Source organism: Pyrus communis, chromosome 7 (genome assembly GCF_041283825.1).
Source record: "Pyrus communis isolate YQ-2024b chromosome 7, ASM4128382v1, whole genome shotgun sequence".
Lineage (NCBI taxonomy): Eukaryota > Viridiplantae > Streptophyta > Magnoliopsida > Rosales > Rosaceae > Pyrus > Pyrus communis.
In genome coordinates, this window is record NC_142571.1 from 9,858,675 (window position 1) to 9,930,763 (window position 72,089).

The 72,089-nt window shown below is 36.1% G+C and overlaps 1 protein-coding gene and 1 pseudogene across 2 annotated transcripts; both read left to right on the forward strand.

Moving 5' to 3' along the window:
• The first annotated feature begins 23,297 nt into the window (after positions 1-23,297).
• Positions 23,298-29,228, forward strand: UNE10 (basic helix-loop-helix (bHLH) DNA-binding superfamily protein). 2 transcript variants are annotated; one of them, XM_068474834.2, is made up of 6 exons: positions 23,298-23,728; positions 23,951-24,587; positions 24,761-24,865; positions 25,630-25,695; positions 28,361-28,720; positions 28,866-29,228. In XM_068474834.2, the coding sequence occupies exons 1-6, from the start codon at positions 23,616-23,618 to the stop codon at positions 28,947-28,949; spliced, it is 1,365 nt and encodes a 454-aa protein (XP_068330935.2). In that variant the 5' UTR covers positions 23,298-23,615; the 3' UTR covers positions 28,950-29,228. The 2 variants fall into 2 exon arrangements, with proteins under 2 accessions (XP_068330935.2, XP_088554186.1); XM_088698060.1 differs by having other exon boundaries at positions 23,363-23,728; positions 23,951-24,548.
• An 11,370-nt stretch (positions 29,229-40,598) lies between these two features.
• Positions 40,599-48,726, forward strand: LOC148695690 (uncharacterized; annotated as a pseudogene).
• Positions 48,727-72,089: the final 23,363 nt, after the last annotated feature.

The window sequence follows — 72,089 nt, forward strand, 5'->3', positions numbered from 1 at the left end:
TGAAATTAGGCCAGGATTTAGGATAGAATAGGAATGCAAGGTGCGGCATTAACTAAGGTGAAAGAGGAATGTGATCTCATGACACAAAATAGGGAATAAGCATTCCCCTTGCAAGGAAAGGAAATGCAGGTTTATGCAAGGCACGGCAAAGGCAATAAGGATGCAAGGAAGGTTTAGTTTGTGTCCTAAAATGCATAAAAGTCCTCAATGTTGCTGGAACTTAGGGGCTTTTAGGATTAGGAAAAGTCAAACCAAAATAGGAAACCTTGGCTTAACTTTCCTACTTCAAGTAGAAAACCTTCTTTGATTAGGAATCCTAACATCTTTAGGTCTTCATTTTCGCCCATTTCTTTTGCTCCAAGCATATGCTATCCATTCAAAGTCCAATTTTGCTCTACAATGCACCTTCTTGCTACCTTAGCCATATGAACCTATAAACACACAAAAATAGCTTAAAATACTAAAATAACTATGAACTATCAACATAAATGTAAGAAAACAAGCTAACTAAGTCGCCTAAATATGTTCCTATCAGTGGCTTTGGCTTTTGATCAAAGATGTTTATTTGTTTTGTAGGTACACATTCGTTAAGACTGAAGACAACAGATATTTGTTACCGGAAATTGGTGCTTTCATTTAAAGCCCGATTTAATTTGAAGAGGGCTCTCGTAATCACTTTCAGAATTTTCTGTTACGTAGAATCATATGCTTCTAGTCATCGAACATTTTTACAAGTTCTTTGATTAGTCACTGGAGAAAGGAAACGAGGGTGGGAAATTCTGAAACCACAATAAACAGAATGCCCTACGTTCAAGGATATGAAAAACAACAGGTACGACATCAGCGGCAGCAGCCATTGCAATGGCCCAAACAGCTGCAAAAGCACCTAAAACCCAAGCTCAAGGAATAGCCCTAGGTAGAGCCCAAAGAACAACCCCACGTGAAGCCCAAGATGTGGTTCAGGCCCTTATTGCTCCATCTCAGATGTAGGAGGCGTTGACACTAGTTCACTGGCCAAGAGGGCCTAACCCACAACAGGCCAATAACATGTACTAACTTAGTAGCCCTATCCTTCCTAGACCTAGGTTTGAGCCCAAGAAGTAGCAGTGTTGGCCCAACCAACAAGAGAAGCGCATGCCTACTCTAGCCTAAGGCCATGCGGGCTGAATCAACTTGGATCCGCACACCAGCGCCCGGCCCACTTTGGTGGTTTAACCCTAGACATGTTATAGAATGGTTTAGCAAAACTAGCTTAGGTAACCAAGGGTATTTGTGAAGTCCAGATTTATTTGTTTGGCTTTCCTTGTCAAAATTTGTAAATGAATCCACACATGCTCTTAGATAGTCTTTGAATTTACAACTCTATTATGAGTTTATCTTGCTAGATTTTGCCTCCAAGGGCATTGGTTGAGGACAATCATCATCACAAAAGGTTTGTTCTTGCATGTGCATTTTATATCTCTATTTGTGTTGCATTTTGTCTAGTTTGATTGTCTAGTCAGTTTTGTGAGCTAACTTCTAGCTGTCTGGGCACACAACTTAAGACAGCCCATATGGGCTGACTGACACCTTTTGGCTGGTAGTTTATTTCTGGCCCTTGATCTGCTCAGATTGTTTGTTGGGTTAACAGGTGGTTTTTGTCCTTGTTATACGTGCAAAAAATCATATTTGTTTATATAACATTTGCTAAGGTTTTCATCCTCTTCGGTTGAGGTAGATTAACTTTAGATAGAGACATAATTTTTCATCTCCATCCTAAACCTTGTATGAGCATTAAACATTTTTCTGGGTAATGTTCTTATTTGAATATTTATGAATCTATCTTTGAAAATACTTGTTCAAATATTCTTATATGCTCATTTGTTTAGGCTAGGAGTTTTACATTTTCAGAAAAGATGGATTTTAGCTTTGAGCTACCTTTTGTGTTCTTCATTGAAACCCTAGCCACAAAACCATGTTCATGCATCAAACACCTAATCTCTGCATATTAGGGTAAAATTGTCTTCATGGTTTTGTTTTAGTTTTGTCTTTAAATTGACCCTATTTTGGATTATCATCAGTTTCTTCCTAAAAGTATTTGTCTAGAGAAATAGTTTGGTCATTGAATACAGATTTTTCATAACCATCGTTGTCATATCATTTGCATTAGTTGTGTTGGTTCTGGTGCCACGAGGTGACGAGCTCAGGAGGAGCTGCCACTTTGTGAAGATCAAAGGAATTCATCTCATGTAAAGCAAGGTTGAACAAAGGTAAAGCTGCTCCATAGATAGGGATCTAGGAATTGAGCTTGTATGGTCTTTGTATGAACCTTGTTTACAATAGTGGATTGGACTCAGTGGAGAGTCCTCGATTTTTTAACAAAGATATGGTGTTTTCCAGCCAAAAACTTCTTGTGCTCATTGTCTCTTGAACTTGTACACATATCTTACTTACTTGCATATATTTCATGCATCCTATGAGTTATTCTTTGATATATGTTAGCTACCAAGTTTACACTGCATATTATGAGCAATGAACTGAATTACTGTTGATTAGGATAACTTGTAGTGAACTAAGTTTGATTCGTAGATTTGCATTTGATTAACTAACGAATCTATACTTTGTTAACTGGTGAGCTTGACTAGTCAACTTTGTTTCATAATTTCTTTGTCATTGTTGTTTGCATAATGAGCTTATATGTAAAATGTGATCAAGTTTAGGAACTAATTAGTTAGATGTACTGGTCAATTAGGATTTGTTATTGCAATTACTCTTTATATCACTGACTAACTTGTAACTAGTTGACTAACTCATTTGACTAGTCTACTGTGCAAAGTTAAAATTTTATTTGCAGGTTATTTTACGTGGTACCGATTTCAGTATTTTCGCCCATTTTTATGTAGATTTAAACAAACCAGCCTCAAACTAGCATCATAGCAGTGTACACTTTTGTCTCAGCCCCCAGGATAATGCGTCGAGAAACATTCATTCTCGAGTTAGCCTCCAAACAAGTGTGCATTCACAATGGACTCCATACTCTGATGAGCATTCCGAACCTGATTCCAAATGAAGCATTCACTCACAATGGCCTAGAATGAGTTCCTTCTACCTTGTACCTGAGCAGGAAACATATGAAATGAGAAGAAACAAAAGTATAATCCGGATGAAATTCAATTAGCAGCTCATACCAAGTGCAACCACAAACAACTCACTTACCAACCAGAAACGAACGACGTGTATCGCAGAATAAAAGGGAAAGTAATGCAGACCCTTAGGTCATCGTCAGAAGCAACCAGAAGTTTCACTACCCCAATAGAAGAAAGTAGATAGTCTCTTATCTGAGTGATTGTGTAACATGAGTGAGTCATCATTCACATATGAGATCGAGCGGACGGACCCACCATGCAAGTTTAAATTGTCGCCTTTCACCCTCTTCAAGGGAGACGAGGATTCAGAAATGCACCTAAAACATTACTGCAATGCTACAATCCTCTACAGGAACATTGACCCCCTCATGAGCAAGATTTTCATCACAACCCTACAAGACAAGGCGCAAAATTGGTTCCATACCCTGTTGCTGACACACACTGACCCCAATAACACAAGTTACGATGCCGTGATGTACTGGCCATCACTAAATTGACTATATGGCCCCAATGAGAGATGACTCACAAGCCAACTTGATAACAAAGCCAATGTAAGATAATTATAATGTGAGAGAATTTCAATCAAAATGTTCATTTAATATTAAATAGTAGATTCCACAAAGTTTCCTAATGAAACTCCCCACTAGGGGACATAAGTACAGGGATAAGATACCATTATTGTCACATCACATGAAAGTAACTAGAAGTTTCACACAATAGTAAGCACATAAAAGTGTAATGCTATGAATAATTGAAAATATGATCATGTAGTTATTACAAACTAGAATAAACGGTAATAAAAGAATCATCACCTAAAGTCCAGATGATGGATGCCTCACTGCCAAGCCTACTCATCACTTCCAGGGTTATCCTTATTTTCGCTACATCCTGAAGGGTCGAAAAACAAAGTGTTAGTGGATCAAGTTTATCAAGTTTATCTAGTTAGAATCATTGGAATATAATAATCCCCATTTTGAAAACACATATATAGTGAAAACTACCTACATACATATAATACTAGAATAGTAGTAGTCAAACTTAAATCACAACACTCATCATATCAAATAAAGAATCAAAGTAACTCAAATATATATCAAACAAGTAGAGTGGCATCTACCTGATTGATGACTAGCGTTTCTAGCCTCTACTAGAAAGATATGTACCTGCAAATAACATGCGACCGTAACTACATATACGATATGTATAATGACCATCTGGTGAAAATAAATCACCAATGGACTCAAGATATGAACGTAATTTAACTAAATATACGTCTATTTAAAAAGTATCAGTAATGATCACATGCATCAATATATATAATAATAACAGTTTGAAAACATTTAGTTTCGAAAGGATCCACTCATAGGAAAGCAAAACACCCTTCCTTAATAGGCTTAGTGCCTAACTTCTTTCTAATCTCTAGGTCACCTGTGAAGTAATTATAAAGCTAACATAAGCTTTAAAGTGAAATCTATGAATAATTGTCTAAAACTACTATTTAGACATCGATACAAAGAACACCACGTCATTTAGAACATCGAAAAACCTAGGGTTAGGCTTCGAGTCCTGCACGCCAAAAAAGAAAGAGTATAGTCTGACTCTATCGTGTAGTCACCGTCGTAAGCGTTGGCCCTGCTGTACTTGACATCGCGGTTCGGCAAGTAAGGGCCGCACTTGCCGTCGCCCATGACCGTTGTTTGTCGCCGATTGTCGGTGCTGAAACCACGCCAGAATCTGCATAATTTTTCCTTAAGATTGCAAAGCATGGATTCAATCCGAAATTTCATGAATTTAACTTCTAAACTTATAGAAAATACAACTGAGAAGCATAAGGACTTACCTAAAATGGATTTAGACACAATGGAGGTTGAATCTACCTCAGATTCAACAGATTTCCTTAGAGCACACTCACTGGATTCTGGAAAACAAGAACACGAGTAAGAATTTGAGGTTTGGAATTCAAATAACCTATATTACTTCCCCAAATTCGTATAACTCAAAATCATGAGTAGAGCAGCTCCTATATGCTTTAAACTCAGCGGTTTCATCGGAGTTCGTTGCCGAAGTTGGACATACTTGAACATTAGATTACAGAGTTTAGAACCCTCAAGTTTTGTCACACATAGTAATTCCTTAGGTTATAGGCATTCCACTACTTCTCAATCTCTTTGTTGTACATGGTGGTAAAGTTGTAACTACCTTTTTCACCCTTTTGTCGTAGCTGGAGATGAGCTGTTGGTAGTAGATTGTGATACGTGTGATAACCTTCTTACATTTTCATCTACCAGGTTTAGACTTATGGTAATCTCATTTTTGCTTTACTCAGGGCTTGATAGTAGAGTGCTGATATTGGGCACAATGACGTTGGAATAAATGATCACCTTTGAACTAAATACTAGAGAGAAATGAGTTTCGTTAGTTATTAGTCATTTAGTTGGGTGGTTCGCCCATAGAATACAGGGGAGTTCGTTTGGCCATTTTCCCTTATTGTTTGAAAGAGACTTCTTAAGGCAGTTTAAGGTTATCTTGATAGACGCCTCGGCTTATTTTTCCTTATTTTCATCACTTGTTGAGAAACGTCTAGACCAGATAGAGCTTTAAAAGTGTAGAATACAGGCAATTGGGCCCCCAGCTCTTTTTGTATAAGGGCGGAGCTTACTGCTACTTTGGATACCGCCAAATAGATTTATAAGTCATCTATTGCTTCTGGCTTGGATAGTAAAAGAGGTGATATGTTCTTTAAGTTTTACAATGTTTTTTCGCACTTGTCATCCTACTTGTTTCTCTGCACCTCCCTAGTGGCCTTGAAAATGGATTTGTATCGGTCGGTAGATCGTAAATGGAAATGGTTGAGTGACGTTGTTTGTCTAGTCAGACTTTGGATCTCTTTCAAAGTAGTCGAGGATTTCATATATAGGATCTCTCAGATCTACTTTGGATGCGCTTTAATTCTTCACAGGGTCATAAGGTACCCTAAGAATCAGCATGGGGAGACACCGAATGTGCATTTGGGGGGTTGAGCTTCATTTTGTACTCCCTGAGGATGTTGAATGTCTTTGCTAAGTTCTTGAAGTGGTCTGACTGCTACTTACTTTTCATCATGATGTCATCAACGTAAACTTCCATAATTACTCCAATATGCTTCTTGAACATCATGTTTACCAGTCGTTGGTAAGTAGCTTCTGTGTTCTTGAGGCTAAAAGGCATGACCTTGTAGCAGCAAGTGCTTTATTCGATCATGAACATGATCTTCTCCTTGTTAGGCTTATACATTACAATCTAATTGTGGTTCGAGTATACGTCCAAGAAACTGAGCAACTGATTCCTAGATGTTGAGTTCACTAGTAGGCTGATTCGAAGAATTGGATAAGGATCTTTAGGGCATACTCTTTCTTTACCCTTCTCTTTCTCCATCACTAGCATGACGTTGGCCATCTATGCTGAGTGCCCCACTTTTTTAATGAATCTAATCTCTAGTAATTTGTCTATCTCTGCTTCAATGGTCGCCACCCATTTAAGAGCCGAATGTCGCATTTTCTAGATCATTGGTTTAGCAGAGGGTTGATGTGCAGTTTGTAGGAAGCTATCTTAGGGTCGATGCCATGCATGTCAAAAGGTGACTATTCAAAATGGTCACGGTTTCCCTAAGGAAGTTCGTGAGTTCCTCTTTTTCCTTTGGGCTCAAAAGTGAGCCAATTCTAGCCGTCTTCTCCAAATATTGGGGATTAAGAATAATGTACTCGTCGTTTTCATCGAGTTTCCATCTTGTCGCATTTGCCAATGTGTCGACCTAGACACCACATTCTTGATCTGTATGTTGTAATAGCTATTTACTAGAGGTTGAGTCATCTTTTCTACACTTCAGCTATTATTGCTGGGGTGAAAGATTTTTTTTTTCTTTTTTCCATTTGTTTGAGAACTTGTACACTGCATTATCAAGACATTACTTTGTCAAACTTAATTTCTCCGACTCTTCCTCCCGGGATGTGGAATTGAATGTTTTGATACTTGATCTAGGTCACAGCTCTAATCTTTACTAGCCAAGGCTCACCCAAAATCCCATCATGGAAAGACGAGTCGCTAACAATCATGAAGATCTGCGATGAAACAATTGGAGTACTACTTACATCGAGGGTAATAGTGTTGATGACAATTATTGTAAGGCCGTTGAATTTGGTCAAGACCTTTGCTTTATGTTTGATCGTGCTCTTTAGGCATCTTCTGAATTACTGATAATTGTAGAAGGTTAACTACAATGTCGTTGTACACCATAATTCTATCTACAATGACGTGGGCCAGTAGCAAAAATACCACCATGGCGTCGTTGTAGGAAAAGTCTCCTACTTCGACAACCTGTTTAGTGGATTTGACAATCGGTTCAGGTATATCATTTACGACTTGAGCCTGGATGGCTGATCTTACATGTTGGATCTTCCTTTTATTGGAATTGTTAGTGGACTCGACAAAGATGTCGTTGATTCATATCACTTTGGCTGAGGGCTCGGCATTGGCATCTGCATCTAATCTCAACAACGATGTTGGCTTGTCAACGTACTTGTCACATCTGCCTTCTTTCCCAATTTCTCAAGGTACTACTTCTAATAACAGCAATTTGTGGTTGTGTGTCCTAAACTCTTGTGTAATGCACAATGCTTTGTCTAGTCCAGCTTAGAAGTGTCTTCATTCATGAGCGATGGCCGTTTGAACCATGGTTCATCATTGAGTTCGCGGAGGTTCTAATTAATCGGAACTGAGAACTTGGTGTATATTTTGGACGTTAAGCCTTCTTTAGTTGGGGAACAGCCCTGCCACTTGCTTCCTAGCCTGGTTTTGTCGTTGAGCTACTTCTTGCTCGTTTTTTTCTGAGCTACCTCCAAGTCTTTCCATTACTGCTCAGGTGTTTTTTGGGCACGCTTGGCCTCATCCCAAAAGTGAGTGCTTTTTTGCCAAACCATAAGAATCTACCAGGGTTAAGTCCTCTCCCATGATTAGCTATCCTAAAAGGAGGTGATCTGTTGGGAGTCTCTTCCTAAATGCTAAGGTCACCATGGTATTGTCATGTCCGACAATTATAGTTTTTTCCTCCTTGAACCTCTTCACGTACATACGAAGCAACCTTTTAGATCTTTCTTCATGTTGAAAAAGCCATCAAACTTCTTCTTGATCAAGTGGTAGGACAAATATTTCTTGGTGAAAACAAAAAAAGTTCGTTGAAGTTTCGGATTGAGCGCGATGGTAGGGTATGAAACCAATATTATACCTCGTCCTGCAATGTTATGCTGAAAATTTTGCACGTGATAGCATTGTTGCTCTTATAAAGAATTATGGCGCTGCGGTAATGCTTCAGGTGTCTCTCGAGATATTCGTCTTACTTAAAAATGGTGAAATGTGGCAGGTTGAACTTCTGCGGTGATTTTGTCTAGTCGATCTCATTTTTGAATGGTGACCTGCTCGTGTAGGCCATATTTCTCTGAAGAGCTTCATTGATAACTTCAATCTGATGGAGTCAGTGCAGTTGTTCTACTAGAAGTCTCTATATGTCCTTTTGATTTACCTCTACTAGGGCAACAAAGCCTCATGCTGCCCCCGATGTTGACCAACTGGTTTGTGCTGTTATTTCACTTGTCAACAGAGGCCTAATGCCCTTATGCCCGTTTCTATCTCTCCCTTTTCGTCAGGCCTCCATGCCACTCCATGCCAAGCCTACCATTGCTAAGCCCAGCACCGTGTCGACCTTTGCCTTTAGACGAATTGAGACAACTCACCCTTGCCCTTGGCTTTAGCCGAGCCAGTCCTTCTAGCACCGTGGCTCCTAACCATGCCATCCACATCGGCGTCACACCAAGCTGCTCCAACAAACCCGTGGCTCCGACCTGGTTGTGAAGAAAAAATGTTTTTTTTTATTTTTTTTTTACTTTTGATGCAACAAAGAGAAGAAGACGACGACGGTCAAGGGGTACAATTTCCTTTGGTTTTCTCTTTTTTTTTTTTTTTTTTTTTTTTCTTTCTTAGGAGAATAATTGTTCTCTGGGTTATTTAATCCTCTGCTTAAGGTAAACTTAAAAAGGTTATATAGGCAATTGATTTACCTTTCACGGAACACTTTAACTTCAAGTCAAAACCCAAAATTTAAAGCAACTCAGGAAACAACTCTTTTGCTTGACTACTCAACTTGGGATTTATACAACTTCAATTATTTCCTAAAAATTAGGAAGCTGATACATGGACTTTTATCTACAAATGACGAGATTGCTCTTATTAAATTGGCGTGGCCTACATTCAATCCACGCACAGTTCAACATCCCTGGAAGGCCTGAGCAGTTAACTACAACTACAATCTCATCAAGCTCTCCTACCCATGGGAAGGAGAAAAGTCAAAGGTATTATAAATCCTATCCTTATTCTATCCTAATTGAAGGTCAACTCTACCAAGCAAGGAATTATATTCAAATCCAATTAAGGATTACACAAGATAATTGTAAGATATTTATTAAATAATATATTAGAATAATTGTTTATTTGTTTTGTATGTACAAATTCGTCAAGATTGAAAATGATGAATTTTCGCTACCACAAGAATGCCTTGCACTGTACTGGTCAACTAGAAAAATTTCTTAATTAAATTGGTGTGGCAATCAAACAAATCATCGTAATAGAATATGAGCTGGAACCAAACCAAGAAATATAGATACACACATATCAAACTGAAAAATTGGATCCTTTCTGAATATCGAACGAGTCTCCGAGTTCCAAATGTATAGCTTTTGACCTTGCTTCTGATTGGTTATGCCGTGAGAGCCAGATATTAGAGTGAATTTAATAATAAGTTTGGTGCTAACTTTGCCCCTTTCGGGGTGTTGAATGGTTACTAATTTTTTAATTTCATTTAGCACTTTCGTACGTTAATAAATAGAAAGGTGCTTTTTCATGTACAAGCACTTAGCATGTACCATTACATGGTAATATATGAAATCGTGCCGATAAAGAGATATATCTATTTCATTTGCCTATTTGTGAATTTAGATGACATGAGCCTATTGGCCTTACATGATTATATAACTAAAACACAAATTAAAAAAAAATGGCTAACCTGAAGCACTTCCAGCAGCATCTATTGAATGAGTTTGAAGGAGGAAGAAACACCACAACAATGTCCAAGTTTTGTACAAGCTCTTAGCCTGATAGAGACTAGGACTCCGTCCATAAAGGAGACCCAAATTCCACTTTATAGCCTACAAATTAAGCATCATAATTACATGATTATCAAGGACTCAATCACCCTTATTTGGATTCCAAGACACGAAATTATAAGGCTGATATAGAGCAAATCAAATCACAATCTTAGGGTTTATATTGGATTAAGTCTAACATTCTCCCACATTGTCTATAAATGTAATATTCATGCTTGTGTTTCTGAAATAGGGATCAGTACTACTTATGCTTAGTGATTGTGCTCATGCCCTATCCTGAATGCAAGTTTCTGTCAAATAAGTCTTTTCAACATTAAACTAACAAGGTTGTAAAATTAACATAACCTAAAACCTTCATAATCACTCATGCTAAAATCTTCATTCACATGAAACACCGTCAAATTATGATTAAAAGATGAACTTTTATAATATGTATGTGTCTTAACTCATATGATCTCAGGTCCTCTATATTGTAGCATAAATGCTGCACTTAATGCTTTTTTTAAGCTCCCTAGTTTGCCAATCAAACACATTCATCTAATGAATGAAACAAAATCTGCAATTATGAAAACGAATAGTAATAACACAACACTTGCATAGATATTCATCAGATAATTAACTAACACATAAAAAATGACGCAATGAACAGAACCGGAAATTGAAAATGAATGCATGAATTCAAAATTATGATCATATGCAAATGTAAGGCATTACAAGTATGAAACTCAAGTTCACATTGATCTACAACATCGTTAATTGAAAGCAATATTTAAACCATACTTTTGATTGGTGATACCTGATTGGCTCCAAATCTATGGTTGTAGAAATAATAGCATTCAAACAAGCACGCGAAAAAAGCAAGCGTATGATCAGATCCCTCTGCGAGATAGGCCAAACATCTTTTTCCTAAACGAGGATAGAGCTGGTGAGTGACGATTGCCTGATCCCTTAAAGAGGGTTTGGAATCTGGGAGTACTCTCTGATAGAATTGACGCTTCATGTGGGCACTCTATTATTGCCTCCTAATCTTGAGGGGGTGATCAGGGTTGTGTAAACTGCCTTACTCAGTCAATGAATGCATATCTCCACCAAATTGTCTTTCTTTTACCTTTTATTAACATGTTTGTTGGAACCAACTACTTGCAAAATAGTAAACAATCGTGAACAAGCCTGGGACCGAGGGGTGGAAGGGTGGGGGTGGGGGTGGGTGTGTGCCAGCAAAAGGCTCTCTGACGGTCAAGTTAGTGAACAATTTTAGACTCAAGCAATGGGCAAGAGAAGTAAAGTGTTCAAATTGTGTTATCAGAGATGAACCCTAGACGAGTGTATTTATACTTTGGGGAGAGAGACCTTTTTAGGATAGAACCCTCGTTCTAAGCTAGCAGAATCCTAAAGGATATCTAGAAGTAGATATTGCACTTTCTTAAAGGATTTGATTGTGTCCATATCTGGATCAGATCATGTATCTTGTAGATCAAGCATGGTCATCCAGCAGAGTCGCTTGGATTCTGCCTATTGCCTTGGAACAAAGTGATAGTAGTACCGCTGCTCTGTTTGATCTAGCTCCACCCTGGAGCCAGTGAGTCCATGACCGGACTTCCGAGGTATTTGTATTAGGATCAATGAAAAGCAAAACGAAACATTAAGCCTTTGTTACACAAAATCATACAATCTAACAACAAATTAGTAAGTATCAATAATTACATATTAATGGTAGGTCCTTATTAGCCTCAAAATTCTTTATAAAGATTAACAAGTAATCAATTAAGGCTCCTCAATATGATTACGCGTAACAGCGAAGATTAACAAATGCACATAGACACCGAGTACATATTCGTGCAACTTAAACATGTTGTTGTCCTTTAAGTCAGGATTCAAATCCAGTTTCTTTAATCACCAATACTTATTAACATGTACCAAATGGCTTGCAACTAACCAACATATTCGTGCGAAAATAGTATAACATTTTAACAAATGCATGCAAATTAACTCAATAATCAACACCCTTTTGCTCAAGATCAACATGATTAGGATAATACAATAACAAATTTCACCAAGTTTTAGGATTCAAAATCATATTACAAAGAAGTTAACGAGTGTGAAATCCAAATTTTCTTTAACTAATTCTCTCACTTGGACAAACACTCGTTAATATATTTGTTCAAAGAATGTACCAAAATAATGTCGCTTCATATTTTAGACATAATAGAATAATACCAAACCAATATAAAGTTGTCAAACAAAATTTTAGCAAAAAGTTACTCTTACTCTATAATTTAGCATAATTAATTTGTAAGTTTTATTAATGCACAAAATTTTGCCGATCAAATTAGAAATACTAATCTTCTTAGACTAAAATTATATAGATATTTTATTTCAAAATAATAGTCCAAAGTGATGGCTAAAATGACCAGCAGAATCTGCCAGCATAAAACTACCTACAAAAACATAAGTTATTAGTAAAATAACCATAATTAATATGCATGATAAATAATCACAAAATTATACAGCAACTTAGTAGACATATGTTTCACATATAAAATTTTCAGGTTATTTGGTAGTCATTAGATGAGTCATTCATCAAACTACAATCAAGACACGCAATCTACTGGAAAAATTATGTACTTTTATCAAAAATTTATACATTAATTATAATATATTCTTGTAAACTAACAAAATCTAACACCTAAGCTCACAAAATCTATTGTTTGACCCAAAAATATATATATATATATATATATTCTTGTAATTTTGGTGTCTCAAAGGAAACTAAAGAAGTCTAATTTATTATCTAACTTTATCATGATTTTGTTTTAAACACAACAACGTCCAAACAAACATCATGACATTATAGTTCAAAATGGAAGAGACATAAGGATCAACAAATCTCATGAACAAACAATGTAAATATATTATGATGCAACTGATTGTCATGCCACGACCCACAAATATAATCGGGTTCATAGTGGAAGTGTTTGTAAGTGAAGACATGGAACATAATCCTCAATAAACCTTTATGAAACTAGGTTAATTGACACCTATGCGCAAGCAATTTAATTAGTTTCTTGTACTGGTACATTCATGAAAAACTCACCTGTGGGCAAGATGAGGCTTTCACAAACTCTTGTGAAATAAAATTTATATTATGGTATCTTAATTGGACCAAAGGGAACAACCTACACTTGTAGGCAAGAAGATTATCACTTTTGTTATAATTAAGTGCAAGTTTGATCAAAGAACTTTGAAATCACGATTCCCCACTTCAACTAATCTGCTACGGCTTGTTTAGTTGATGCAAATATGCAAAGACAATTATCAACTTCAACCTGAAATATGACAAAGAAGTACATGGATTGTTTAGCTGTTATTGACAACTTGTGATCTAATTCAAGGTTAAAATATTGCCAACTAAGCATCCATATAGTAATCTCCTTCTTAACTCACATGATATTTAGGTAATTAGCTTGTCTCTTGCATTCCCGTACAAGGGAGTCTGGCAAGTCTTCTATTTACATATGCAAGTTGTGTCTCTTCTATTATCCCACTTTTAACTTACTCCACCCACTTCTAAACAAAGTATCGCTCAAGATGCTCGACATTTCACAGGTAGGCTAGTCGTCATCCCTCGCAGTCGGCTAACTAATACGTTCCAGTGTCACTACCTTGACCACTCTGTATGGTCTTTCCAATCGTGGGGTGAAAGTGTCGGCCATGTTCCCCTTAGAAGATGGCGTCACAGCTCGTTGCACGAGGTCCCCTTCTAAAAGCTCCTCAGTTGGACCCTCTGATCGTAATGCCAAACGACCTTTTGCTGGTACGACTTTTGTCGGAGTTCGGCCTACAGGCGTTTCTCATTGATGAAATCCAAACTTAGGGAAAGTTATTCATGGTTATCCTCATGATTGAAGAACTTGATTCGTTGAGTGGGCTCCTTCACCTCGACCAGGACAACCACCTTAGACTCGAACACCAAGGAAAACGGTGTTTCGCAGGTGGCCACCTTGTGCATAGTTTGATACAACCATGGACATATGGCATCAGTGTTGCACAATTGCCTTTCGCCGGGGTTGCTGCCAGTCGGCGTCCAAGATGTTCTTGATAATCTTATTAATGGCTTCCATTTGTTTGTTAGCCTTAGGGTGGTATGGCGAACCAAAGTGTAATTCATTCTATAATTCGAGTAGAACTTCTTGAAGTTCGGGTTATCCAACTACTGTCCATTGTCTGTCAAGAAGACTTTTGGCGATCCAAATCTACAAATGACATTATGCCATGCAAACGCTCCGACCTGGGGCTCGGAGAATGTTACGAATAGCTTTGCCTCAGCCCAATTGGTAAAATAGTCGACCGCTACAATTGCAAATTTGATCTTTCTTACCTTTTCTGGCATAGATCCAATGAATCACTGTTCTAAAAATCCCCGCCTAGCGTTGCCTAGGCACTGCCTAGGTGCTAGGCTGCTGGCCATCGCCCCAATTAGTCCCTAGGCATTTGAAAACTAAGAAAGAGCGCCTAGACCCGCTTAGGCATCCGCCTAACCCGCCTAGGTGCCTGCCTAGCATGCCTAAACCCGCCTAGGTCTCAATTCTCACTTCGACCAAAAATCGATAACTTTCATTTTGCATTTTAATTTTTCAATAAAATGTAAGAGACTTGTTGAATACTTGGATGAACACTTATTATATGCTTATTCCCCATGCTTTCAATCTGTTCTAATATTTTATAATTTATATATCATTTTATTTTACAATTTAGGTATCCCAATATAATTATGTGTGTTTTTTCAGTATTAATAGGTACTTACTATACGATTTACAATAAATTTATTTAAGTCCGCCTAGGCCCCTGCCTAAACCCGCCTAGCCGCCTAGGCGTTAAGCCCCAGCCTGCCACCTGACTAGCGCTTAGCTTCTTTTAGAACCTTGTCCAATGATGTCAAGCCCCTATTAAGTGAATGGTCATGGGCTCATCATAGATGTTAGGCACTTGGGTGGGCGATTCTTTGACTCTGCATAATACTAGCATGGCTGGCAACCTTGTACCTAAATATTGGTGTTGGTCTCATGATGGGCCAAAAGTAGCCTAGGTGGATTGTTTTAGCCCCGAGCATCTGAGTAGCCGAATGATCCCCATAGACCCCCTTATGATTTCCCTAAAAACTTGTCCCACTTTCTCAGGTGTTATGCATCGTAGGTAGGGTAGGGAAAAACCTCGCTTGTAAAGCTTTTGATCAATGAGTTTGTACCTTGTTCCTTGGAATCGTAGGCTATAAGACCCGCGCTCATCCTCATGTAAGATTCATTGTTGTATGTACTCGTAGATGGACGTCATCCAACTTGTCAGCTCGTCGATCTCCATGGTCGAGCACTTGAGGCATATAATGCTTAGTTCTTCTGGTGCTCAATCAGAACAAACCGCCTAATATCTCTTTCTGATGCTGACCCCAGTCTTGCTAGGTTGTTTACCTTAACGTTCTTCGCCCTTAAGATCTGAAAGACAACACATTTTCAAAACTTTTTCACCAGTTCCCATAGCACTTCCACTTATGCCATCATGTTCTCATCCCGTGACTGGAATTTCTCGTTTACCTAGTTTACCACCAGTTGTGAATCGATGTGGACCTGGATGTGTTCTGCTCACAAGTCCAAAGTAAGATGTAATTCTTCCAGCAACGCTTCACACTATGACTCATTCCTAGATGCTAAAAACTTGAATCGCAAAGCATATTCAAACTCCATTTAGTCGGGTGTAACTAGTAATAGGCCAACTCTACTTTCGTTTCTATTGGACGACACATCAACGAATAAGCACCATTGTCTTGGCACTATGCTCTAAATGATGGTGTCGCTTGGGGAAACAGTAATTGTTCCTAGCATGTCTCTTCTAGAAACATGAGTGAATTTCGCGGTAAAGTCTGCCATCGCTTATCCCTTGTGCACATGCCTCGCCTAGAAACAGATGTCAAACTGTCCTAGCTCGATTGCCAACCTAATCAACCTCCCTGATATCTCAAGTTTGTTTAGCACTTGACATAGTGGGTATCAGTGAGTATCATGATCGAGTAAGCCTTGAAATAAGGTTGGAGTTTCTGAGCATACATGATTAAGGCGAATGCCAATCTTTCAACTATCGAGTAGAGCGGCTTAGTCCCAAGCAATGCTTAGCTAACATAATATATTGGCTGCTATATGCGATTGTCTTCCTTGATCAGTACAGAGCTAATGGTAGATGGTGAAATTGCCAAGTATGTAAACCTCATCGTTCTCAGGTTTAGATAGGATGAAGTTTGGCTGATGTGTTCCATCAAATGATCGAATGCCTGCTAGCATTCTGTCATCCATTTGATCGCTCGTGCAGCCCTTCGGAGTGCCTTGAAGAAACACATACACCTGTCCATTAACCTTGACATGAAATGGTTCAAGGTCGCTACTCAGCCCATGAGACTCTGGATTTCTTTTTTCATATACGATGGATCCATATCAATCAATGCTTGTATCTTTTCTGGATTAACCTCTATTCCTCTTTGGCTTACCATGAAACCCAAGAACTTCCCTGAATTGACCGCGAAAGCACATTTGGTAAGATTAGCTTCATTTTGTAGGTGTTAAGGAAATTGAATACCTTGGTCATTTCTGCTACATGTTGGTTTTCTTTCCTGCTATTTACGATCATGTCATCTATGTAAACTTCCACCGTCTTCTTAATATGTTCGACGAACGTCTGGTTGACTAATCGTTGATAAGTAGCCCCCGCATTCTTAAGTCTGAACGGTATCACAATCTAATGGTATAGACATCGGTTGGTGATGAAAGCCTTATAGTCTTGGTCAGCCAGATGTATGCAAATCTTATTGTACCTTGAAAAAGTATCGGGGAAGGTTGAGAGTTCGTGTTCCACCATAGTATTTACGAGCTAGTTAATCATGGTAGTGGCAAGCTATCCTTCAAGCATGCCTCGAGATCTTTATAGTTGATGCACATACGTTACTTGGTCTGTTTTCCGACCACAGTCGCCTTTTTCAACATGACCATATTCCCTACCTACTGTGGGTAATCAACACTCCTGATAGACTTGATGTCAAGTAGCTTATCTACTTCAACCTTCATGGCCTTGTATTGTTTGACATCATAGGACCGTTGTTTCTTCCAAACAGGTCATTGGCATGGGTTGAGGCTGAGCTTATGAGAGACAACGCTTAGATCTATCTCTGGCATATCAGCATAGGACCAAGAGAAAACACTAGCTTGGGCCTTTAGGAAATTGATTAGCTCTACCTAGACCTAAGCGGATAATTTAGTGCCAAGCTGGACATTTGGCAGGATTAACTTCATTTTGTAGACGTTAAGGAAATTGAATACCTTGGTCATTTCTGCTACATGTTGGCTTTCTTTCCTACTGTTTATGATCATGTCATTTATGTAAACTTCCACCGTCTTCTCAATGTGTTCGGCGAACATCCGGTTAACTAATCGTTAGTATCCCCTGTATTTTTAAGTCCAAACAACATCACGGTCTAACGGTATAGACATCAGTTGGTGATGAAATCCTTATTGTCTTGGTCGGCTGGATACATGCAAATCTGATTGTACCTTGAGAAAATATCAAGGAAGGTTGAGAGTTCATGTCTCGCCATAGAATCAACAAGCTTTTCAATTGTAGTAGTGGCAAGTTATCCTTCGGGCATACCCCGAGATATGTATATTTGATGCACATGCGTTACTTGGTTGGTTTTCTGATCGTAATCGCCTTTTTCACCTTGACCACATTCGCTACCCATTGTGGGTAATCGACACTCCTGATAGACTTGATGTCAAGTAGCATATCTACTTTAACCTTCATGGCTTCGTATTGTTAGACGTCGTAGGACCACTATTTCTTCCAAATGGGTTGTTGGCATGGGTTGATGTTGAGCTTTTGAAAGATAACACTTGGATCTATCTCTGGCATATCGGTGTAAGACCAAGAGAAAACACTAGCATAGGCCCTTAAGTAATCGATTAGCTCTACTCGGACCTATGCTGATAATTTAGTGCCAAGTTGGACAATCTTGGTCAGGCAGTCATCTGTCAATATGATATCTTCCAATTCTTTCATGGGCTCGAGGTGTTCTTGACTCTTGTCAACCCTTGGATTGGGTGTTTCTAACTCTCTATCAATGGTTGACATCTTTCCTGGAAACTTAATGGTGTCTTGGGGCTCTGCTAATCGTATCGTCCGCCTAATAGGTCCCTCGACATTGGTGGGCTGGGCTACTCCTTCTCTTACTATAGTGCTCACTGGAGTATCGATATTTTGGTCGTAACATGTTGACACACCCCAACCAAAATCAAGGCGTGCTGGTTGTCACGTGAAGGTGACGTAGCCATGTGCGTAGTGCGGAAATGATAATGATATAAAGAAATGTGAATAACTAAGAACCAAGCTAACTAATTTACACTAAGGAAAAAAAATGCAATCCCGATATTTAAGTGTGGTTACACAACAATTAGAGCATAGGTAGCCAAAGTGCAGTCCAACAAGACAAGTACTAATTATACAATACCAGAGGTGGTCCTACATTAGTGATAATCTGTTAGAACCGCCGTCAGTTCCTCGTAAGCCACCAACAAGCACTCCTACCTAAAACCTGGAGGGGCGCAAAACAGAAAGTGTGAGTGGGCAAAAACAAAGCTTTTCAAACCCATTTCACTTGTTAAAGGTAATAATTTTCACTGTCAAACCTGTATAATTTCCCAGAAAATAGAATACATACGTATATCAAAACCATGCTCGAAATAGCAAAATCCACATGTATGCCATGTCAAATATCTCAGGATAAAAATATGTAAGCCAAGTGATATAAATCAATGCAAATGATATGTCAGCCGAAGTCACTTAATATGACCTGTATGACTGAATTTATAACTCATCCATCTAGCTAGAGCCACCTAATATGACCTGTACGACTCAACCAATAGCTTAACAAGTATGCCTGCACACGAGACGGAACCACCTAAAGTGGTCTGTATGACAGGACTGGGTGTAAATAAATACGCTCAAGTGCTACGATCATGTGAAAACTGTGTGAATGATCGCGGGTCACCTACGAGTCAAAACCACCTATAGTGGTTTGTACGACAGGACTGTGCACCTAACTTGGATCCAAGTTGAGCGTATGGTGCAGGAGGTGAACATCACATGAAGGACTGTGCCCTAACCAGGGGTGGCAGCACTAACACTGGGGTGCAGGTTTATGAGGTATAATACATCTCAACATAATCATGCAACTCACATCCACAATCTATAAACTCACCTGACACTTACCTGAGCTTCTGCAGTCAAACATAAATATGTGCAACTACTAAATGCATATTCTAAGTATAAAATATTTGGCATGGCATTTTAAAACATAAGTCCATTTAAATAAGTTTCTGGGAAAAATACCAAGCATATATATATATATACTGAAAACCAAAAGTCCACTCACTGATATGTGGTAGGGTTGTAAGTTCGTAAACCCCGAGCCTCGCTTGACTATGCTCATCCTTCGGAAACGTCTCACCTATATGTGAAACAACTATTTTAATGTTATTTTAAGCACATAACCAAAACTAGGCAATAATTTCTTATACGTTGCTCAATTGGGGCATTTGAATATACCATCGTGGCCTACTCAACCCCACGAACATCCCCATATTTTGGAAAAATTTTCTAAGTTCCCACGCGCAGACACGTGCCTGGCACACTGACAAATTCCCCAACGGCGTTAAGGAATATTCTGTTAAATAACAGCATATACCATTAATTTTACCTGACGCCATCAGCATATTCCATCAAAATTGACGGAATATTCTCCTTCTTCTCCGATGGTTTGTCGGATTCCGACACCAACTACTGCTGTACTCGCCGGTTTCTGGAAAAACTTAAAACTTGAATATCTTCGCCATTTCTCAACCAAATTTCATGAAATTTGTACCAAAATGAAGCTCTAAACGAGTAGAACTAGTTCTTACCACTTTTACATCCTAAACCCAATGGAAAATGGCCGGAAAAATCCTTGAAAGAACCGGTTATTCTTGCAATCCCACAACCAAGCTCATTTCGACGTCCAAACTTAACCAAAACTAGCCTCACATGCTAGAGAAGATGAATGCTTACCTTCCTAAGTCTTAAATCCAGCTAATATCTTCTCGATCACATAGAAGAAAATTCCACTCCTTGCCAGAGCTCGGGCATCTCGAGTTCTACTAGTTTTTTCCTCAAATCGAAGCCATGGCTCGACTCCAAGGTTTGCAAGGAGTTCAAAAACAACCTCTACTAGCTCAATCTGTGAAAGATGAAGCTAGTACAGAGATTGGACGTACGGATTGTACAGACGAGGAAGACTCGAGAGAGTGAGAGAGAGAAGTTTATACGTGTGTGTGCACGTGTGTGTGTGTCCAGATTGGGTATCCATATAAAATCCTTAAGGCCTAATTGGGCTACCAATTGTAGGCTAAGATTCATCCAAAACAATCCCAAGTTTCAATTGGATCCAAAGAAGTAGGAAATGAAAATAATTAGTCCATTTTCTTAGCCCAATAATACATTCACCACCCAATGCTCAAGGGTAAAATAGTCATTCCACGCTGTCGAGGATAAAATATATTATATTTCGGGACGGGTTGTCACACGTGTGCTTAGATTAGCAAGGTAGAAAACACAACCAAAATGTATGTGTTTCCCATAAATGACTCCAAAATGTTAAGGCTCAAACTTGTAAGGTTAACAAACTCAATTAAATTACTTTAGATGGTCTTAAGAAATGGGCTAAAAATAAATGGACTCAAAGATGTAAGTGGTGCACCCTTTAAAATTGGGCTCCATCCACTGTGTTGATCAAAATATATTGATTTCAAAACTAAATAGTGCTCGGTTGACACATTCACTATATCCTCTCCGACTCATCTGACACCCTTAATGGAGGTCTCTACCTCTTTATAGAGGCCTCTTCTTCTTGAGTTTCAAAACCAATATTTAATGTGCTAACCACTAGTACTAGTTTACCGATAACTTTCTACCTATTTGGCCAATCCTTTATCAGCAAGGTGACATTCTAGCAATCGGATGACGCATCTTTTAAGGTTTAGGCGGGCCGAGTGTCATGTTCGAACCTCATTCATCATACCACACCTTGCCGAGCACCACCCTGACTGCCTTTATGTCTCATCCTAGGCCTTTGTTGTCGTTTGCACGTCATGGTATGATTTGAGTATCAGTTGAGTCGTTTTGCCCTTAGAAACTTGTGCCATAAAGTTGTCAGCTCATCTATATGTTCCACTCAGTCGGATAGTCTCTCTTTTGTCTCGGTCAGCCTAAGTACTCGGGTCGGCCCCTTTCGAATCCCTTGGGCTTTGGGACTCTAAATCTTTCCTAGGGCTTATGTCGTTTGGTGGGCCTAAATGGCCCAGCGTTAATAATATGCTTGCGTATCAATTTTTAAGACCTTGACTCTTTGGTTTCAAATCCACTTTCAGAGTTCGTTTGATGAATGCATTTCAAGTTTGACAAAAAATAAAAAATAAAATTGACTTTACCCGTTCAAAAAAGAACATTTAAGGATCCAACTAAATCCACCCTCAATAATCATTGAAATGAATCAATTCGATTGTATTTTGAAAAAAGAGTGGAGACCCCACCCATGTCTCTTCGCCGTACAACAACGACATCGTAACGCACACAAAACAAATTGGAAGGTCAAATCACGGCGGGGGTTGAGGGTTTAAAGCCATAAAGAAAGGATATTGTTACTTAAACATTCTTATTAATTTTACAGCTTTAATTTTTTTTTTTTTTTTTTTGTAACTCATTCAGTTTGACAATCAAAATTGAAAAAGTGTGTGAAAAATAAAAATAAATAACGTTAGACTATCTTAAAAATTATTTAAAAGCCTGTGTGGCAATGAGCTGTGATGGACGAAGGAGGTGGTTACCATCCATTGCAATAGCACGTACACGTACACGTCCGCACGTCACCCGCCCTAGTCCAAAGTTCCAGTTCCCAACGCGCATGGAGTTCATCTGTTTGCATTGCAACTTTTCGAACTTCTGTTTTGTTTCTTCTCTATTTTTTCTTGGCTTTGCTGAGGACTCTACGTTCATCGATCTCACACCACAATTCACCTTGATATTAATAAGGCCTTTCCATTTTCATCTCTATCCCTCTCTTTTTCTCTACCACATAATATGGTCCATGTTTTCGTTTAATTTGCTTTTTGTCATCATCTCTTGGTAATGGAAACTCCTATTTGATGAACAACCGTCTCGTATAAGAAACAATATCACATGTATACTCAAAGCATATATGTATTTCTATACACATGTATGTATACTTCTATCAAATTTGTATATCACATGTATACTTATGAAATAAAATGTGATGTATACATGTGTTATATAAACGTTCCAAGCTGGATAATGAATTTGTTAAAAAGTCTCACATAGGAAAAAAAAAAAACAATTTTGCAATTATATGGTTCCCAAATTGTTGAACATACATATATATAACGCATTAGCCACTTAGTACTATAAGTTAGTGAAATTTCTTTTATAAAAATTTTAAGTTCAAATCTCGTATATGACAAGTTTGATATCTATTTATTCTTTCTTGATGTACAAATTAATTAAGCAAACAAACGTCCCCATCTACCCCATCATTTAATCTACAAATACATTAATAATATATCTAATAATAAATCAATGATTTAGTTGTTACTGTCACGAACGCAAAGCTGATTTTTGTTTTGAATAAACTACCCTTCTTGTTATTATTTTTTTCTACTTGGTTCACCTTTTTGGTATCTCAAATGGATAATCTCAGGTAACTCAATTTTTTAGATCAAATTTGTAAATTATGTGATATATCATAAGTATAAAATAAACACGTTAATTAATACTTAATAATTCAAATCATATAATTTATAATACATGATTTAAATAGAGAGTCTCTTTAACATTAGTACCCATCTCAAATAGTCAGATACTACTACTCAGAATTAAAAGCTGTCAGAGACATCTCCTTACTTTCTCAGGATATTATTAGCCAGCAGCTCTGGGCATAATAAAATGACCCGGCACCCTATCCTTCTCTTCTCATCATTCTCCCTTTTCCCATTCTCAAACAGTCAGGCCCTGCTTGTTCCATACACAAATTTGCACAATATAATTGAAGCAGCAGTAGAAGAAGAAACAACCATGTTAGACTATTAGTATATAATTACCCACTTCCCTCTCAGATCTACTACACCATTACAAGTACTCAAATCAAGGGCTCTCTCAAAAAATGAGCCAGCGAGTTCCTAGCTGGGATCTTGATGAAACTGCTACTACTCCACCTGCTCCTAGGCTCTCTTCTCGCTCCCACTCCCTTCACACAGCACCTACAGATATCCCTCTGTATGCTAAACTCTCTCTTTCTCACTGCTTTGATTAGTTTTTAAGGGAAATGATTTCCGTACTATTTTGCTATGAATGCACACTCCTGTTTATTTTAGACTTTGAATCGAGTAAGTCGGAGGAGAATTAAGTGGCAGAAATAAACGGAGAAGAAAAATGATGTACATAAAAGATTACCCATTATTAGTGAATCACTTAAATTATTTATACATTTATGTGCAGGTTGGACTACGAAGTAGCAGAGTTGACATGGGAAAACGGCGAGGTAGCCATGCACGGCTTAGGACCACCGCGCCTGTTGGCGAAGCCTTTATCTATGACTACTAAGTACACCACCTGGGACAAGCCCCGGGCAAGTGGCACCCTTGAATCAATAGTCAACCAAGCCACATCCACAGCTTTACCCTGTCCTCTCAAGCCTCCCTTTGATTCTTCCTCTGGTGGCGGCAGCGGCGCTAAGGAACTATTGACCTGGTTTGATCGACACCGTGCTGTAGCAACGCCCTCCACCACTGTGACTATGGACGCATTGGTTCCTTGCAGGAACCAAAGTGATGACCCAAGTAGTCAAATGATCGAGTCCATATCCATGCCAGGGGTGATTTCTGGTGCGGGCATGGTAGGATGCTCCACTCGAGTAGATTCGTGCAGTGGCACCACTGGTGCCGCCACACACGACGATGACACCCTTCTTTCTGGAAAAGGAACGAGCTTGGCACGTGTCCCTGAAACACCTGAGTGGAGCAGCAGATCGCAAAGTGTGAGTGGTAGTGCCACGTTTGGGATCGATAGCCAACATGTTACACTTGACAGCACAAAGGCAAGCGACTATGACTCCGTTTGTCACAGTAGACCACAGGCAAACTCCCTGTTTTACTCCCCAAATATGTGCATACGTGTTAGATAATTATATCTGAATTATTATTTGAATAATATAATGGATTTGTTGGTTACTAGGGTTTCCCTATTTTATTTTTATTTTTTAATTAATTTGTTATTTATTTCTTTAATTTTTTTTCTTTTTTTTTGAAGGGGGAGGTAGGAGATGAAGATGACAGAAAGAAACGAAGTACTGGAAAATCTTCGATTTCTACAAAAAGGAGTAGGGCTGCCGCTATTCATAACCAGTCTGAACGAGTATGCTAGCTCTCTCTTTTTATCCGAATTGAGCCTTTAGAAATACAATCCAGTCATATATGTACGTACAGAAGAATTTTCTTTTATTTGGACAACTTCTAATATATACTTTTTTTTTTTTACTTTGAAAAAATTTCAATATTAGTACCTAAACAAAAAGCTGTCAATGATACTTCAAAATTATGATTTCTCTCTCAGTTTACTTTGTCGCAATAAATGAACAAATTAATATATATATATATATATATCAAATTTTTTAATGAAAGGAAATGAATAATATAAATACAAAAATATTACTCTTATCCTACATGTATTTGTGAATTCTACTTCTATTTAAAAACAATACAAATATACGACAAAGGTAACATTACACATATAAATATGTAAGACGAATTTTTCAGTTTGTTTATCAAGAACTGAGAATGTAACATATATATCAATGATTGGATTGAGTATAGTCTATACCTAGTGGATCCCAGTCTAAAGGTAGGTGATGAGCATATACAGTCCGATAGAAAGCTACTTGACCTCTTCGGATTCAAATTATATATCATAATTGTTTCTTATTATCACAATAGCCGTTTCTTAACTACAAATTTTTTTTTTTTGGAATTTTAACGAAAAGCTTCGGGTACTGTTTATTTTAATAAAAAAAAAATCATATTTTTACACTAAAAAGTCAATACTATTCATTTTAACTTTTATTTTGTAAACTTAAAATTTTCAAGTTTTTTTTTCATTAAATTTTTTTTTTTTTTTCGCAGAAAAGGAGAGATAAGATCAATCAAAGGATGAAGACGCTGCAGAAGCTGGTCCCAAATTCCAGTAAGGTATGATGTTCCACTTTTGGGTTTATGTGCACTATCTTTCTTGTTTTTGTTTCATCGAATAATAGTAAAAGTGACAAAACCTCAATGAATGTCAAATTAGATGTCAATATGAGTTGTGTATTTTTGGTGACCTGATAATTAAAAATTTATAATCACTCATATTTAAATTTGATATTAATAATTATATTTAAAATATTAAAAACACAATATTTATTCTCCACATTTTAAGAAATCTAAAAATAAGTGATCATACATATTTTAGTCATCAGATAATCAATAAAACGTTTCTTGTGCTAATATCATCTAGTTATCATGTAGAGCCTTTGTAGTTTTAGTGGTACCGTAATTATTCTAACACTCACGACAATAGGTACGATTCAAGTCCTCAACATCTTCTAAGCCAAAGGAAAAAGATACTAATTATCACTTGAGATTTCACAATTTGTTCTCATCAATTGGGAGGAAATGCATGCATGCCCCAAGGGCCGCTATTGACAGAAAAATAGTCACTTCAGGGTACTTTTGGTTTCACATTTTGATTTATAAGCATGAGACAGGTCTGCCGATTACCATAAATGTTGTCCAAAATCTCATTGCATTTGCATGTGGTTGTGTGTGTTTTTGGTGAATTCAATGATCCTAGTCCACACATCCATTTTGTAACAATGTACAATTGAACGGGAGGTTGTTCGCTATGGGACAACTTCCCGATTCCACTTAAATATTTCCAAGTGGTAGGCCCTAATCCTTGTGTATTGTGATCCCTCTCAAATAGATGACTTTTATGGCACCGGTTTACTATCGCGTGACATTCTTAAAAAGTGTCAAAAATAAATCATGCTACATTTACCACTTATTTGTACCATTTTTCTATTAGAGGTAGAACTCGCTAACGCATGTTGATCTCATCTCTATTAGAGAGATGATAGAAATATGTGCTAAGAGTAGCATTTTTTTACCAATAAAAGACATGTATTAATTCTTTCCCCATGTCCTTGTGTTATTAGCACGATACTTCACTGTGACGGTGAATTCGTGTCATACAAATTGTTATCCCCGAATAAGAATAACTTTCTTCGTATATTATAAATCTCTAACCTGATGTGCAGCTGTAGGTGAATGATTTTTTCACCACTTACATACTTAATTATTTCTGTTGATTCTTCTTTGATTTGTTCAATCTAATGCCTCTTAAAAAGAAAAATGGTAGCTTAGGGTTGAAAGAAAAATGTGCATAATGGATAAAAGAACAAAGAAGTTGTAGAAATGCGGTCAAACTCTGAAGAGTAAACCTTAGAGGTATATTTTGGGTTTATATCCCCTCAATCTGTATATATTTAATCACGTGAAGAGTAATGAAGAATAATAGAGAATGAAGTGGTATAAATCCATAACATGTAAGTTTCTAACATGAAACATATATGTAGCAGTGGAATAGAGATTGAATGTGAGATTAACATTTTGTAGGTTTTGAGAAAAGGAATTGCTATTTGTACTTCAAAATTCTTATTTTGCACTCTTTACAAGTTTTTTTTTTTGCTTCTAAATATAGAAAGTTTGAGTGCAAAATGAGAATTATGGAGTGCCAATAACAGTTCTTGAGAAAATATAATTGGATGTACAATTTCAGGTAGTAAAATTACCTTCAAAGGGTACATTTAACATTTTACTAAAAATTTAATTTTACTCCTTAAAATTCAATTTAATTTAACACCATAGTAATTTTTCCAAACATAATTCAATGACTATGTCCAACTAAGCAACTTCCTTAATTTTGAGTTTGCACAATTTGTATTTTTGGGTGTCTAAAATAATCTTAATGACATTTGACATTTATTTAGTTAGTTACTTGTTATCTTAGCCCTTCCGGGCCCAGAAGGGATAGATAATCATTGATTGCCCCCAATTGACCACATTTAAAGGAAAAAAGAAGTAGTTACTTGTTATCAAGAGTTATTTTTCAAATTAATCAACGCAATTAAATGTCACCTGATGAAATAAATCTTGCGAATTGAAAAAATAAAAAATAAAAAATTTACTGCCATGTTTGAATGCATACTAATAATAAAATTACATTATAAAATAAATTACTGTTTATTACATATAATAAATATACATAGGCCCTTTAAGTAGATGGATTCCCATTTTTTTTTTTGTAAATGGGGATTAGTTGTGGGACTCACTTCACATCGAACTTCAACGATCCAAATTGTCTATTTTGTAAGTCTCGATTCATAAATTATCCTTGCAAAAATTCAATTCAACAATGAAATTTCATTATTTCTTATAGAACAAAATGTTCGTCAATTTCTTTAAACTCAATTAGATGTCTCAAATATTTCTGATTTGGCTAATATTTTGCAAGAGATGATCTATGAGGTGCAACTTGAAAACTAGATGGTTTAGATCATTGAAGTTCAATGTTGTGTGGGCCACCACTAGCCCTCATTTAGAAAAATTGGAAATCCCCTCCCATAAAGGCCTCATATACATACATACATACATACATACATACATATATATATATATATATGTAAAATAAGAATACAACATGCCTAATCTATGTGATAATACATGCAAAAAATGTTATTTGATTCGAAACCGGGCCTAATATATGCAATAATACATACAATTATAACTCTAAATAACCAACATTTTATTTCAGACTGATAAAGCTTCAATGCTAGACGAAGTGATTGAATATTTGAAGCAATTGCAAGCACAAGTCCAAATGATAAGCAGAATGAACATGCCTGCCATGATGTTACCAATGGCCATGCAACAACTTCAAATGTCTATGATGGCCGCCGCCCCAAGAAACATGGGGATGGGCATGGGAATAGGGATGGGAATGGGAATGGACATGAACAACATTGGCCGCCCCGGCATTCCTCCGGTTCTTCACCCATCCGCATTCATGCCCATGGCGGCTTCTTGGGATGGCACCGGCGGTGACAGGCTACCAGCTGCTTCAACGGGAGTAATGCCTGATCACTTGTCGGCGTTCCTCGCATGCCAATCACAGGTATGCTTTGAATCTAGAATTTAATTTACTGATTAAATTTTATATTATATTTACAATAAACTATTTCGACAGACAAAGCAGTATTAATTAAAACGGAGATTATAGCATTGCCCCCTTAATGTTTGTATTTCGAACTTTTTCGCAGCCTATGACCATGGATGCTTACAGCATGATGGCAGCCATGTATCAGCAGTTCCATCAACCTCCAGCATCTAGCTCTAAGGGCTAATAAGCAAGATATCACATGCTCCATACTTATGAATGGGCAAGAACTGGTTTGAACGTGGATTTCGAATACTATGGTGCAATAATGTCTTTGATTATATCAGCTGGCTACATGTATATGATTGGTATCTTTCAATGAGAATCAATATAGAGTAAGACCTCTTTATATTACACAGTTGAGACCAAGTCTTATAACTTTAGGAAGATTATATTACTTAATAGATGTGTAGGTAAAAAAGATTACTTTATTGACTTATTCTTAATGAATGTGGTATTTTCTAAATAGGATTCCTTAGGCGCCAACTATTTTATTTCCTGCATATTTTTGTACTCATTAACAATTATAACTATGTGGATGTGTGTTTCATTAAGATGGACTAAGAAAAATTATAACTTATTATAATATGGAGTTTATTCTAATACATAATTGGTCCCAAGTTTGGACTGAAATTTTTTATGACTTCATGAGATTATTCCATTATAGATATTACTTTAGAGAGGTTTTATTGTAGTATTAGTTTTTTATTCCGCGGAATGATTTGAGATCCTTGATTTCGGGTGAATTGTAGTGCACTACAGGGGCATTCTGTGTACACTTAAGTTTAAGTTTCAACTAATTGTTGCGAAAATTATAGTAATCAAAATTAAACAAATGCTCACAAGCAAGTGTATGAATCAAAAGATGGTACATGAAGCAACACAGATTACCTTCCCACAAAGATTTGATTTAATCCTAAGAAACCTTACCTAATTAAGTTAAATTATAACTAATTTAAACTTGAAAATAAAAATTGAAAAGTTTTGTTGAAAACAATTTGTGGTTGTTGAAATTGACTTTGAATAATTTAAATGCAAAATACAAGGATCACACAAGCAAACAACAAATCAAGAGGGGAAAGTACAATAGCATCACATTGACCGTAACAAATCCTACTAAATTCTTTTAGTCCGTTATCAACTAGTAATTCCCTGTATATATATTCCCAATTTTTGTATAATATTAGTTTCATTTGTTTACTATAAATACCCTTATTTGCTAACTATCAATGACACTTAAAATTAGTTAGAAAAATAACAATCCATTAAGTTCTATAAAAATTATGAAGAAAAATCATCGTATCAATAGCACGAACCAGTTTACACAACATTTACGCATAAGAATTCATGATATATCAACTACAAGTTCAGTCAAGTTAAATGGGTAAGTCTTTAATAGTCTGGACTACTACGCACCCTAATTTTATATCGATTAAATTGACAAGTAATTAAGTAAAAATACTTTTTTTTCTTCATTTGAATCATAACCGTACATTTTTTGCACTACTAATTAGTTTAGAATAGTGAAGAAAAATTACAAGCTAAATATGACCATTTCTTTCCATTTAATAAAAATTAATTAAAATCAATTCATCCTCTTCACAGTCATCAACAGATGACCAACATAACATGCAATGTTTGCTCAAAGATGGACATTTAAATGATTGGATGCTTATTTGTCAACTTTGATCAAAATGTCACCTTGGCAAAAGGGTTCACTCATCTTATCATTAGACTGTACATTGAATGACTTTGGCCCGTTTATTGTGCAATTGAAATATTGGAAAATGTTAGGGTGTTTACATTTTTATATCAAATTGATGTATTATCTGATGTGATAAGTGATACATACATGTTGTGTCAAATAATGAGTTTATCTTATTATACATCATTTGTCACATTATGTAGTAAACACCAGAAAGATACAAAAAATATAATCTCTCTAAAACTAGCTTAGAGTTTCATTTCATGTACTTAAGACACCTAGCTCCATTCATGGATTCAACTAGTAAAACAACAAACTATTGCGGTAGAACCAAATTCGTGTACCGTCACTTGAATGGATGAGCTCATTCATCTCTTTGATATATAGACCAATCCTCTATTGACACATGTTCATTCTTTCAAATTTCTTTATAAAAGAATGAACATGTTGATCCATATGGAAGGGAAAGCTCATCCTCTTTAAGTGAGAGATGCAAATATTATCCGTAAACTATTAACACTATTCACACATAATGGATTATACTTCCCTCACTTGAATGGATGAGCTCATTCATCTCTTTGATATATAGACCAATCCTCTCTTGACACATGTCCATTCTTTCAAATTGCTTTTTAAAAGAATGAACATGTTGATCCATATGGAAGGGAGAGCTCATCCCCTTTTAAGTGAGAGATGCAAATATTATCCGTAAACTATTAACACTATTCACACATATTTGGTTCACACCAAAAGTATAAATTAATTTTTTTTAATATAGTTATTTTGATATGTGATTGATTGATTTTTAATTGAACAACAGAACACTCAATATTTATCATTTTCTACTTGATTAGTTGATCATATGTATCGAATGGTAAACTTCAACAAAATGTATGAACAAACGAATGATTCCATCTTTGAAATGGAAATTTCATGCCCACGTTGCATTCAGCATTCTCATTCTTTGTATTTCTCTCTTCACATAACCTAAGATATTGTAGGAAAAGGAGAAGTGATTATTTTTCCGAAAGCCATCAAATCTAGAGGAGATAGGCTAAAAAGCTCATACTTTCTATGCATAAAGGTGCATACACATGGTATAAAACATGGATATGATAGATAATTGAGCTTCAAAATTTACTCTCTCTTGTTATAATCGGATAGAAAGAGATTAGAACGTCTAAATATATGCATGGGTCCTTGACAGATAATTTTGCAAGTAGCTGTAGCATATATCTTATCAATGGGTTTGATGTGAATGAGACGGCCGGCCGGCCACTTTGTGAGCTTTTCTGAAATGATGGGAGATAGGAACCTGAGATGGGAGTAAATTAATTGGAGAGCAAAGAAAACGCTTGGACAATGAGATCACCACACACCTTATATTGAAAAAATCTTTATGTTTTTCTGAGCACCGCCTAACTAAAAGCTCTTAGTTTCATAGCTCATCGTTTTAGTCGTCACGTGGAATCAGAATGCATAGATGTTCTTTTTGAAGAAAATTAAAGTAGCATTATAAAACTTTATTTTATTTTATTTACAACGGGTATAAGCTCAACAACAACAAAAAATTACATAAGAATATTACAAGATCACAAGTCCTCATATATATCTGCAAATAGTAACCGACGATAAGGAGGAGTTTGCTAAAATTGACTAGACCCAAAAGAGGCAAATCATTAGCAACTAAATTCTTTTCACGGTAAATATGTTGAATTTTACAAGATCAACCTTAGTGCATAAGAGTACGAAAATCCAATACTAACCTATCCAAAAAGTGATTATTTACTTTTGCATTTAAAATCAATTGTACTCCAAGTTCAAAACTATATTATGTAATGGTATTTCAGATAATACACCAATGTTTTATATTTTATTTTTTGACAACTCGAATACAACGTAGCACTCGTACACTTCAAATGACGTGGTTCATCATAAATCAAACAATTACTTCCATTTTTAAAATTGAATATAGGTTTTTTGTCGTTGTTTCAAAAAAAATTGAATATAGTTGAATTGTAAATTTAAAGTTTGAGGTTTATAATTAATTAATATTAAAAGAATTTTTTTGAAATGTCGTATGAATTTATATTCTATTTGTAATTTATCATACAAACTAAAAATTTAGGTGATTTGTCATATCAAGTTTCAAAAATCATTAATTTGTCTTCTCACCCTAACTGGCCCTGTTAAGTTTTCCAAAATATGCCATGTGCAAGGTACATGACTTACTCCAAGGTTATTTCGGATATTTCAACTCCCTACTCTGATCCTCTTCAAGATTATTTTGGACATTTCAACTCCCTTTTTTTAATGAACATGGCTGTATTCTTGAAGTTTGTAATTAGTTCAACTCCATGTTAATGAGCCTAATGTACTTTTTTAGTCATTCATCGTAAGTTTATTAAACGAACGTGACCATTTTTTATATACCAAAAGATAAGTAGAGTATAAAAAGGAAGTCGAACGTTGAAAACCAATTTATCACCCACCACTGGTGTACATATATCTTTGTATAAAAATAATAAATAAATAGATAAATAAACTTATGAAAATTGTGGTTAAAGTCCAAAATAACCTTCTTTTGGATAGAAAACTAACAGAGTTAATTTGAAATGACAAATTAATAATTATAAAAATTTCTATGATAAATTGCTTAAAGTTTTAGTTCATATGACAAATTAAAAAAATGGTATTACATTTCAAATTTTCCCCAAGACATACATACATACATACATACATACATACATACATACATACATACATACATACATACATATATATATATATATATATATTCACAATAAAAGCAAAGAAAATGAAAGATGTAAAGAATGAAAAGCTAAACAAGATTGGTAGAGATAAATAATTTGTACAATAATTAGTTAAGAATATTCTTTATCATGTTCAAGTTCAATTCTCCTCTCTATTATTCATTGTAGTTAAAAAAAAAATAAAAAAAATAAAAAAAAGAAAAGAAAAAAAAGCTAGGTAGAATAGATAAGGAAATTTCATCGTCAAAAATAAAATATAAAAGATATTGCTACCTAGTTCAGTATAATTTTTATTGGGAATTGTTATTGGCACTCCAAAAATCTCATTTTGCACTCCAAACTTTCAATAATTAGAAAGAAAAATATGTAGAATGAGATTTTTGAAGTGTTAATAACAGTTCCCTTTCTATTTAGCCATAAAACGTTATGGTCTCAACTTGTGCAAGTTATATGTAGGAATAAACTTTCACATTGTAATAAGTTATAATTTTTCTAAGTCTCGTCTTAAGAAACTTGCCTCGAAAAAGTAATGATTGTTAATAAGTCTAAAAATATGCAACGTCACAAAAAAAAAAAAAAAAAAAAATTTAAGATGAAACAATATATTTCCCTAAAGTTCGTATAGGACAATGATTTTTTCCTATGAGTTGGTGTTATGTCTTTTAGTTTGTGAGTACGTAACAACTCGTCAACATAAGCACTTTATTGTTGAAGCCAAATTGTTTCTTACTTCTCAAGCATGTTTACAACTTCTTGGCATTAAACTTTTGACATTATAGAGAACACCACATACGTATATACAGGTACTATATTAAAGACTTTTTTTTTTTTTGATAAATAAAATATATTGATGAGAAAAAGAGAATACAAGCAGCAAAGTGTAGCTGAAAATACAAACACGCAACAAAAAGTTGCAGCTAAAAGAAAAACAGACAGCAGAGCTGGCAATGCTGCATCAAAGTAGCAAAAATAAGCACTAACTAATCATAGTTATATTCCATTCCCATAAAGCAGAGTCATTAGCAGCGGAATGGGCGATTTTCGAAGAACTTAATCGAAGTCTAATGGTGGACTTAATTGAGTTGTGAACCACTGCAGTGGGTTGACATGAGTTCTTGAATCTACATTTGTTCCGCTCCCTCCAAACATATTACACTGTAACAGCAAAACTTAACTTCAAAACTATTGAAGATAGAGATTTTCCCTTGCAACGGCTAGTAGCCCACATGACAAAAAGAGGCCAAGGGAGCCTTAGCCGAGGGACACTGCACTTGAATAGAATCGAAGACCAAATAGCAACGGTAAAATGACACTCAAAGAAAAGGTGGCAATGGGACTTCGTGGCACTAGAGCAGAGTACATAAGTGAGTAGAACCGACGGAGCAAAGTCAAAATTCTATCCATAGTGGAAAGCTTGCATTTAATAGCCAATCAAAGAATGAAGCTCATCTTGGGAATATTTTGATTATACTGATGTGAGATTTATACGCGCACAAATTAAACCCTCTTTTCGTCAAATTGTAGTATATGTATAAGTAGGGATCGTTCTGGACCGGGGATTAGGAGGGATTGTTAATCACTTGGATTTGACTCAAAAACGTAAAAACACAATATAAAACACTATACTAGACTCAAAGAATGCAAAACTAAATGCTTAAAACACTCAAACAAACCAAAAGATTCAAAACAACACAAACACACTCAAATCTGCCTAAAAACCACTTTCTGGGCAGATTTGAGCACAAACACAAATTTGGACGAATTTGTTTAACAAATTGAATCAAAACACTTATAAACACAAACTAAAAGTATTTCTAACTAATCTAACACTTTAAAATAAATGGGGATTGAGGTTTGGACGAAAATAAACTAAATGGACAGATTCTAATTAAAACAGATTATAAAAACAAAATTGACGAAATGGAATGAATGGATGATAGAATAGCTAAGGGGTTCTTCTCCACACATGTTACACTTACATAATAAAAAGATTTCCAATTGCATTTCAATAAATTATGAAACTCATCACCCCGGGTTAATTAGGTCCGCTTAAATTAACCGTCAAGTTTTCCTTAAGTTAATGAATTGGATGGGTTAGCGCAACGCAATTCACAACATTCTCCAAAAGTCCTTTACGTGAACAGCACAATAAAGATACAATCAAAGATCATTAAGCATTATGAAAACTATAAGTGTTGACGAGGCATTCGTTACTATGGAATACGCATGAAACTCATGCCAAGAATTCATTTAACGCGATTGTTTATAAGCAACCTCCACTACTTGTGAATATAAGTTCATAACGATTAGGTGAAACTCACTTATATTCTAGCGTCATATTCATGCATGAAAATTAAGCGCGCATTCTTAATAAACATTCATAAATAAGTTATCAATCAAACGGTTAAACAAATTGAATCCACAACTTATGAAATTCCAACGAAAGTTAATCAATTCATATTGCAAGTAATAAACATAGTTTCGAATCACCCCCTAGCTAAAGGGGGTTTAGTTCCTCATATCTTTGAAATCAAAGAAACGCCTAAACATTCCAACAACTCAAACTTGAATTGTATGAACGTTTAGGCACTCTTCTCTTCCATTCCTCATACGTACAAAACAAAGAGAATTAAAATGAAACATTGAAATCAAAGAATCACCTAAACATTCCAACAACTCAAACTTGAATTGTATGAACGTTTAGGTCCTCTTCTCTTCCTCGTTGTTGTAGCACAAGGTCTAAGGTGAGGTTTGGGGGATTATGGAAATGGTAGAGGAGTGGTGTTGTGAAGTGTTGGAATGGTGTTTGGATTGTAAGGGAGATGCACGGCAACAAGGAGTTTGTTGCTTGGTGTTTGTGACTGAAATGTGTATGGAAGAGTGAATGAATCACCAATGAATGAGAATGCAAGGGTTTTTATAAGAGGAATGGAGGTGTATATGGCTGTTTGTTTAAGATGCAAGTGGCTAATTAATGATGGAAAACAGTTAGGAAAGCATGTGAAAGCTGGAAATACATAAGGGGTACACGGCAATGATGCTTGTTGGTGCTGAAATTGCATGTGTGTGAGGTGTGTAGGTGCTGAAAATGCATGTGAATGCATGGCATTTGAAGTGATTGTTGTTTGGAAATGAATGTGAAGACATGTGAAAGCTGGAAATGCATGTGAAGATGTTGGAAATGGGAATGAAGGCCACGGCAAAGGAGGAATGTTGTGGTGCAATGATGATGTTTTGTGGCTGAATTGGTGGTGGAATTATGATGGGAATGCTAGATTGGAAAGCATGTGTTTGCTGAAATTGGATTAAAGAATGGGAATGCTAGGTTGGAGAAATGATTATGGATGCATTTGTTGAATGATTTGTGGTGCAATGATGAAGAGAAGTTGCTGAAAATCTAAGGGGAAGGCACGGCAAAAAGGATTTCAGGATGCATGTGTGTGTAGGCCACGGCATGGATGTTGTTTGTGTGAATGATGGTAGCTAGGGTGGATGAATGATTAGAGGGAATGAATGGGAGTGACACTAGGTTGGTTATGCATGTGGAATGTGGCTGAATTGTTGGTGAAATGATGAATGGGAAAGCTGGAATTTCAAGGGAACTCACGGCAAAGGTAAGTGTTTTGGTGATGGGTGCATGTGTTGATGGTTTTGCATGTAAATTAAAACTAGAGTGATGATGATGAATGCATGTGTAAAGGAAGTGGATTTTCTGCAAATGCAAGACTACTTATACATGGCTGAAATGATGAAGAATAAAGGGTGCAAGTGTGAATGATTGAATATGCATGTGGGTTGGAAATGTGGCTGCAATGATGAAGTGTAATGGCTGAAAATGGGATGGATTTGCAAGGGCCACGGCATGGGTAAGATTGTGTTCATGTGGCTGAAATTGGTGTGTAATTGGGCTAGGGTTTAAGTGCATGAAATGGACCCAAATTGCTTCCCCTTGCATGGCAAGGAATGGTGTTTGTGTTAAGCCCATGGCAAGGTGTTATGTAATTGGGTTAGGGCCATTGTTTTGTGTCCTCAAGTGCATACAAGGCCTTCAATTTCATCCAACACTTGGGCTCCAAGCATAAGCTATCCATCCTTAGCCCAATAGTGCTCCAAAACACTCCACAATGCATCCTTTCGTCAAACACGTCTTATTATCCTGAAAACACACAAAAGAAGCATAAAGGACTAAAATAACTAAAGAAACATAACGTAAATGTACGAGAACAAGCCATTTAAGTCGCATGAATATGCTCCTATCATATACCAAACAAGCTTAAACCAACCTACTGTAGGCTTAGATTGCCAAAATTTATCCTAAGCAAAAGCAGCAAAGTAAATGCTAGACGATGAAAGTGTCCATCGAATCATATCGCCCAAGCTACGATTTGGCACAATATTAGACATAGAAATTTGAATTTCCAACAACTCACGAGAAGAATTATTAGGCCAGCACCAATTAGAACCATTCCAAATATTGCAAACCAAAGCAGTTTTTGGAAGCCCGGACTTATCAATTGTATGGCGGCCCCAATTGACAACAACAAGACCTAAAGGATGCCAATTATCATACCAAAAAGATGTTCCCCTACCGTCTCCAATTTTGTGGAAGAAGAAGAGCTAAACAGAATCTCTCGATCGGAGAAGCTTCCTCCAATTCCACGAGTAGTTTTGGGGGATCTTAATCTACCAAAAGTTCATATTTCTCAAAAGATAGATTCTAGCCCAGACGGACCAAATATTGTCTTCATCAATAAGCAAGTTCCATATGTGTCTAACCATAAGCGCTTTGTTCTAGTCAATCAATTTTTTAATCCCAAGACCTCCTTCAGATTTAGGAAAGCACACATCATCCCAAGCAGCTTTAGCAATACAATGACCAGAAAGCTTACCAGACCATAAGAATTTTCGGACCCTTTGCTCAATATCGCGAAGAATTTTCTTAGGGAACATGAGGTGTAAGGCCCAAAAAACTTGCATACTACAGATAACATATTGAACAAGTTGTAAACTATCGGCAAAAGAGAGGACCTTGTTCTCCCAAGGTCTAATTGTAGCCTCAACGCGCTCGATAAGAATGGAGCAATCTTGCAAATTAAGCTTTGTTGAAATGAGAGGCACACCAAGGTAGCGAATAGGCAACATTCCTATGGCAAAATTGAAAAGAAGCATAATTCTAGAATGCTCAACTTCATCCACACCCGCAAGAAAAATGGAGCTTGTAGTTGGGTTGGGCTTAAGACCAAACAAAGAATTAAAGCTATATAAAGAGTCCTTCAAGATCTTAGCTGATCCCCTCCACAAAACATAAAGAGGTTATCAACAAAACAAATATGAGCAAACTAGACTACCTCACAATGACAGTGGTTTCTGAAAGAAGGGCTTATATTAGAGGTAATTAATAAAGAAAGCACCTCCACCCTTTTCGGGGGGCTATTAAAGACTATGTGTCTATCTATTTCCATGTCTCATCTTAGAATGTGACATGCTATACTACTAATGCAGTTCTTTGTATCCATACAACTAGTTAAAAATAAAGGATTTAGGATAAATTAGAATTCTCTACAATCTCAAAATTCTCAAATACAACTTCAATAATTTATTCGTCTCTACAAGGAGGTATTTATAAGATTACAAATAAGTAATACTAAGAAATAAAATAAAACAATCATTTGTCTACAAGACAATGAAGCCTAAACCAAATCAAATCATATCAAATCACTAATTAAATCAAATCTCCAAAACACTTTCCTTTTTATTTTCCAACACCGCCGCCAAACTCATGATGTGAAATAATGAGTTTGCCAAGAGAGGAATAAGATCTAATTTGAAACTCTGTAAATTCAACACCTTCCTCGTATGGGACCACGCATTAAGTGAGCCACACGTACGAAAATCTTCACTGATATGTTGAAACTAACGTCAATCTTGTTTGAAAGCTCAACAAATCACAATCTGTCATAACTAACGTCTCTTTTCGAATGTCCAATTGTAACTATCACCAATCTTTTCGAAAACCCAACTAGAACAAATGCCTCTTTTTGAAAGTTCGACTATCAAATCATAATCCTTAGAACTAATGTCTCTTTTCGAAAGCCCAATGGAACAAACACTAATCTTTCCAAAAGCCTAATTGGAAGTGACGTATTTTTTCAAAAGCCCGATAAATAAATCTCTTGATATGTTCGAACTAACGTCTCTTTTTGAAAGCCCAGTTTAAACAAATGCTAATCATTTCGAAAGCCCATCTTTTCGGAAGCTCCAACCACCAAATCTCTTTTTCCTTTTTCATTCTTGTTTTTTTTTTCTTCCTCAAGCCACCGACAACACAACTTTTTCTTCTTTTTTCCTTCATCATGGCAACGGCAATACTTTAACTTTTATTTTTCTACTAACAACCGTAGACAATCTTCACCCTCAGGTTCATGGCGTGTGGGTGCAGAAAGAAAGTTAGCTAGCTTCGTGCACCCACAAGGAAGCGCCAACAACAAAGTTCAACCAAGAATCAAACTCTACTCTAATATCAAGTTGAAAATAAAGGGTCTAGGATAAATTAGAATTCTCTACAATCTTACAATTTTCAAATACAACTTCAATACTATATTCTTCTCTATAATGAGGTATTTATAAAATTACTAAGGAGCAATACTAGGAAATAAATCAAAACAATCATTTGCTACAAGACAAGGAAACCTAGACCAAATCAAATCATATCAAATCACATTCTTCTCTATAATGAGGTATTTATAGAATTACTAAGGAGCAATTCTAGGAAATAAATCAAAACAATCATTTGTCTACAGGACAAGGAAATCTAGACCAAATCAAATCATATCAAATCACTAATTAAATCGCATCCCTAAAACATTTTCCTTTTTATTTTCCAACATAGCTTTCACTATGAATAACTAGGTCAAAAAAAAAAAATATTTGTAGTTACATTTCTATTAAGTAATAAACCTCTATATAGTTATAAAATTGATTTGATTTCGACATTATAACAATATAAAAGTTTGTGTAAAAGAGAAACCAAAGGAAAGATAAGTGAGATATTCCTCATCTGTTGACAACTACGAAGGCTTGATTCACGGCCAGTTTGACTATTAAACGGACAAACATTTTTGTGCCCCATCGGTTTAACCAGTTTGGAACACTCAATTCACATGTACATATATTTCCAGTAGTCATAAAATCACTCCGTACACCGACGCTTTTTTTGTGCGAGTTTTGATTATACAATGGATCCGGTTATCAGACCAAACATTACACAGCATGTGACTGCAATTGCAAATAATGACTTTTGGAACTCTGCGTATCTAAAGTGGGGACCAAACAAATTCGAATGGGATTTGATCAAATAATGATGTTTCTTAACTTTATTGTTTATGCAGAAAAGCCACTAATTAACAACCAGTGGCGAGCTGCAACCTCTCCAATTCTTATAATTTGTTTGAAGCTAGATTTATCGTCCTCACCTGGATCAGATAATCAGTACCTCCATGGCCGGATTTGTGCTCACTTTCGCCCGGGGAAGGACGTGCTCACGTATGCCCGGTGACGGATATATGATTACTTATGTCCACGGACGAATCGCTTACTAGTGTCTGTGGCCCTACTCACGTACTTGCGTTCCAGGCCGCAAGTGCATATGTGGTCCGATAGAAAGTTGATTGAGATAGACAAAATATGTGCATGGAAAACAAGAGTTTTGACCAATGGCGCTACCAAAAGGGAAGTTAACTCTGAAACTTTATGTCTCCGGCTGAAATAAGAGATCAGATCAAAAAAGTCACACTTGTATTAAATTGAAGGCAATCAAGGGTGGTTTGGGCCGAAAAGAGGAAATAAACTTTCTCCGGCTTCAACTTGTATAAACGGGACGAACAAGCTCAACCTGTGTGTACTTATCTTTTTTTTTTTTTTTTGTTCGAAGTGTAGCAATACGTAGCTTACATTTTCAATTATGCAGTGTAACTTTTTTTTTTTTTGAAATTATTTTTTTTAATAACTAAATTTATTTTGCTCACTCCAAATTTATGCACTTTAGGTTTTGAGACCAAAATAAATTCTCGTCCGCACAAATAGTAGGACAAACAGTCTCAAAATTCTCATCCCGATCGTCATGTGGCCGGAACGATTTTGAGACCGACATAAATTCTACTTATTATCATATAACTTTATAACAATTGATATATGTTCTTTTAGGAAAACTTTACGCTCTTTTCGTTTGAACACATATTATGTAGTAATAAAATCTCAGTATAGTAGGATTACTCGAAATAGGAAAACTTTATTCAAACTCACATTTTGTATCTCTACACCCAACTTACTATTTACATCCATATTCAAATTGATTTATCCATAGTACTATTATTTTCATCCCAGTGTCTTATTTTTCCATCCACTTTTTAATAAAATATTTATTATAAGTTTACTTATTTGTAAAATGACTGATAAAGAGCTTAAAAGAAACATAATAACAATAGGTTGCGGGGCGACAAAGTAACATGAGCTCGAAACTTACATTGGGTTGTGAAAGGTAAAAAGCTAGCAATGGATGATAATTGGATATTGATGACAATTATTGGAGTGCATAATCACAACAGCAAAGCATTTGGAGGGTTATTCATTTGCTGATAGATTATCGTTTGAGGAGATTTTGTTGTTGGGGAAATAGCATTTAAATTTTTTTGGAATAACAATAGGTGGGGAGTAGCATATTATTTTGCATTTTGCATTTTATTTTTTTAATAAATTGTAAGAGATTTATTAAAGGGAAATTTAACGAAAAATTCCTAATACTATTCACTTTAACGAAAAATCATATTTTTACATTAAAAAGTCAATCATGATACTATTCACTTTACCTTTTATTTTGGTTTTAGACTTAGACTTTGACAGATGACTTCTTGTCTGACAATTATCATAAAATCAAAAATGGAGCTGTAGAACCTTTTTGATTTTGTGAGCTAAAAATACTACAGAAAGAAGGCCTAAAGTCCCCAATTAAATGATTGAAAAAGAACAAAAGTGTGTTGGACCACAATCATTGAATAGAATTCACATAGGAAAGATGCTTAAGGAGTAAGGACCATGTATTCCTTTCAAGACTGTCCTTTTCAGTTCATTCAAAAGAAAGGACTATTGGTCATTTTCATGTGCAAACTCTGTAGGTTCAGTTTTTGCTTTGAATCATCCAATGGGTTTTCTCTCTCTTGTTGGAGGTCAAGGTTGGAAGAAGGTTGGCTTGCCTGTTAAGAGCAAGATGAGTTTCTCTATTTGCATTTTTTAATTCTCAACATAGTGAACACACTCTCAATCAATAAAGCCACAAGTCCCTCGCTTCCTTTTCTTTTTCATGCAAATGATTTTCTACTTTACTTTAATTTAAATTACCAAGAAAAACATTTGAACTTTGATGCATAATAAGCAGCACACCGCCTTAACTACAATAAATTTTAAAGCACTTGAAAGTCTTTTAGGCCATCTCCAATCGAGGGCTGGCCAGAGGGCCCTCTGGTCCTCCAAGATATTAATATTTTAATGAACAGTATATGATCATATCTGCCTCCGTCTCCAACTGAGGGTCAAAGGGCCAGAGGGCTCATTTTAGCCCTATCACAAAAAACCGTCTTCAACCAAGGGTCATAGGGTCAAACATAATTTATTATTTAAATTTAAAAACAACAACTTAAATTTAAAAACTACAACTAAAATTTAAAAACGACAAATTAAATTTAAAAACTACAAATTAAATTCGAAAACAACATGAACTTAAATTTAAAAACCACAACAATTTAAATTTAATATCCATAATCAACATCATCTTTATCATCCGCCATCGTAGGAGTATAGTCAGAGGTAAACAACTGTCGTCGACTCATAATTTCCTTTTTTTCCTATCAAAACATGCCTTACTCATTGGAGTGTAATTCAAAGTGTTCCTTTCCATATTCTTATCATCCATCTCTTCTTGTATTTGTTTGGCCCGTTCTTCATGCCTACACCTCCTTTCTTCCACCTCAAGGGCATTTTGCTCCGCCAATAATCGCAATGAGGCCGCCACTTCATGTTGAGCGGCGTAATCATCACTTGCCTTACCCATTTCCTTCAACCTTTGCGCCTTGTTTCGTCCCATAACCCTAGGTATGGAACCTTCACCCGAAGACGGATTTTCTACCCATGTTTGTTGAATGGTTGGAGATCCATCTTCATCCATATTTGCAGCTAAGGATGCAGTTCCGAACACCGGAGTAGGAGCTCTCTGTGATGGATCTTCAAATAACACCTACCCCTTACAAATTTCCCAACAACTGTGAAACTGAAAGGGTTTCGAGCTGCTGTCCATATACAATTCCTCCGCTTGGCGTACCTAGAAAAATTAAAGGAAATTCATTTATGAAATTAAATGTAATATAACTAAATATTTAAAATAAATTGTGAAAACACTTACTTCGTCGTAGTAATTAGCGCCGCTTTCGTGTCTACTTACGGCTGCTAACAATGCTTGATGCCATTTGTTCAAACTTGGCTGAAGATGTTTCTTCCATCTTGAAGAACAACTCTCGTGGTTTCGAATATTCATTGGAGTGGTGCCTTCATAGAACTCTAAGTATTTTTTGGACACGAGTCCAAACACCGTCATTTGTTTGACAATTCCCCCTCACACTATCATTCAACACCCATCTATAAGCCTTGCAAAGAGCTTCATCTTCTTTTCGGGTCCAAGCCCTACCTTTCATTGCAGACAAGGCCATTTCAAAATTATTAAAAAGGCCCAAAAAACCTAAAAAAAAAAAAAAAAAATTTGAATCTAACGGTAACTGGCGTCAGCTAGCCGTTGGATTCAAAATTCTTTTTAAGAATTCCTGTCAGTTATAACTAACAGGATTAATCAGTTTTCTAGCTAGCCTTCCATCACTTTCAGATTTCGCGTGGCCCTCTAAGATTCTACGAGCCCTCTGGCCTAACCCTCGGTTGGAGACGATTTTCGGGCTATTTTCGACTCTCTGGACCCTTCAGTTGGAGATGGCCTTAGTAGCTTACCATTATACCATATGTGAAAATATGGAAGGAAATGTGTTTCATGATGTGGAATTCAGAACCCAATAAATATTTTGGTGAAAACCCAAAACAATCTATAAGGCCATCTACAACTAAAAGGGCTAAATATAGTCCCATCTAGAATTATAGCCCTACAAAAATTTATTTTTCAATGAACTGTGGTAAGTCATACTCATATACTATCTCCAATTGAAGAGGCTAAATTAACATAGCCCTCTCAATAATTTATTACTATACTTTAAATTTATTCATTAGTTTAATTAACTTACTGTTGGATGTTTTCAAATCTAGTTATTCATTAGTTTAATTAACTTGCTGTTGGTAGTCTGGTAATAATGGGCCTATAATTCACAGAGGCATGAATTGGGTCAATGCTAGGCTTCACTAGAAAGGTAGGTTTTTCATCAAATAAAGACGCATAATGTGGGCTTCACTTTTTTGATCTGGTAGTGTTGGTTTAGTTTTGTTTTATGTTTGGGCTTTGGCCCATTATTGTACTCCAACCAAGAGTAGTGATAAGTTGACTATAGTTTGTTCCACATGCTAAAAATAGTTGAAAGATGCTCTAATATACCGGTATTAAAATTCAAAACAATTGGAATACAACTTAAGCAAGTAACGTATTCAATTTTTTTTTCTCCAGGGCATTCATTCACGTTGAGCTTGTTGTAGGATAAAGTCCCATATCAGACAACTAACAAAATAATGTACAACTTATATAGGAGGTTCACTACTAAATATCATTGTGATATTTTGTAATTAATCTCATTGAGTTAAGATAATATTAATAATGTGGATGTTGGACCAAGGTATTCTTGCGACACATCATGACCCTTTTTATTTGGCTCGAATTTACTTCCTTAAGGGTAATGACTGAATGATTGGATCTTTAAAAAGATTGGTGGTGGCTCTTGATAGGATTTTTACCACTTTCTTTTGGGGCATTTTGATATAGATGCCTCAAATTTGATTTTTTTTAATCAAACATCTATAACATTTAAACTTTTGATCAAACATTCTTCTACTAATTTTTAATTAAAAATTATGATTTTTATTGTATTTAATTAACCAACTAGTTCAGAAAATAATATTACAAATATTCTAAAATCACCACAAACATCCTATCTTATCTTATCATAATTCGTTCAAAATGAATTTTTCTTATTCAAATAATTTGTTGTTTTAAATTCTAAAAACACATAAGCATCCTATTAACATACAATTATGAAATATAACATGCACATATATTAAATATAACGTACCAAACAAATATATTAAATATAACGTACCAATCATTTGGTACATTGTTGGTACGTTATATAAATTTAATCTGGGTACGTATTAGTATTTTGGTACGTTATAAAATATTGCTTTTGATACGTTATGCAATTCTTTATTTAGTACGTTGTATTATCCTTATTTTGGTACGTACAAAACTTATGGTACATTATGTGTAAGTTGGGTAACCCAAAAAACTACATCTCAATTTTAATTATAAACAACTCTTGTTTTTTTTATAATCTATATAAAATGTTGAGTTGGAAATTGGAAAAACTATATTTCATCCAATTAATCTTGAACCCGAGTAGATATAATTGAATCCTTAAATTGAGGAAGGGATGAGATTCCATAAAAATAGCAATAAATTAATGAATATTATTGAGTGCATTTTTTTATATATAGAAATGGATTTAAAAGAATTTATAAAATACTTAAATTAAGAATATACCTGGAATATAAAGTTTAATTAAAAGTAAAAGCACTTTAATCAAAATTAAAAAGTAACAGATGTTTAATTTAGAAAAATCTAAAATGAGGCATCTAATTCTAATTTATCCCTTATTTTTTACCACATGCGCAAAAAGGGTTAAAACACCTAAAATACTTGCAATAGAAACAAGGTTATTGTAGGATAGTCGGCTCTAGTAAGGTCATTTTCCACAGGAATTATTGTAAACAATTTATATCTTAAAACCAATTCGTAATTGCCACTTAGTACTACGGTCTAGTGGCACTACTAGAAATTATCATTTTTCCGACAAATTATAAGCCGCCAAACCAAATTTTTTTCAACACAAGAGTCCTTTCTCGACAAAAATGTTAATTTTCGACTAAATACTCATGCCATAACCAATTTACAACGCCAATCTTAGCCGAGAAAATTGGAACGTTAGCCAACAATCATTTTGTAGGCGTAGATTCGATGCCGTGACGAATTTTGTTTTGACGGGTAAACTCTGGCAGGAACTTTTCCCGCTGTATTGAAATATTAGCCGACGATGTGAGGCAACAAAATATTTCATTGCAAATTGATAAGAGAGGCAACAAAGTGTGTCATCGGCAAAGTGATAATAACTCTACGTGATAAGAACAAACTTATCAAATTCCCAAGGTAATCCTAACCTATTTTGTCGGTTCACATCCCCCAATTGCTCATGATCTCGCTCCCATAATATTTCTATTCCTATTTTGTTGGTTCACATCCCCCAATTGCTCATGATCTCCCTCCCATATTCTTCGCTCTTAGCGCACCATCCGATATCACTTTCATTAGAATTCCTATTTATCTTGTAACAACTTGGCGGGGTCTTTCCCGCTCAAAAATAATTTTGACGATCCTAAATCTCTTAAGTTTATATATTGGAATAAAATCACAACTCATTTTTAATTATCTGAACTTCGACTTGGACACCAATTTTAAAGAACATTATGACTGTGTTGATAGGCTCATGTCTAGACGATACAAGGAGTTCAAGTATGAGTTACATGCATACTTTTTAGAGTGGGCATTAGCTGAGGAGGCATTGGCCAATCCTTCGATAGAGATGGACTCAAGACCTGGGGAACCTGGACAGTTGGAGTTTTTATGCGAACATTTTCAGTCATAGAAGTTTCTGGTATTATTTTAGTTGATTCATGTATGCATTTGGTCTTAATTTTTTGTTAAGTATATGGCACTAGCTAAGAAACTGTTATTGTGGTGAAATATAGAAACAATCAGAGGCTAACAAAAAAAAAATCAAGCCCAAAAGAAGTATGAGCATCATGCTGGTTCACGCCCATTTGCCTGCATAGTGGACGAATGTACATAAGTTAAGTAATGAATGTTTTAATGCTATGTTTGTAGCAAATTAGAATTTGGCATACACGTTTTGGGTTCGAGGGATAAGGACTTTTGACTGAATATAATGTTTTGTTATTTAAGAATCTAGTTGCTAGCTTGATCCATTTTTATGGCTACTTAATTTCTGCCATTTATAGTTGATCTTATATATTGATCATTACTATCCTTGAACCTAAACTAATAAATGGCAAGCGGGTTCTCAATTCCCTGAGATTGTTACCTTTGAGATTGCTTATGCCAGGAAGAACAAAAACTGGACCAATGAGACTGCCAAGTCCAAATTTGTAAGTCTAAAATTGTATATTGTTTTAGTTTTGCATAAAAAAAGAAGCTATAAATTTTCATGTGCCTGGAGATGTCGATATTGGTGAATTAGAATTTTATGGAAAGTTGACTAGTGTCGTTGAATTGTTATATAGGCAGGGGTATAAACTGGTGTTACTTAAGTGCCACTGGTTCAATACAGACCCTTCTAAACGAGGGAGTATAAAGCTCGACTACCACTTAATATCAATCAACACAAACACTCGTTGGTATGATCCTTATATTCTTGCCACTCAAGCCAAGCAAGTGTTTTATGTGGCTGATCCTAAAGCATGTACTGGTTGGAAAGTAATTCAAAGAATTCAACATAGAAATGTATGGGATATTCCGGAAAAGGGGGACTCTGAGGGTAATAGTAGGGATGATGATGTGACATACCAAGAGAACTCTTCATCAGACATTCCCGATACGTCACAGGTACTTTGCAGTTGAGATTGACTCCGTCACTATAGATCTTGGGGCCCTTCCCTAGAATTGATGTAAATGAATTCATTTATAATTATAATGAAGAAAGTAGTACAGATACTGATGACTACATAAGCAATGAGGAAAATAATACTCATGACAGTTGACAGTTCAAGCAATACTACTGATGACGATAGTGATCTGGATTATTAGTAAGTCAGTATTTAGTTTGCTCATTGTGTTTTCGTCTAAATAATTTCGTCATTTTGAATATGCATTTTCGTTACCACATTAGTTTGCTAACTTATTTGTTTGTTTTTGTATTCGTTTTCCATGTTTTTATTGGAAAATGAAATAATTGTATTTGCTTTGATTGAATCGCACTTATGGATGAAAAACATGTTCTTGATTGAACTATTTCATTTGGGTTCGAGTTTATGATCTAGGTTTCCAATTTTTGATTGATTTGGGCATCCATTTGCATAATATTGGTGAAAACGTGAAAACAATGTCCTTTGGCTTCAATTCCAGATTTCCAATATAATTTTTCGATATTGTGGTTCAGGTTTGACATATTTGTTTTTCCTTTCTATAACACTTGCAGGTTGTCTATGGCTAAGTGGAATTCTGGGCTAGATAGCTTACAACTAGTATCAGCCTGGCATGGAGACCAATGTGAGGATCATTCACGCCTGGTAATTTTGATATTTGAGGATTAACTTGATTAGTAGATGTCTATGTCTTCTGGTTTATACTAATAAAGATTATAAACAGTGATGACTTAGGATGCTTTAGTATAGTTTATTTACGTTTTCAGGTGCATACGCTTATGTTCTAGAGTTATAATCTACTTAGCTAGGTGATTGGTGTTGTTATGTTTATATAATTTATAGACCTTTCAAGGATTTATATCATCTACTTATGATTTAATTGCTAAGACTACTACTCCTAGTCTCGAAAGTCTCTCCCTGTTTCCTTCTTTTTCTCTTGAATAAATGCTCAAATCCTTGCTTGAATATGACTTCTCTAACTCTCTCGTTATTTGAATTGGAATGTTGAGGATGTGGCACACCAAAACCATAAAAATATTAATTCTGAACCTTTTAGGGTTGTCTTAAACTCTTATAGAAGCTCTACTTTTGCTTTGCACGTTTTCTTTAATTAAAACTTGTAAATCCGAAATCACCTTGCCAATACCGCATAAGCTTAGCTGACAGATGTCCTGTACAAAAATCGCTATAACATCTTATAAGGAACTCGGAATCACGAACCGTAAAATTCTTCTGAAAGCCAACTTCCATATCTTTTCAATGGTATACGGCTCAACACCTGGTTCCTTTTGAGGAAGTACAGTTTAACTCATAAAGTTGGCTGATCTGCACAGACAGTTCCTACTTCCAAGATACTCAACTCATTTCAATCGAAAAAGTGCTCTGTTTTCTTCATTCTTCATCTTCACCCTTCAAACCTAAGAAACACATAAACAAAGTGAAATAAAGAAAATATTGAATTGCATTTACAAGATAACTTAGTAACATAATGACATTAAAATAGTAGTAAAGTAGAAAATAACAAAGAAAAAATTCAATATGTCCTATCTCTACTTTCTTATATGACATGTAATAGAGACCAGATGATCATGCTGCCTTGTTTACAAAGTCTGAGAATCATGTTGCCTTGCTGTTTATAATGTTCATCTTGTTGTTTACAGTGATGAATGACATATAAGTAGTTGATGCTAACTCGATTATTACCTGGTATCTATTAAAAATGTAATTTTGCTAGGTTGTGATGCTGCATGGCATTGGTAAGTTAACTTGATTAGTAGATATTTTTATCTTGTTGTTTACATATTTATGGTTTCATAAGTTATTTTGTCGCCAAAAGATTACTCAGCCAACAAAATGTTTCGTCGCGACAAGATCACTAAGCCGACAAACAACTTCATCGCGAAAAAACAACCTGTGCTGACAAAATACGTTGTCGCAACATTGTTTTGGTGACAGACATAGTTTGATGGCTGAGATTTGTCGCCTTAAAAATGAGCCGAGGAAATATCAAGATTCGTCGGGAAAGATCTTGTGCGACATGCTTTTAGCGACAAAATTGCCAACAAAATTTTTTCCTTGGGAAAGGCTCTTTGCTGACGAAATTGACTTTTGCCAACAAACTAATTTTGTCGGCAAAGTGGAAATTTCTAGTAGTGTGGTATTCCTCTTTACTTGTAAGTGAGAGGTCTTAAATTTGATTCTCGTCAAAAGCGAATTCGAACAACTTTATTACTATCCCATTGTGAGTTTTAGTCCACTCCCCCACCCCCTTACTGTAGATAATTAATATCGTTTGTTAAGGAAAAAAAAACAAAACAAAACCAATTCATAATTAATTCTTTGAAAACAAAGTTTAGGAAAGCTTGATTTTATAACGAAATAATAAAAATAAATTCTAAGGAATCGCCAATATATAGGAAATATAAGCTCAAATAAAATGGTTTTGAAATCAACTTAAAAGAAGATTCCGCCATTACCTTAACAATCCTATGTAGTTCTCCCAATTACTTATGAATTACTCATGCATATTTTGAAGGTTATGAAATAAAATAATTACCAAAGCATATTAAGAAAATGTACAATATATAATATAAAATCAACTCATCAGCTCCAATGAGCAAATGATAAATGACTAGCTCTGGTATAATGAACTGACCAGTTCCCGTTGTGGGAATTGGTGTCTCATGTGACCCCGTGTGGGTTGCTTGTGAGGGAGCATGTTGGACAATAGAGTCCTACATAGGACATATAACAAAATAATATACAACTTATATTTGGGAGGTTCACCACTAAATATCATCAATGTTTTTTGTGGTAAAACTCAGTAATTAGTGATTAAGTTGGAGTAATATTTAGGCCTGGCAAACGGGTCGTGTCTATCGTGTTCGTGTCGTTTTCGTGTAACACCTGTTATCTTAACGGGTCGTGTCGTGTCACACCCGTTATCTTAACGGGTCCTTAACAGGTCGTGTCACTTTACCCAACGGGTAAAGTGACCCGACCCGTTATGACCCGTTAAGAAAAAAATATATATTTTAAAAATTTGCACATACCACACATTGTCACATAAATATTACTTCAAAACATTAAAACATTTCTCGTTCAAGTACTATATCTACACTCGAAAATCCAAGCATATACAAACAATTTTGACGGTTTGGATCGTTGAAATTAGTTTTGGAGAATTCGTAAAACGATAGATTGACTAACACTTAGAATTTATTTATACTTTCATTAAGTATAACATAAGATTTTGTGGTATCCACTTGTGTAAATATTTTAAATTGAAGATCGAATTCATTCATTGTATTCGTATAGGGTCAAGGAGTGTAGTTATAAAAAATCATCAAAATCGGAGTTAAAATAACAGTTAAATCGTGATTTTTCGTTTATAACCGTTGAAAAGCTTTGTCCCGTTACTTGATCTCTGAATGTTTTTTTTTTTTTGTGTTTTTTGTTGATGTGATCTCCAAGCATATACAAACAATTTTGACGGTTTGGATCGTTGAAATTAGTTTTGAAGAATTCGTAAAACGATAGATTGACTAACACTTAGAGTTTATTTATACTTTTATTAAGTATAACATAAGATTTTGTGGTATCCACTTGTGTAAATATTTTAAATTGAAGATCGAAATCATTCATTGTATTCATATAGGGTCAAGGAGTGTAGTTATAAAAAATCATCAAAATCGGAGTTAAAATAACCGTTAAATCGTGCTTTTTCGTTTATAACCGTTGAAAAGCTTTGTCCCGTTACTTGATCTCTGAATGTTTTTTTTTTTTATTTTTTGCTGATGTGATCTCCAAGCATATACAAACAATTTTGACAGTTTGGATCGTTGAAATTAGTTTTGGAGAATTCGTAAAACGATAGATTGACTAACACTTACAGTTTATTTATACTTCTTATGTGGTATCCACTTGTGTAAATATTTTAAATTGAAGATCGAATTCATTCATTGTATTCATATAGGGTCAAGGAGTGTAGTTATAAAAAATCATCAAAATCGGAGTTAAAATAACCGTTAAATCGTGATTTTTCGTTTATAACCGTTAAAAAGCTTTGTCCCGTTACTTGATCTCTGAATGTTTTTTTTTTGTGAATTTTTGCTGATGTGATCTCCAAGCATATACAAACAATTTTGACGGTTTGGATCGTTGAAATTAGTTTTGGAGAATTCGTAAAACGATAGATTGACTAACACTTAGAGTTTATTTATACTTTCATTAAGTATAACATAAGATTTTGTGGTATCCACTTGTGAAAATATTTTAAATTGAAGATCGAATTCATTCATTGTATTCATATAGGGTCAAGGAGTGTAGTTATAAAAAACCATCAAAATCGGAGTTAAAATAACCGTTAAATCGTGATTTTTCGTTTATAACCGTTGAAAAGCTTTGTCCCGTTACTTGATCTTTGAATGTTTTTTTTTTGTGATTTTTTGCTGATGTAATCTCCAAGCATATACAAACAATTTTGACGGTTTGGATCGTTGAAATTAGTTTTGGAGAATTCGTAAAACGATAGATTGACTAACACTTAGAGTTTATTTATACTTTTATTAAGTATAACATAAGATTTTGTGGTATCCACTTGTGTAAATATTTTAAATTGAAGATCGAATTCATTCATTGTATTCATATAGGGTCAAGGAGTGTAGTTATAAAAAACCATCAAAATCGGAGTTAAAATAACCGTTAAATCGTGATTTTTCGTTTATAACCGTTGAAAAGCTTTGTCCCGTTACTTGATCTTTGAATGTTTTTTTTTTGTGATTTTTTTCTGATGTGATCTCCAAGCATATACAAACAATTTTGACGGTTTGGATCGTTGAAATTAGTTTTGGAGAATTCGTAAAACGATAGATTGACTAACACTTAGAGTTTATTTACATTTTTCATTACGTATAACATAAGATTTTGTGGTATCCACTTGTGAAAATATTTTAAATTCAAGATCTAATTCATTCATTGTATTCATATAGGGTCAATGAGTGTAGTTATAAAAAATCATCAAAATCGGAGTTAAAATAACCGTTAAATCGTGATTTTTCGTTTATAACCGTTGAAAAGCTTTGTCCCGTTACTTGATCTCTGAATGTTTTTTTTTTGTGATTTTTTGCTGATGTGATCTCCAAGCATATACAAACAATTTTGACGGTTTGGATCGTTGAAATTAGTTTTGGAGAATTCGTAAAACGATAGATTGACTAACACTTAGAGTTTATTTATACTTTTATTAAGTATAACATAAGATTTTGTGGTATCCACTTGTGAAAATATTTTAAATTGAAGATCGAATTCATTCATTGTATTCATATAGGGTCAAGGAGTGTAGTTATAAAAAACCATCAAAATCGGAGTTAAAATAACCGTTAAATCGTGATTTTTAGTTTATAACCGTTGAAAAGCTTTGTCCCGTTACTTGATCTTTGAATGTTTTTTTTTGTGATTTTTTTCTGATGTGATCTCCAAGCATATACAAACAATTTTGACGGTTTGGATCGTTGAAATTAGTTTTGGAGAATTCGTAAAACGATGGATTGACTAACACTTAGAGTTTATTTATACTTTTATTAAGTATAACATAAGATTTTGTGGTATCCACTTGTGAAAATATTTTAAATTGAAGATCGAATTCATTCATTGTATTCATATAGGGTCAAGGAGTGTAGTTATAAAAAACCATCAAAATCGGAGTTAAAATAACCGTTAAATTGTGATTTTTAGTTTATAACCGTTGAAAAGCTTTGTCCCATTACTTGATCTTTGAATGTTTTTTTTTGTGATTTTTTTCTGATGTGATCTCCAAGCATATACAAACAATTTTGATGGTTTGGATCGTTGAAATTAGTTTTGGAGAATTCGTAAAACGATAGATTGACTAACACTTAGAGTTTATTTATACTTTCATTAAGTATAACATAAGATTTTGTGGTATCCACTTGTGAAAATATTTTAAATTGAAGATCGAATTCATTCATTGTATTCATATAGGGTCAATGAGTGTAGTTCTAAAAAATCATCAAAATCGGAGTTAAAATAACCGTTAAATCGTGATTTTTCGTTTATAACCGTTGAAAAGCTTTGTCCCGTTACTTGATCTCTGAATGTTTTTTTTTTGTGATTTTTTGCTGATGTGATCTCCAAGCATATACAAACAATTTTGACGGTTTGGATCGTTGAAATTAGTTTTGGAGAATTCGTAAAACGATGGATTGACTAACACTTAGAGTTTATTTATACTTTTATTAAGTATAACATAAGATTTTGTGGTATCCACTTGTGCAAATATTTTAAATTGAAGATCGAATTCATTCATTGTATTCATATAGGGTCAAGGAGTGTAGTTATAAAAAATCATCAAAATCGGAGTTAAAATAACCGTTAAATCATGATTTTTCGTTTATAACCGTCAAAAAGCTTTGTCCCGTTACTTGATCTCTGAATGTTTTTTTTTTGTAATTTTTTGCTGATGTGATCTCCAAGCATATACAAACAATTTTGACGGTTTGGATCGTTGAAATTAGTTTTGGAGAATTCGTAAAACGATAGATTGACTAACACTTAGAGTTTATTTATACTTTCATTAAGTATAACATAAGATTTTGTGGTATCCACTTGTGTAAATATTTTAAATTGAAGATCGAATTCATTCATTGTATTCATATAGGGTCAAGGAGTGTAGTTATAAAAAATCATCAAAATCGGAGTTAAAATAACCGTTAAATCGTGATTTTTCGTTTATAACCGTTGAAAAGCTTTGTCCCGTTACTTGATCTTTGAATGTTTTTTTTTTGTGATTTTTTGCTGATGTGATCTCCAAGCATATACAAACAATTTTGACGGTTTGGATCGTTGAAATTAGTTTTGGAGAATTCGTAAAACGATAGATTGACTAACACTTAGAGTTTATTTATACTTTTATTAAGTATAACATAAGATTTTGTGGTATCCACTTGTGTAAATATTTTAAATTGAAGATCGAATTCATTCATTGTATTCATATAGGGTCAAGGAGTGTAGTTATATAAAATCATCAAAATCGGAGTTAAAATAACCGTTAAATCTTGATTTTTCGTTTATAACCGTTGAAAAGGTTTGTCCCGTTACTTGATCTTTGAATGTTTTTTTTTTGTGATTTTTTGCTGATGTGATCTCCAAGCATATACAAACAATTTTGACGGTTTTGATCGTTGAAATTAGTTTTGGAGAATTCGTAAAACGATAGATTGACTAACACTTAGAGTTTATTTATACTTTTATTAAGTATAACATAAGATTTTGTGGTATCCACTTGTGTAAATATTTTAAATTGAAGATCGAATTCATTCATTGTATTCATATAGGGTCAAGGAGTGTAGTTATAAAAAATCATCAAAATCGGAGTTAAAATAACCGTTAAATCGTGATTTTTCGTTTATAACCGTTGAAAAGCTTTGTCCCGTTACTTGATCTCTGAATGTTTTTTTTTTGTGATTTTTTGCTGATGTGATCTCCAAGCATATACAAACAATTTTGACGGTTTGGATCGTTGAAATTAGTTTTGGAGAATTCGTATGCCATCAATCAAGTTTCATGTGTGTGTGTGTATATATATATATATTTATTAGGTAGATTTAAATCTATTTATTTTGTACGTATAAATTATAATTCACTGGTACACGGAATAGTACATACATCACGTGTCACGTGTTCATTATAAAAATAGTGAGATATGTCATGACAGTCATGTGTGTGATAAAAAGTTAATAACTTAAAAAAAAAAAAAAAATTTCTCACCACTTCTATTAATTTTCATTTTCCCTCTTTTTTTTGTTTCCTTTTCAACTTTTTCTTATCATTTTCACTTTTCCCTCCAACATCTTTCCCTAATTCCCTCACTTTTTTTGTTTTATTTTCAACTTTTCTTAACATCATTTTCCCTCCATATTTTTTTTTCAAAAAGGGCGGCAAGTTGGCAAATGCATGATTGATCATGCATATTAAATGATTAATTAATATGCATTATAGTTTTTATAAAATTTAATATATATATATATATAATTAGTATAGATAGACTTAATATTTTGGGGGTATAATTATTATAGTATATATAATTATTATAATTATTATGAATTTTATAGTTAATTTAATATATATATATATATATATATTTATTATAATTTTTAGGGGTATAAAATTGTAAAATTAATGTATATAATTATTACAGTATTTTTTTAGGGTTATAAAATTATAAAAATAATATTCTGCTTATCGTGTATCGTGTTTACCCACGTGTATACCCGACCCAACCCGTTATCTTAACAGGTGCTTATCGGGTTACCCGATAAGACCCGATTCGTTATCGTGTCGACCCAAACACCTGTTAATTTCGTGTCGTGTCGTGTCGGGTTATCGGGTCGTGTCAGAAATTGCCAGGCCTAGTAATATTGATGATATGGACGGTGTGACAGCCCGTCCCTAAAAAGTATGATTTTATAATTTTATTACGTGAAATTACGGGAATATCCTAGGGGCAAAGCGTGATTTTTCGAGGACGCATGTGATTCTCATATATTTTGTTATATTTCTCGACATATTTGGATAGATCTCGAAACCACAATGCATAGGCAAAGCCGTTTGCGAGTCCGGATTATAACGGTATAGTTACAGACATCTGAAGTTGTGTTTCTAAACTATAGATTTTAATTTTCTTTAAAACTCCCCATGGAAATGGTGACCAATGAAAGGTGAGGACCAACCCAATTATGTGGAAGTTTAAGGGGACCAATTAGAATTAAGGAAAAAAATAAAATAAAATAAAAAAGAAGGAAGGACCAATGGAGGAAAAAAGGATTTTTCCCCTCCATTCCCGTGAACCCATTTACCAGCGCCAACCTGGAGTGGTTTTCGGCCACTTCCACCATTTTTTTCAGGAAAAATTCAGCTATCCATCACCTGCAATCTCTTCTACCATCTCCTATCTTCCATTCCCACCCAAATTTGAGGGTTTTTAGGTCCAAAACCGTGCGGGTGACCCATGGAATTTTGACGATGATTCCGCTGGTCTCACCACCCACCACCGCCCTTAATCGACTCCCTTTAAGGTCTGGAACAAAGGCCATTCATTGGTTGGGACGTCAGAGTTGTTTTGGAGACGAATCAAGAACACCCAAAAACAAGGATTTCCGGCGGTTCGTGGCCAGTTCAAGGTGTTTTCCAGCCAAATTGGTCTTGGCCGCAGGTATAAAGTTTGCTTTACTCTTTGAGATCTTCATTTCTGTAAATTTTGAGAATTTTTAAAAATAGTTGAGTTTTCTTGCGAACCGAGGCAACCAACCGCCATCCGCGGCAGCTGGTACGGCGGCGCACGGCCAGGGAGCCGACTTTGTGTTTTTATGTGAATTTTGTTATTCTAATTATGCCTTTGAGACCTAATTGTTGTGGTTTGAATATTAGAGTGATTGTTGTATATGTTGGATTAAATGAATATATTTGGATTTGGTTTGAACTTTAGAAAGGTGAACTACGAATGGCTTGATCCCTGTTTAGGGTACGTAGGCAGTCTAACGAGACGTTAGATGCAACCATACAATATTTGAGACAAAATCCTTGTTTGGGAAATTAAGCAATAGGAATTGGTGAAAATGTGAGTTTTAACTTTATGATTTGTTGGTTAAATGTGGTCATAAAACAGTGTGTGAGGAATAGAGAAATTGAAGTAAGGAATCGTAAGTATTGATAGTTAGTTAAGCTAGTGTTTAGATGGGCTTATCACCGATAATTATTCCCGAAAATAAAGAGTTCGGGAGTAAGGCGTTATAGATTGTGCATTTTACGCCACATTATATGTACATATTTATATATTTGAAAGCATTACGATATGGTTAAGTTTTGGATTGCATCATGGTATATCCATAGGTATATTACTACACATAATTAATGTGAATGCTTTGAAGTACGAGGGTGAACGCAGGACACACAAGTAAGTTCAGGTGAGTATATGTTATGAAATGTGAGATGCATGGTTATGATTACATTTTATTTGAAATGATTGAGTTATGACATGGCTATATTTATGTTTTAAGCAACTCCGATCTTGTCGTACATGTTGCAATGATAGGAAACTCCGACATTGTCGTACAAATTGCTTGTGAGTCGTACATGCCATATTAGATGCATTTAGAGCTCATAAACCTACACTCCGGTGTTAGTGCTCCCGCCCGTGGCCAGGCCACAGTCCTTCATGTGATGTTCACTGATAGGAGCATATTTAGGCGACTTACTTAGCTTGTTTTCGTGCATCTATGTTGTTAATTCATAGTTGTTTTAGTAGTTTAAGCCATTTTCGTGTGTTTTTAGGTTCATATGGCTAAGGAAGCAAAAAGATGCATTTTGGAGCATTTTGGAGCAAAATTGGGCTTGGAATGGATAGCATATGCTTGGAGCCAAAGTGTTGGACGAATTTGAAAGCCTTGTATGCACTTTGGACATAAAACAAAGGGCCTAGCCCAATCAAACAATCCTTTGAGCCATGCAAAACCTCTAGCCCAATCAACAACCCTTAGCCACATGCATTTCCACCTTCCTACTTCATCATTTCATCATTGCACCACCATTCACACACACATGCACTTACTCTTTCATCATTGCACCACCAATTCAACACATGCATTTCCACCTTCCTACTTCATCATTTCATCATTGCACCACCATTCACACACACATGCACTTACTCTTTCATCATTGCATCACAAATTCAACACATGCATTCACACACCAACAACCTAGCTCTTTTTCCATCATTATTTCATCCACATGCACTCTCAATCATAACAACCACATTCACTCTTAAACAATCACCCATATATTCTCCCATTCCCCCTATAAAAACCCATGCATTCATACACAAAAATCACATCTCATTTTCGTACACAACACATCACAAACACATCCAATCTTCCCTCATTGCCGTGAGCTACCATTCCCTTATAATCCAAACACCACTCCTCATCCATTTCCATAATTCCCCAATCCATTCAACACACCAACAACATCCCTTAGACCTTGTGCTACGACGAAGAGGAAGATAAGAGGGCCTAAACGTTCATACAATTCAAGTTTGAGTTGTTGGAATGTTTAGGTGTTTCTTTGATTCTCTTTGTTTTGGTACCATGAGGAACTTCCTCTCGGCTTCATTCCATTAGATACACTCTCCCATTTCTTAAAGGATTTCGACATCAGTTTTGCTTCAAGGGTTCTTTCTTCTTAATCCTATGTTCACTCATGTTATATATTTTTATGTCAAACCTTTTGTAAACATGAAGTGTAACTAATCTCTCTCTAGGGATTCGATGTAGCCTTGCAAGATTGCCATGTAGTTAATTCGGAATTCTCATTTAATCTATCTATTTCTTGTTTCATTCTCCGATTTAATTGTGACTTAGTGTGTTGATTTTAATGCTTGATCATCATTTGAATTAACCACAGGTTGTTTAGCCAAGATTAAAGCACACATCATGCATAATCTTGGTAGATATGTGAATGAATGAAGGGAATGTTTTGCAAACATCCTGCCGAGTGTTCCCTTTGGTTTTGTGAAAGTTTCTTGTGCACTACATAGTCTTGATTAGGAACCAAAGTTGCACATCACAATTAGGCTCATGATTAGAGACATTTGATCAAATCCACACATCATATGGCTGATCATATCTAGGTGAAACAAACCTAAGAAATAAGTAGAGGGATGAGTATAATCTGACTTAACAAGGATGGACTTGGCTTAGCAATGGTGAAATCGAATCTCTAGCTTAATCTCCATTTGTGCTATCTCTTTTTATTAGCTGTTGATTCATTCATTTTGTGTTTACTTCATTTCCTTATGCTTTAATTTACAATCTGTCATTTAGTTTAATCAAAACCTAAATCCCCATTTACCTTATTGTTCAATTTAGTTAGAAATCAATTTAGTTTATGCTTTAAAGCATTTTGAGTCTTTGGTTTGTCTTAGTGTTTTAAAGTTTAGTTTTGCATTCTTTGAGTCTAGTATAGTGTTTTAGATTGTGTTTTTAGCGTTTTTGAGTCAAATCCAAGTGATTAACAATCCCTCCTAATCCCCGGTCCAGAACGATCCCTACTTACATACTTACTACAATTGTCAAAAAGAGGGTTTAATTTGTGTGCGTATAATTCTCGCATCAAATTTTAGCGCCGTTGCCGGGGATTAGAAAATTTGCTAATCCCTTGGATTGTTTTATTTTCGTTTGATCTTTTTATTTTTTTTATTCCAGATTCTTAATCTTGTTTTGTTTCTTGTTTTAGGTACTAGTTTATGACTCGGAGTTTTCATCCGATTCGTGAACATATCCTGGAGTGATTGGGTTCTTCGTCCGGCTGCAAGACGTAAAAGAAAGCGCTACTTGGGAGGCAACCCAATGCACTGAATAAAGCAAAGCATGTTCATAATAAAAAAAAAAAAAAAAAAAAAAAAAAGAGATACTAAACATGGAGAAAGATGGAGCTTCGCAAAGGTTGTTTACGTGAAGCCCCACTACGAGGCATAGAAGCGGGAGGCATCGGAGCGGAAGCCATCGGAGCGGAAGGCATCGGAGCTAGAGCATTACAGGCCTCAATACTTGGCCAAGCGCTGGATGACCCAGGAAAAAGGTGCCTCTGGAGATAAGCCGCAAGCCTTTGACGGTCACTGTGAATTCGACCCTCAGATTCTTGCAGCTCATCAAGCTTCATCTTCATGCCCGATGAATAGTTATTTGCAAGCACATGCAAACTTCTATTCTCGTACTTAAGCTGTTTGATCTCCTGCTTAAGACTTTCCACCTCTGCCATCAACGATTCCACTTGGCGGGACCGAGCAAGCAGGCGTTGGCCCATGTTGGACACAGAGCCTGCACATTGAACGCTGAGAGCGAGAGACTCTTGAACGGCCAACTCATCGGACCGTCCTGAAAGCAGCCTACTGTCCTTAGGAGTAAGGAGGTTCCTAGCTACTATCGTAGCTGTTGTTGCATCGGTCATCATGGAGTCTTCACCTGAAAGAGGACCATTAGAAGATAAAAAAGAAGGGCGCCATACATTACCTTGACGGGGCGCAACCGGCTGAGACTCAAATCTAAGCTAAGGTTTGATGAGTTAGTCATTTTTCAAAAGTGTTCAATGAGAAGGGGTGGATGGAGTTAAATTTCGAAGGGCCGGAGACGATTTTCAAGAATGGGAAATCTTCAGAGTGTGTATGTTGGCAGTGATCGATAGCTCTATAAAAAGCTAAAGCGACGCGTCCACCGATTCAAAGAGCCGGATTTTCTGGCGTAAGTTAGGCGACGCTCCCTCAGCTTTTCAGAAAACGCGTTCAACTTTGTCAAAAGATTTCTGACAAAGCTGAAAACACGTGGAGGCCATCATCGCAACTACACATCTTTAGCCGACAAGCGCAAAGTTCGACGACGCTTTCTCTGCTTTTCAGAAGACGCGTGCAGCTTTGTCAAAAGGAGCCGCATCTGCACTACCACGTGTCATTCAGAAAGCGAAGGGGCGTCGTTCAGAAATCGAAGGGGCACCTGCTCAGAAATCGAAGAGGCGCCAATATTTCAAAAAGCCGGATTTGTGGGATCAAAACGTCTGTCGACAAGGGTAAAAGAATGGTACCACCACTTGTTATTATCTCTATATATGTCGACCTTCATCTTTTATGGCAAGGAAAACCTGAAGAAAATGCCCAACTCTCCCTCACCTCTGAGGGCGCACTCCCAGCAAAGCCTTTCGAAATACTCAATTCTTTCTTCTTCCCCAAAGATGATACCGGATTCCTGGAGTACAGATGACCCAGGAGGAAACGGCGGATTGAAGTGTGCTGATTCATTCACCGCTTCTTCAAAAGCAAAGGTATCTCATATCATCAAGGTCAAAAGCAAAAGTATCTCATATCATGCTCTTTCCCTGTCTTTTTCTTTGTCCTTGTTCTTACTCGCATGGCAAAGTGAAAGAAGCAATCAGCCAGCACTTGGAGTCAGTCTTCTGTTCTGGAGCCAACTGCCTGGAATCTATTCCTGATTGCTTACCTAGCATTGCTCTCGAGTAGTCATCTTCAACGGTTGATACACTTCCAGAGAAGGGACCACTCCTGCAAAGATTGAACAAAGAAACAGATAAAAGGTGTAAGCTCAGACCTTCGGGGAAAACCAAAAGAATTCTGCTGCCCAGTTCAAGATTATGTAGCACAAAGGAAAATCAACGATGGGCGGAAACCAGTTCAAGAGTAAGCCTGTGGAATCACAAAGATAAAAGCCTCAATGCAATCACCAAGGAGAAGAGGGAATTTACACTCCATAACCAGATTTGCGTCCCTAAACTCTTCTCTTTGTTAATTACATTTTTCCATGTTTAGTATGTTTAAGTGCTTTTTGTGTGTTTACTTATGTTTTGTGTGAATCTATGCTTAAAACATTGAGGACAATGTTTGATTTAAGTGTGGGGGGGGGGGGGGTAACTAATGTTGTTAATGCAAATTCGTGGGATTTTATCACCCATAACTTCAAATGTTGTTCCTTGCTGTTTTAAGGTGTTTTTAAATTGTTTTAGAGTGTTTTAGTGTGTTTTGTTTTATAACTCCGAAAATCACATAAAAATTTGAAAAAAAATGTTTTGAAAAGCCTAAAAAGAGTGTTTTAAGTGCTTTTTGTGTGTTTGTGTCTTAGGGTACCTTCCAACACAATGATAAGGATTTGGTTTGTAATTGCAAGACGGTTAAAAAGAGTTATAAACATGGATGAAAGTTTGATTTACTCTTGGTATATGCTTGGTTATGGTTATAATGTATGACTTCACATGCAATCATAAAAGAAAAATTCGTTTTTGTAACATGCTTGAAGGAAGGAACTCAAACAAACGCTACAACCCTGTGAGACTCGAGCCATTACCTTCTTTGGAGAGTTATTTTCTGTGATTCTTTGTTTTCTAAAGTTGTTGCATGATCTCATTATTCCTTGCTTGGTTGCTACTTAGAATGCAATTGTATCATGATAGAACTAAATGCTAGAACTTATATCCATTTCATTCAAAGCATGACATTGAATTGCATAACATATATCAAGATAAAGTTGTGTAGTTGCCACCATAGCCAAATAGCCTTACTTCCCATATTTCGTATTTGTTGTAAGTTTTAACCCCTTTTGAGCCTTGTTTAGCCTATGTTCTTTGTTAACCCATGTTATCCTTACCTAGCCTAGAATAGGACCATCCATGCCTTTGTTCTTAAAGCATAGTAAGCATGACGGAAAATGAATTCCTTTTTGATTAATATGTTGCAGAAAATAAGTGTGGGGGAAGGATTATTGATGAGAGTTGTTGTGCCATAGGCACGGCTAAAAAAAAAAAAAAAAAAAAAAAAAAGAAGAAAAGAAATTTGAAAAAAAAAAATGAAAAAGAAAAGAAAAATAAGAGTTGTTTGAATTTCCCCTATTAGTCTAAAAGTTGTTTTCCGCGCTCTAAAGGGAATTCTAAGTGCCTAATTCAATACTTTGCTCACTATTGCTTTAAGAATGTTTGTTTATCCTTCACCTTTCATTGTTAACCAATACCCTAGCCCCGTTACACCCCTTTGACTTCTATCTTGATCGTTATGTGTTCAATAATGTGGAGTTTGGATTTGATATGAGCTTATGGAATCATTGGTTCTCATTCTAAGTAGTAGCATTCCATTCATGAGATCATATTCATGTCATTATCGTAAATCCAGAAAATGCTTTCTTTGTTATAAAATATGTGAGATACTAGTCTTTCATGTTTACATCAATCTCTCACATATAACTAGTGTAGGGTGTGTAGTCAGAAAATCTGTGTGAAAATAGAGTGCATTCTAGTAAGGAATTGAGTAAATTCTCTAAAGCATGTTACTACATTTGAAATGTGTTTTAATTGCTTAAATGTGAACTAGTATGTGGTGACTATGATTAAGAATGTACTTAAGTGTAAAGATGGCTAAAATCTGTGAGAATAATGATTTTTAACTTGTCATGTGCATTGGAAATCCCTAAGAGGGTTGTTGGAAGGTTTAGGTTGTGTTTTACTTGTTTAGTGTCGTTTTGTTTATTTGTTATTATTTTGTTTTGCTCGAGGACTAGCAAAAGCTAAGTATAGGGGAATTTGATAGGAGCATATTTAGGCGACTTACTTAGCTTGTTTTCGTGCATCTATGTTGTTAATTCATAGTTGTTTTAGTAGTTTAAGCCATTTTCGTGTGTTTTTAGGTTCATATGGCTAAGGAAGCAAAAAGATGCATTTTGGAGCAAAATTGGGCTTGGAATGGATAGCATATGCTTGGAGCCAAAGTGTTGGACGAATTTGAAAGCCTTGTATGCACTTTGGACATAAAACAAAGGGCCTAGCCCAATCAAACAATCCTTTGAGCCATGCAAAACCTCTAGCCCAATCAACAACCCTTAGCCACATGCATTTCCACCTTCCTACTTCATCATTTCATCATTGCACCACCATTCACACACACATGCACTTACTCTTTCATCATTGCACCACCAATTCAACACATGCATTTCCACCTTCCTACTTCATCATTTCATCATTGCACCACCATTCACACACACATGCACTTACTCTTTCATCATTGCATCACAAATTCAACACATGCATTCACACACCAACAACCTAGCTCTTTTTCCATCATTATTTCATCCACATGCACTCTCAATCATAACAACCACATTCACTCTTAAACAATCACCCACATATTCTCCCATTCCCCCTATAAAAACCCATGCATTCATACACAAAAATCACATCTCATTTTCATACACAACACATCACAAACACATCCAATCTTCCCTCATTGCCGTGAGCTACCATTCCCTTATAATCCAAACACCACTCCTCATCCATTTCCATAATTCCCCAATCCATTCAACACACCAACAACATCCCTTAGACCTTGTGCTACGACGAAGAGGAAGATAAGAGGGCCTAAACGTTCATACAATTCAAGTTTGAGTTGTTGGAATGTTTAGGTGTTTCTTTGATTCTCTTTGTTTTGGTACCATGAGGAACTTCCTCTCGGCTTCATTCCATTAGATACACTCTCCCATTTCTTAAAGGATTTCGACATCAGTTTTGCTTCAAGGGTTCTTTCTTCTTAATCCTATGTTCACTCATGTTATATATTTTTATGTCAAACCTTTTGTAAACATGAAGTGTAACTAATCTCTCTCTAGGGATTCGATGTAGCCTTGCAAGATTGCCATGTAGTTAATTCGGAATTCTCATTTAATCTATCTATTTCTTGTTTCATTCTCCGATTTAATTGTGACTTAGTGTGTTGATTTTAATGCTTGATCATCATTTGAATTAACCACAGGTTGTTTAGCCAAGATTAAAGCACACATCATGCATAATCTTGGTAGATATGTGAATGAATGAAGGGAATGTTTTGCAAACATCCTGCCGAGTGTTCCCTTTGGTTTTGTGAAAGTTTCTTGTGCACTACATAGTCTTGATTAGGAACCAAAGTTGCACATCACAATTAGGCTCATGATTAGAGACATTTGATCAAATCCACACATCATATGGCTGATCATATCTAGGTGAAACAAACCTAAGAAATAAGTAGAGGGATGAGTATAATCTGACTTAACAAGGATGGACTTGGCTTAGCAATGGTGAAATCGAATCTCTAGCTTAATCTCCATTTGTGCTATCTCTTTTTATTAGCTGTTGATTCATTCATTTTGTGTTTACTTCATTTCCTTATGCTTTAATTTACAATCTGTCATTTAGTTTAATCAAAACCTAAATCCCCCTTTACCTTATTGTTCAATTTAGTTAGAAATCAATTTAGTTTATGCTTTAAAGCATTTTGAGTCTTTGGTTTGTCTTAGTGTTTTAAAGTTTAGTTTTGCATTCTTTGAGTCTAGTATAGTGTTTTAGATTGTGTTTTTAGCGTTTTTGAGTCAAATCCAAGTGATTAACAATCCCTCCTAATCCCCGGTCCAGAACGATCCCTACTTACATACTTACTACAATTGTCAAAAAGAGGGTTTAATTTGTGTGCGTATAATTCTCGCATCATTCACCTCTCACACCTTACGCTCACCTTGAATACAAGGTAGGTGCACAGGTCTGTCGTATAGACCACATTAGCTGGTTCCGACTCGTAGGTGACCCATGATTATTCGCACAGTCTTCACATGATTGTAGCACTTAAGCGTACTTATTTGCACCAATCCTGTCATACAAACCACTAGAGGTGGTTCCGACTCGTGTGCAGGGATATTTGATGAGCTATAGGTTCAATCGTATAGGTCACTATAGGTGACTCCGACTTGCATGCTAGCATTGATTGATGACATATAGGTGAGTCGTACAGGTCACTATAGTTGACTTTGACTTACGTGCTAGCATTGATTGATGAGATATGGGTGAGTTGTATAGGTCACTATAGGTGACTCCGACTTACGTGCTAGCATGGATTATTAAGCACTTGATTATTTATATTGCTGATGAGATGTTGTATCGTGGTATACTTCTGAATTTATTGATAGTATACAATTGATTTCATCCTTATACTTGGTATGATTTTTTGGGAAATTATACAAGTGTTACAGTGAGGGATTATTACTTTTGATAAGTGAATGGTTTTTGAAAAGTTTTGTTTTCGCCCACTCACATTTTCTATTTTTGCACTCCTCTAGGTTCTAGTAGTAAAGTTTCCGTATCGACAAGGATTCGTGGCACTTCCTAGCACACGTGGCTTCTTATGATGGTATACGTTATCTTAACTTACTATACTCTACTTATGCTCTGTATCACGTGTGTATGGGTCCATACCCGTTCACCGCGCACTCGTGTATTTAGGCACTTCTAGGTTTAAATTTATTCATAGTTTACACATTATCACACTTTATGGTTTTGTCACCTTCCAGGTGTCAGCTAGCACAACTTGATTCGGAGTCCTAGTTGACATTCCGAGTTGGGGTGTGTCAGACGGTGTGCTGGATTTAAATTTTTTTATCTAAAACGATAAAATAATAGATTAAAAATATTTGTAAAATTGTATTATCTCATAGAAGTGACATCGTTTTCTGAAAAAAAAAAAAAAACAAAAACAAAACAAAACAAAAGATAACGAAAGAAGAAGTGAGAATAGGATTTGAGAAATTTGACTCCAAAGAAATCAAGTTGATTGTTTTCAGAAGAGGCATGTATACAAATATGCAAGAAGAGAGAACAAAATATGTTGCACATGGACTCTTGAAGATCAGAAATTGCTTATTTTCTAAGTGTCGGTGTTACTAATTTATTGAGCCTAAAAATCTTTAGCACGTGGTCCCTTCTTATTTTGTTCTTTTCTTTTCGGCTTTTGCTGGTTATTAGCTTGGGTCACCTTGAAGCTACATAAAATGGGATCGAAGAGTGATTTTATATAAAACCTTCTCTGATTTACAAAACCATGATTTCAATTTGGTGTCGGTTGCTAAATCCATTATTTATTTTTGTCCATATAATGTCATGCATCATATATATCACAAAAAACCAAATCTTAATTATTGTGGAAAAAAAAAATCTGACGTCGCAAAATCTCGGAGGATATTGTGCCCATTGTTTTTTTCTGAGAGGACCCATTGACTTGCTTTCAGGTACCAGTACAAAATTCCATATGTTCATGCATTTTAGGTTCAGCCCCGACTTTCTATTTTATATGTTAGTGTTTTTGCGGTTTAGTAATCCATGATATATTAGTAAATTGGAATTATCGTGTAATGTTCCATAGATCTTTGCAACAAAATCTGTCCATCTTGGTAGGGGACATGAAAATGTATAAAAAGATTAGATAGTTGAATCGTTGAACTGGACAGATTGGTCTAATTTGATGCGGTTTTTTCCTTGTTGTGCATAATAAGCAATCATACATATGATATTAAGATTAAAAGATACACGTGTTGACTGGACATACGTACAATGGTATTTTTAACAATAAATTTATGCAGCACAAGTAGGTTAAACAAAACTAGGTATCAAATTCATCGCAAATATATATTGTCTTCGTATGCATCTGAACCGAAAATGAGACATCCTTTAACCAAGTGAAGACAATTTCTGTAGGACCAAAGGTAGTAAGTTTCTGTTTCTTACATCATCTTTCATTTCATCCTCCTCCATTACCATCATCTTTTCTCACCAGTTTTCATCTCATTTCCTCTCATATACTTCAATTTGTCTAAAGTGTGGATGCAAATTTCCGCCATCTTCTCCTTTGACGAAATACACCTGCAAAATAATAACATCTAAGATTAAGGCTAAAAGCCACACACACCCACGATGAATGGGGGGCTTTGGCTGAAGAATGTCCGCTGCCAAAGTTAGAATTCTGAAAAGAATGTATTTAGGAGTTTGTGGGTAGCAAATGGCCTAGCATTTTAGTGGGATACGAGCGGTATTTATAGAAGAGTGGTCAGCCCTTTGGGTGGAGAGTGACCAGCCATATATGGTGTAATTGGCTGAATAATTGCAAGTTATTATGTGGAATAATATCTTGCAATTAACATGTCAATTATTCCTAATTTAAATAGGAAGTTTTGGGAGTTACCTTTTGAATAAAATCAATAAGGGATTGATGAGGAGTGATGAGAGGAATATGAAATAAATTCCATATTGATCACCTTTAACTCTTCCTTGGTTGAGTCATTATTGTCCATTGCATGCGCATGGGAATTCCGGTGTGCCTTGAGGGTAATCTTGTCCTTCTTGTCCAAAAATCTACGTGTCACTTCCATGATTTTTGGGATTATTTTTGGCTCCACAAATACCCCCACACCTACTGTGCTGCTCGCAAGAAAGGGCAATAGGTGTAGACATCTCCAACTTTGATGTAGATTCTCACTTGGACTTAGAATTAGATTCTTCTAAGAAAGGGAAATAAATCACCACCAAAGCCTATTTAATCCTACCTTAAGTAGAGGATTAAATCAACTTCGGAGGACAATTATTTATCCCTACAAGAAATAGAGAAAGTTAGAGGATATTTGATCCCCCTCCCCTAGCATTCTTTTTCGCTTGCTTGTGCAAAGAACCATTTTTTGTTGATTTCTTTGTCTTGCAAGGAACTTAACTTTCTTTGTCTTCTTCTTTGGTGATGCTCTCAGGGGGCAGTTGTTAGGGTGGTACGGCACGTCGGTAGGTAGGGACCAGGAGTCAGCTCGGCATAGGTCGAGGAGGTGGTGTGGTAGAGGCCACGGCTTAGCTAAAGCCAAGGGCTGGCTTGGCATAGGTCGAAGAAGTGGCGTGGTATGGGCCACATTTTATGCTGCTAGGCTTGGTTGAAACCAAAAGCAGTTGCGCATCTGAGGTCGCGGCTTGAGGCGTTGAGATGCAATGCTGGTATGTTAGCTTGCTTCCTGGACCTTCAGTTAAGAAGAAATCATTCAGCTACTAAAGAGGCGTCAAAGCCAGCTGATTCAGCTGCTGCTACGTCTGTGCTACTTACTAAAAAGAAGGAAACTGCTTGAGTTTGATTTCTCAGTTGTCATAGTTAGAGCAATCGATGATGATGCTGCCAAGATCGGAGTTGTTATAGATGAAGTGTAGGGTGAACAAACTGCTGAGAGTGAAGTGGCTGTTGAAGGCAAGATGGCTGCTAGAGAACCTAAGGTCATCCAAGTTGCTAAATGAGTAGTCTGCTTTGTTTAGCTTGTGTCGAATTTCGGCAACCTTGGTATAAGTTTATCAATTTGCTAGAAATTTAATAAATTGATTTCACTTTACTTCATCTTTGTTTTTCTTGAAACTTTGCTTGCTTAAAGCGTCTTGCAAAACTTTTAGCCATAAAACCGTCAGTTGAGCACATTACTTCGAAAAAGGATGATGATTCCACAGAGTCGTTATGGCTGTAAGTTTTGGCTTATTGGGGCGTCGAGCTGTTGAGTTCATCGTTGGCTACTGCCCCCTCCCCCCCTCCCCCCCCGACCACTTGTTGCTTAGCTGGTCTTCGAGTATCCTCTCGCATTGGAGAGCAGACTCAGATGAGTGTCGGGGAGTTGGTTTACCCTCTCACACTGGAGAGCTTACCTAGATGGGTGTCGAGGAATTGGTTTACCCTCTTGCACTAGAGAGTAATTAGCTTACCCTCTCGCATTAGAGAGCTTGCTTATATGGGTGTCATGGGATTGGCTTACCCTCTCGCACTGGAAAACAATTAGTTTACCCTCTCGCACTGGAGAGCAATTAGTTTACCCTCTTGCATTGAAGAGTTTGCCCATATAGGTGTCGGGGGATTGGTTTACCCTCTCACACTAGAGAGCGTACTCGGATGGGTGTCGAGGAATTAGTTTACCTTCTAGCACTAGAGAGCACACCCGGATAAGTGTCAGCGAGAGCATACCCAGATGGGTGTAAGGGGATTAGTTTACCCTCCCGCACTGGAAAGCATGGAAATTGTTGTGAATGCAACTAAGGAAAACTAGACTGCTAGACAATTGAAATAATCTTCAGCTTGTGAGGTCTTGCTCGACGATCCGCTTAAGACTTTGAACTGCTTGTGGAACTTGCATAAGGGTGTATGTGGGAGCGTAGTGAACTGCTCCCGGACCTAATTGCGTCATCCTTTGAGGCTCGGTTGGTGGTTAGCTGAGAATCTGAATGGATTGCAGTTTTCATGACTGCTAATTCTTTCGCAAGCAGAGGCTACTAGTACTAGCCTTTTAATTTGCTCCGTCATTGGATGCTTTGATGTTTGAAGTGTCGTGGGCTTAGTCGGCATAGATAGGAGCCATATGGCAAGATTGGCATGGCTGGAAGCCATGGTGCAAGATTGGCATAACTGGGAGCCGTGATGCAAGATTGGCACGGCTAGGAGTTATGGTGCAAGATCGGCATGGCTGGGAGTCGTGGTGACAAATCGAGGGCAACTGGGAACCGATGAGCAGGTAGGGACGGCTGTGAACGCGGAGTTGAGGCCGACTTGGGCTAGGTTATGTGCATTAAGAGGAATTGGACCACTAAGTCTGCGATGCTCGGTTACTGGTGATGTGCTGCTTTAGTAAAGAATCATCTAGACTCATGGAAACAAGACATGCCCCATGGTTCTTGGTGGTTAGGCTAGTGTGTCATTCTAGTAACAGTGTACCCTTGATACGCCATTAGGTTGAGTTGCTGCATTTGTCTGAATAAAAGTAATCTTTGTATTTGCCAATTTATGGGGATGGTTCCGTCTGCTTGATCTCATTAATGAAAGGTAACCTACTTATGTTGGCTATGTCTCGTCAGAGCACCTCGCTAGTGACTTCGTTGTGCTGGAAGTCGCGCAATCATTCGGTCAGGAGCCTTTCTACTTCTTCATGAATTTGCCTTTGTTGGGGGTTACAGAGCTTTCGGCTATCCCTGGTCGTGACTTACTGGTCTAGGCTGTTTTTCCTTGTATTTGGCTCGTTTATGCTGCGATTACAGTGCATGTGCTACATTCTTAGCAGGCGAGTGAATTACTAGTAGGTTGCCAGTTGAACTTGAGTTGAATTGAGTGACTGCTTTTCTCCGTCCATCATGCTACATACTTCGATGTGAGGTGAATAATGCTCTTTGTGGGCCTAGCCACAAATGAACACTTCGCCTGAAAGGTTGTCCATATTGATTATTGAAGTGTGGCCCCAATAATGTATGCTCGTTCGTGAGCCTAACCGAGAGTGCACACTCATCCGCCTGCTAAGACGAGAATATACATTATCCCAAGGCCTAGCTGGGAGTGTACATTGTTAGAACACCCAGTTCGTGGCTGGTCGAAAGGCTACCTGCTAAGACCCTGCTAGAGAGGGTCGTCGTCTGCCCTTGTCCTGTTTTGGGATACCTCGTCTAGGGCATGCTGCATCTCATTATGCTACAAAAG

Bases quoted from the DNA above. Each gene is read 5' to 3' on its own strand.
- UNE10 (XM_068474834.2), top strand. From the start codon at position 23,616: ATGAGCCAGCGAGTTCCTAGCTGGGATCTTGATGAAACTGCTACTACT. The intron at 24,588-24,760 runs GCAAACTCCCTG...TTTTTTTTGAAG, and splicing joins TTTGTCACAGTAGACCACAG to GGGGAGGTAGGAGATGAAGA. The intron at 25,696-28,360 runs GTATGATGTTCC...ATTTTATTTCAG, and splicing joins TGGTCCCAAATTCCAGTAAG to ACTGATAAAGCTTCAATGCT.